Source organism: Temnothorax nylanderi, unplaced genomic scaffold, assembly GCF_030848795.1.
Source record: "Temnothorax nylanderi isolate EJ_2023f unplaced genomic scaffold, tnyl_v1.0 TNYL_tig0345_pilon, whole genome shotgun sequence".
In the NCBI taxonomy this organism is placed as follows: Eukaryota; Metazoa; Arthropoda; class Insecta; order Hymenoptera; family Formicidae; genus Temnothorax; species Temnothorax nylanderi.
Window position 1 is genome coordinate 132,647 of NW_027249407.1, and position 67,591 is coordinate 200,237.

The following is a 67,591-nucleotide window of genomic DNA, read 5'->3' on the forward strand; positions in this document are numbered from 1 at the left end:
AAAATGAATATTGCCGTTAAGATTAACGCTGTTACTCTCTCTGAATCCATTGGTAAGTTGCTTTATGTGAATGCTGGCCTGTGATTGGCTCTCTAATAACTCTTTACTCAAACTGCTTTACTTTACTCTCCAGGGTCACTGGGATTGGTTGAATGTGTTTTTAGGTGTTTACTCGTGTATATGTTTCTGTTTAATGTATTTGTCAATATTATGTAAATATGTCCTATCGCGGGCTCTTACATGCGTGTTACGCTAACTAAAATAATAAAAATGGTATGTTTACCAACCTGGGTATAGTCCCGTATTAAAACTCCTCTAACTAATCTTACTCTCTACTCTGGGTAGGCTCTAAGTGAAAATAAAACAAAATAACATAAAATATATGGAACGTCTCGCACAACCGGTACGGGCTTTTCCTATTGGCTGCTCGATGCACCTGCCGCTGTCTCCGTGGCTGTCTGCACGTCTTCCGGATCGTCTATCGGCTCCTCGTCTCCTGGTTGGCTGATCGTCGTGATCACGTCTCCAGCGGGCTGTATCCCACTCTGCTCTATTATCTCCTGCACCTGGACCTCGGGCACCTCCTCGAACAGCTCGCGCTGCGATAGGCCCTCGTCCTCAAAGATCTCGACCCCCTCAATGGTCTGGCTGGTCGGTTGGTCGGCTCTCCCCGTCAGCTCTGCAGCACCTTTATCCCCAGCTGGCTCTGTGGACATTTCCGTTGGTTGTGGAGTACCGCTGCTGCGAAAAGGGCTCGACTCTGGAACGGAGGCTTTAGCCAACGGTTCCAAGGTTAGGATAGGTAACGAGAACTGGAGTATCGTTGGGGTCTACGCAAAGAAAGAGGAGATGGAAGAAATACTACAGGAGCTGGGACTGATAATGGAGAAGAAGGAAGAAGGAAGGTTTACGATAATTGGAGGAGACTTCAATGCAAGGACCGGCCAAGAAGGCGGAGGGATAGAAGAGGAGGAGGGGGCAGGACAGCGCGGAGGGAAAAGAAGATCAAAGGATAAAAAGATAGACAGAGAGGGGAGGCGGCTGATAAATAGCATAGAAGAGAGAGGATGGGAAATCTTCAATGGAAATGTGAGACGAGATGAGGAGGGGGAGTTTACTTTCACGGGGGGAAGAGGAGACACGGTGATCGACTATGTGATAGGAGAAGGAGAAGTAAGAGAGAAGGTAGAGAGTATGACGGTGGGGGATAGAGTGGACTCGGATCATCACCCCTTGGAAATAGCCTTAAGGAGGGGAAAAGAGGGAGATGGGAGAAGGAAAGGGAAGAAGGGAAACAGGGGGATATGGAACGAGGAAGGAGCAAAGAGGTTCATGGAAAGAATAGGAGCGATGGAGGAAAAGGTGGATGATTTGAACAAGGAATGGAAAGGAATGGAGGCAAGAATAAAGGAGGCAATAAAAGGGGTGGAGGAGGAGATGGGAGGAAAGAGGGGGAAGGTAGGATGGTGGGATGAAGAATGTAGAGAGGCGAAGAAAGAGGCAAGAAGAAAATTAAGGACGTGGAGGAAAGGAAGAGGAGAGGGTAGCGCGTACAAAGAAAAGAGGAAGGAGTTTAGGGAGATGTGTAAGAGGAAAAAGGAAGAAGAGAATCAGAGATGGGAGAGAAAGGCGGAGGGAGCAAGGAGGGAGGCGGAAGTATGGGAGATAGTAAATAAGGAGAGGAAAAAGAGGAGGGGGATTGAGGAAGGAATAGAAGAGGAGGAATGGAAAGAGCATTTTATGAAACTCTTGGGAGGAGTGGAAGGGAGGGTGAGGATGGAGAAAGAAGGAAATAGGGAGGAAAAGGAGGGAGAAGAGGAAGAGGAGATTAGTCTAGAAGAAATTAGGAGAGCGGTAAAGAGGTTAAAGGACGGAAAAGCTATGGGAAGGGATGGGATACCAGGCGAGGTCTGGAAGCGAGGGGGGAAGGAGCTGGAGAGCTGGGCATGGAAATATATTAATAGGGTATGGAAGGGAGGGGGATGGCCAGAAAACTGGAAAGAGGGAATAATTGCGCCAATTGTAAAGAAAGGAGAAAGAAAAAGAGCGGAGGAGTATAGAGGTGTGACAATAATGCCGTCGTTATACAAGGTGTACACGGCTATTCTGGCGGAGAGGTTAAGAGAGGAGACAGAGGGGAAGGGAATAGTACCACAGAACCAGACAGGTTTCAGAAGGGGGATGAGAACAATAGACAACATCTATGTGTTGAACTACTTGGTGAACAGAAGGTTAGAAAAGAAGAGGGGAAAATTGATAGTATGTTTCGTGGACCTTAAGGCGGCGTTTGATTCGGTAGATAGAGGAGTTCTAATAAAAGCAATGAGAGAAAGGGGAGTAAGAGAAGGGCTGGTGAGGAGAACGGAGGAGTTGTTAAGCGAGACAAAAAGTAGGGTAAGGGTAGGAGACGGAATGGGAGAAGAGTTCTGGACGGGAAGAGGAGTAAGGCAAGGGTGCCCATTGAGTCCATTGTTGTTTAACGTGTTACTGGCGGATATGAAACAGGAAATGGGTAAGGTTAAATGGGGAGGAGTGGTGTTAGGAGGTAGGAGGGTATATACTTTGGCGTACGCGGATGATATAGTGCTTTTGGCGGAAGACGAGGACCAAATGAGGAGCATGTTGGAAAGACTGGAAGGTTATCTAAGTAGGAAGAGATTGAAACTGAATGTGGGGAAAACAAAGATAATGAGATTTAGGAAAGGAGGAGGGAGGGACAGTAAGAGAAGATGGAGGTGGTAAGGAAAAGAATTAGGAGAGGTGAAGGAATTTTGATATTTAGGGTACATGTTCCAAAGGAATGGAGGACAAGAAGCGCAGGTAAGGGAAAGGATCAAGAAGGCGGCGGCAGTGATGGGGAAGATATGGGGAATAGGGAAGAGGAGATTTGGGAGAGACTGGGGAAAAAGATTGTGGCTATTTGATAGGCTGGTGTGGACAGTAATGGGATATGGAGCGGAAATATGGGGATGGAAAGAAAGGGAAGGAATGGAAAGATTGGAAGAAAGGTATATCAGATGGGTACTGGGAGTGGATGGGAGAACGCCATGGTATCTCGTTAGGGAGGAGACACAAAGGGATAAGCTGAGAGGGAGGGCAGGGATGAGAGCATGGAGATTCGAGAGAAAACTAGAGGAGGGTAGAGGAAGTGAATTGGCAAGGCTATGTTGGGAGGAGGTGAAGGGAAAGGAGAAAGAAGGGAAAGCAAGATCAAATTGGGAGAGAGAAAGAGGAAAGTTTTTTGAAGACAGAGGTGTTGAATTGAAGGAACTGGAAAGACTGAGACAAGACGAAGAAGAATGGTTCCACAAACTGTTCGGAGGGGACAAGGAAGTACAAAGAAGAGAGAGATGGGAAAGAATCGAGGGAGCGGAGTATAACAGATGGTACAAGATGGTAAAAAGAGAGGGTATTCCAGGGTATTTGAAGAAAGGATGGAGAGAGAGCAGATGGAACAGGGTGGCGAGATATAGATTAGGAAATGAGATGAGGGAGAGCAAATATTGGGAAACGGAAGAGAAGAAGAAATGTAGGTTATGTGAGCACAGGGAGGAATCATGGGAGCATGTGTGGGAGAAATGTAGGAGATGGGAAGCAGGAGATGGAAGCTGGCAGGAAGCGGTGGGATGGGTGTTAGATGAGGACGGAGGAAGTGAGGAATGGATGATAAAACTAGAGGGGGAAAGAAGGAGAGAAAAGGGGGGTTGATGGAGATAGAAGAAGGAACGAAGTGAGGGAGAGGGGGAGTAGGGGAGAGAGTGAGGAGGAAAGAGGAAGAAAGAGGAGGTGATGAAATTAATTTATTACAGATTACCCAGGACTAATCAGGATGGAGGAAGAAGGAAGAATAATAGCGGAGGCGATGGAAAGGATTATGAAGAAGAAACTAAAGAAGGTGGAGAAGGAAAAGAAAGAAGTGGAGAGAAGGAAGGAGGAAAGAATAGAGGAGCTAGAGGAGAAGGTAAGGAAGATGGTGAAGGAGAAGAAAGAGGAGGAGAAAAAGAAGGAGGGGAGGATAGAGGAGCTTGAGGAGAAAGTAAGGAGAATGGAGAGGAAGATAGAAAGAATGGAGCAAAATGGGGGTAAAAGGAAGAGGGAAGACAACAAGGAGGGAGTGGGGATAAGGAAGAAATGGTGGGCGAGGGTGGGGGAGAGTAGTGAAGAGGAGCAAAGGAAAAGAAATGTAATAGTACGGGCGGAGAAAGAGGTATGGGGGGACAAGGGCTCGAACTGGGAGAAGGTGAAGGAGGTGTTTGCGGAAAAACTAAGGATAAGGGTTACGGTGAGAGAGGTATGTATAGTGGGTCAAAGAGGAGCATGGATAACGCTTCTGGTGAAGCTGAAGGACGAAGAGAAGAAATGGCGGGTGATAGAGGCGAGGAGAAAGGCTGGAAACAGATTAGGAGTGAAAATAGACGAAGATAAGTCGGTGGAAAGGAGAGATAGGGAGAGAAAGGAGAGAGAGGAGAAAATGGAAGGCAGGCTAAGGCAGGGATCGGGGAGATCAGAGGAAGAGGAAATTTCCAAGGATTTGGAAAAGAAATTACTGATGGAGTCGGACGAGGAGAAGGAGGCAGGAGGGAAGAGGGATTGGAGTAAATGAGGATGGGACGAACGGGAGGAAGGCCATGGAGGGGTACCGACGCAAGAGAGGAAGAGAAAGAAGACAAAAAAAAGTATGAGAAAGAAGGATTTAGTTTTTGCGATACGAGTATTTTTTTTATTTGATTATATTATTTTTATCTGTTTCATATAGAAAATATCCATCAAAATATTCTGTTGCCACCTTCAGTGGTTAGTACTTCAACACTCAACATAAAGTCGTCACCTTCAGTTATCAACACTTTAACATACAACACAAAGTCGTCACCTTCAGTGATTAGCACAACACCGTTATCTAAAAGAAAAAGATCTGAAACGATAAGATCTTCTCCTGAAACTAAAGAAAACTTTTGGTCAATGGCTACGACTGCAATGGAATCGGTAACTAAAAATGAAGAAAAGGAAGATGGCTTAAAGCATTGGATTCTATACTTAGAGAATGAATTACGTAAGATTAAGAATTCCAAAAAATTAAAAGGTTTACAAAGAAACATCATTGCATTAGTAGATAATGCTGATAGTGATTAAACACATTTTGTTTTTTGTCTTTAAATGTTTTTAAAAGTTTCAAAAAATTAAAAGGGTTACAAAGAAACATTGCATTAGTAGATAATACTGATAGTGATTAAACACATATTGTTTTTTATGTCTTAAAATGTTTTTTAAAAATGTTACAAATTGCATTTTTATGATCTCGTGTTTGCAATTTCCAAATTGCGTAATTGTGCATTACTATTTTGTCATGTTGCAGGTATTAAAGAACAGGAAAAAGCAGAATTTGTTGGAATCACTCAGAAGTTGTAGTAGCTAGCAGTAATAGCTGTCAGTATATCTCTCTGCTATTCTATTATCTATCAGTGATGCTGGGTCTACAATGCGAGTCGCAAAGTCGTGAGTCGCAAGAATTGACCAATCACAGTCGAATTTGAGGAGAATAATTGACTGTGATTGGTCAATTCTTGTGACTCACGACTTTGCGACTCGCATTGTAGACCCAGCATAACAGTTACCAGTTTAACTTCTGATAAGTTTAAAAGCTCTGCTTTTTCTTTTTTAGTGCAAATGTTGTCTTAAATTTGCTTTACTCAATCTTTAATGTCTACTCTATAATGTTTATTTCTTATTCATTAAAGTTAAATAGTTTCTTTCCATTATATAGTTTCCCAAAGATAATATATGAGAACATATCATATAAGCAATATATATTTTTATTTATCTGAGTATAAAATAGATTGTTTATTATATATTTAAGAATATTTTATTTTTTATTTAAAATTTGTAAAATCTATTGTCATAAACTATTCTTATCAGTAATAAAAACTACTTACGATATAACTATTTATTTATTGTGTCTTATCATTAGTACAAAATACAATGTATTTATTATGTATTTAATAATACAATGTTTTAAATATAAGAACTGGACATGAACGAATACAATTATTTTATATATCACTAGTAACATTAATTACTTAAATTCTAATGCACAAAATTATAAAAATATATAAAATTAAATATTTTTTATTTAATTTAATTTTTATATTGAATAGTTAAAACACAGCTTCTGTTAGTTATTCTATTATACGCTACATCAAGACTATCTCCAATAATACATAAATTTAGAATTTTACTTTTATAATTTTAATTTTTATGTTATTCTTACCTGTATAATATTATAGTAATATCTTAAGACATAACTCGGTCATATACAAAAATTATAAAAAAACATATATAAAAAAGCTCGTATATAGAAAGTACAGTGCTATGAAACATTCGAATTGGCATTTTTATTTAAAGTGAAGAATTCCGATCTCAACATAAATAATACATACTTCACAAAGTTAAATCATAGCTTCTTGCCATTCAACTCTTCCAACAGTATTAAAATATTCTTTAAAAATATCACGAATATGAATTGCATTTCTATTAAGTCTCACGTTTACAATTTCCAAATTACGCAACTGTGTATTATTATTCCTCCATGTAGCAGGTATTATAGTTAGATTCTCTAAATCTTCAATGTCTACAGTTCCGTGTAAATAAGCTTCATTTTCTTTACTAATATAATTATGTAAAGCGCAGCAAGCAAGTGTAATATTTTGAACTGATTCAACTGGTAAATATATCTTTGTTAAAAGAACGCGAAATCTGTTAGCCAATATGCCAAAAGCATTTTCAACCACTCTTCTACCTCTACTTAGTCTATAGTTAAATATTCGCTCATTATGAGACAAATTTCGTGACGGATAAGGTTTCAATATGTGATTTTGCAATGGAAAAGCCGCGTCAGCTAAAATAACAAAAGGAACAGATTGATTCATATTAGGTAAAGGTTTATCTTTTGGCACATTTAATGGATTTTGTGGATCATTTATGTATTTTGCTAAATTACTTTCACGATAAACTCCTCCATCACTTACCCTCCCATTAACACCAACATTGACGTATATAAATTGATAATACGCATTAACTAATGCTAATAAAACGATGCTATCTGTACCCTTATAATTGTGATACAATGATCCTTGACTGAGAGGAACTTTAAACTCAATGTGCCTGCCATCCATCGAACCGATGCAGTTTGGTACATTCCATTGTTTCAAATAGTTGTCAGCAATATGATTCCATTCTTCTTCGGTATCTGGAATCTAAAATATTAGGTATGTTTTATTTGAAATATTTATGCATATTCGATACTAGGAAACAAATATTATAATTTTAAAACTCACCTTTAAATATTCATCTTTTAGTACTTCATAGATTACTCTAACTGTTTCAGGAATGATGTACGATAAAGTACAAGCAGGTACTCTTGTTGTGAGTTCCATACTGCGATAACATTCTCCGGTTGCTAAGTATCGTAGAGTTAAGGATAGTCTTTGAATTGGTGGAATACACTTTCGCATAACTGTATCTTGTCTCTGAATGAAGAGATACTTTATCTAACAGATTGTTAAATAATTGATAATCCATTCTAAAAAATCTATGAAAAGACTCTATATCTTCAGAAACAAGTTCATTGAGCGCTAAGTGAATAGATCCTCTGAATTGAAATTCTCTTCGTAGAATCCACTCTCTTGTCCACCATCTCCTTTGTCTTTTTTCTTGTATTTCTCGCTGTTCTTGTTCTTCTTGCTGTTCTATAGCCACAGCAAAAGCTGCAAGAGTCAGCAACTTTATGAGTTTTTTCTTTTTCGCTGAGTTATTCATTTTTCAATATTGTTACATTTGACACTGCAAATAGATTATGTACATTAATTTTTCCAGTTGAAAGCAGTTTGTATTAAAATTTTACGTTTATCGGTTATTTTTAATGGTTAGAAAGATACTTTTTACTTTGTCACTTACCTATTTCATTTCCCAAAATAAATTGAAATTTAATCAACGTTGGCGTCGGAGTAGGCAGTAGTCGTCGTCGTCAGTGTGACCGGCGGGATAACGGCGTCCCAAGCGACTCCGCTGTCGTCGCCGAAGCAGTCGCACAGTCAGGGCAGCGAAACCTTTTCTCTAGGAAAGTCTTTGTAGGCGGACTACCGCCTGACATCGACGAGAAGACGAGATCACGGCCAGTTTCCGCCACTTTGGTCCGTCGTAGACTGGCCGCACAAGGCAGAAAGCAAATCCCGCCGAAAGGCTACGCGTTTCTTTTTTTCTTCCAGGACGAGGGTTCAATGCAGCAGCTGATAGACGTCTGCATACAGGATGAGGACAATTTTATCTTTGCGTAAAAGCTCGCCCATGGGCCACGATCAAGGACAAGCCTGTGCAGATCCGACAATCCGACCATTCCAATCTTGACAGCTCAGCGTCACTCAGCGATGCCGACTTCACATAACGCTCGACTATAACGCTATCTACAGTCATCAAAGTACAACTATTTCTATTCGAGGACTTGAATCGAGGACTTGGACCGATTTCTAGCATCGTGTACACAGGGCTTTAAGACGGTCTTGAAATAATGGCGAATTTGATTGGAAGCACTAGTGCGCACTAGTGCGCACTGAGTGCGCCCTCTGTCAGTATTTAGTGTTCGGTTGGCTTGCCCTCCACTGGTTCAGAATCTACATGTGTTCGGTTGACAGTGCACTGAAAACATGTGCTAGTGAAAACGTGTTCGATTGAACTGCACTACCATAGTCCAGTGCTACTTGTACGTTCGGTTGAGGTCCACTGCACTAGTGTGGAAGGCACTGAACTGCACTGACAAATTTATCAGTGCGGTTCAGTGCGAATGTAGAAATATTTTTTTGTTAAAAGAGAGTGAAATAGAGAATGGGTAAAAAGGATATGTACGAAGGATAAATACAAGATAAATACAATTAAAGGATAAATACAAAGAATAGATACGGATAAATACAATTAAAGGTTAAATACAATTAAAGGTTAAATACAATTAAAGGATATAAATACAAAGGATAAAACAAGGCTACACACAAAGGATAAATATAAAGAAAAAAATGGCAACTGAACTATTGCTCATAGATGAACTGTTAAACAGTTCAAGCAGTTCTAGTGACGAGGAAATGATGGCATTAATAATGCAACATGAAATGCGACAGCAAATTCCAAAAGTTCGGAATATGATAGATATTATCAATGAATATTCTGATAAAGAGGTATGTTTCTTCATACGTAATTTCAATTTACATTTTAAACATTTGTAATGTAAGATGTACATGTAAAGTAACTTTTGCTTAAAGTTTCAGCGACACTTTCGTTTACAACGGAGTACATTTGATAAATTACACAATATGTATGAAACTTCCAAAATTTTCAATACATTGCAAGAACATGGTGGGCGCAGTACTATAAACAGTAATATTCAGTTATTATCATTTTTATGGTGTATATTTCTTATATATATATATACATACACACGCATATATACATATGTATATTAACTACATGAGTATATATATATATATATACTCATGTAGTTAATGCATATATAGGTACGTAATAGTAATGTTTATATTATATTTGTAGGTTTGCAGGAAACAAATCCGTGATACGGGACGTTGCATCCAGATTTAATGTAGCAGAATCTACGTTTCATGCTATCATTTCGAATGTTATGACATTTTTACTTAATATTGCTCCAAATATAATAAAAATGCCTGCTACAGAAGATAGAAAAAGAGAGGTTGCTCGTGAATTTGAAGAAGTAATTAATATTGTTATTATATGCTAAAAGATATGTTTCAAAAGTTATATGTTTAAACATTTATAAAATAACTTTGTTTCAGATAAGTGGATTTCCTGGGGTCCTCGGATGCATCGATGGAACATTTATTAAAATTAGAACGCCTGCTAAAAAAATTAAGAGTACTTACGTTAATAGACATGATTTTCCATCTCTGACATTACAAGCAGTTTGTGATGCCAATAAATTATTTTTAGATGTCTTTACCGGTCCTCCTAGTAAAATACATGACGCAAGAATATTCCAATTATCATTTTTAAGTAATGAAATACAAAATATATCAGAAAATTATCACTTATTAGGCGATGCGGCATATCCTTTAAGAAAATATTTATTAACCCCGTACAGAGATTACGGCAATCTTACAGCCCTTCAACGAAATTATAATTTTAAATTTTCTCAAACAAGAGTTAAGATAGAAAATGCGTTTGCATTATTAAAACAAAGATTCAGGCAGTTAATGCAACTAGATTTTCTCACAGTTAAACGTTCTGCTAATTTTATAATTTCATGTTGTGTGTTACATAATTTGTGTATTTTGAACAATGATCATTTAGATAATATTGAGGAAGACGTAGAATGTAATGAGAGGCAGGTTTATAATGAGCAGAATCCGAACGATAGGATGGAAGGTGAGGTAAAAAGAGACATTATTTGTAATTTATTGGCTTTTAATTAGTGAAAATGTAACACAAATAAACATGTATGCACAAATAAAACTTTTTACAGAACACAAAATAAAATTTATTCTTTTACTTAATAGATACTATATAAACTTAAAATACTTAAATTTATATTTTAAAGAAAATAATACTTTTTTAATACATACATTGTTTCTTTTATATTATTAACGCACTTTAATAAAATAAATATATTTTTTTCTTTCAAAATTAGCATAAAGTACTTTGTACTATCAAATAATGTAAAAAAACTAAAAAATTTCTTTACATAAAACATTTTACATTATATAAAAAAACTTAAGTAATACATAACGTATTTAGTCTTTAGTAATACATCACATATAAAGAAACAGTCTTTAGTATTCCATCATAGTCTTTAGTATTTTAGTCTTTAGTTTTTACGTAACAGTCTTTAGCATTATATTAATAAGGAAACAGTCTTTAGTTATCATATAATGAACAAAATAGTAAGATAATATTGTATAACTACTTATAACTTTTTCAGATTACATAAAGTATAATGTGTAAAAAAGTATGCTGTTTCTAATCACTACTTGAATCTTGATTTAAATCAATTGTATCATTGTCTGTTGTTGAATCTCGATTTGAATCAATTGTATCATTTGAAAATATTTTCATAAAGCTACGTAATATATCCAATTTCTCTGTATGTCTTCTTTCTCTCTTCTTTTCTTTATCTTCCTGAATGCGTAATAAAGTCTCACTTATAGACATTTTTTTCGGTGCCTTTTGTGACTTCGTGACTTTGCGATCCATTGCTATATTTTCTTGTTGCTTTTCAATAATTTTACCAGGACCTTGCATTACCTCAGGCTCCAAGCTGTCATCTATTGCCTTTATCTTGTTTAATTCTTCTTCAAAATCCACTCTTGTTCGTTTCGCACCTGATTGCTGATTGCTTCTTACAGATTGCATTTTACGTTTCAAAATAGTCTTGTAACGATTCTCACATTGCGTACTGCTTCGTGCAATGTTTAGTTCTGTTAAGATATCATTAGATATTTGTATCCACATTGATTTTTTACATTTAAATCGTTTCATAGGCCCAATTAAAGGTAAATATTGCTCATATTTATCTAATAATAAGCGTGTACTTTCGTCACACCAAGCAGTTGTTAATTCGTTCTTATCTTTGAGGGATGGATCCTTATCTTTGCTAGCAGCCATGCTTTTCTTTGAAAATCTGTAACTAATAATAGAAAGTATAAAGTATAACATATTTGAAGTTGTAATTATACAAAAATATATATTACACAATATACAATAAAGGTGCTATAAGATGTCATAAACTAGTAATATTGATCTCAATATAAAAAAATCTTAACTCTCTTGTAGATATTTCTCTTTATTTTACATACCTATAATGTTTCACTTTTGTAAATAAAAGTTTTTATACCGTATTATAAAATAATATACTTCAGCCGACTTATTAGCTCGGTTAAAACGGTCGTTTAAAAGCCGTTAAAGGTTAAGTTGAAAATGGTTTTCAAGGTTACGAACGTCGCACGTTGCACATGTAGGCATTGAAGAAGTTACTAGTTGCACTGCATTGGGTCAGTGCAAGTGAACGCTCCCAGATCAGTGCAAGTGACCGCACTCGGGTCAGTATAGAACTACGCACTCCGAGCACGTGCGCGTAGTAACAAAAAGTTACTAGCCACTGGAACGGAGCGAGTGCACGCCAATCGAATTCGCCATAAGACTCGACTATTAATACCAGCCTTAGGGACTTTAGTCGGATCTTATTTTAAGACCGTCTTAAGTAATGTCTTAAGCCCGTATCAGACTACCGATTGCAAAGGCCGACTGACTGCCGATTCAAAAAATAGGCCGGTATTCATAGTCAGATCTTATTTCAAGACCGTCTTAAGTATATCTTAACATGCTAATATGGCTCTGTGATTGGTTAATGACATCTTAAGATTGTACTTAAGACGGTCTTAAATATAAGATCCAACTACCAGCCAATTTAAACGCGAGTTGGACGATCCAGTCAAGGCCCGGGCACATAGAAAAACTTAAGCAGTTAAACATAAGCAGTAAGGAAATCAACGGTATTGATTCGCACCGCTTACGTTATGTTTTAATTTCTTGACTATTACTACGTTTACACGGCCCGATTTACGCCAAAGTTATGACACCGATGTTACAACTACTGACATTAAATGCCGTGTAAACGCTCTTTTACGACGAACTTACTACATCGATGTAATAACTTTGTCGTAAAAGAGCGTTTATATGGTATTTAACGTCAGTAGTTATAATATCGATGTTATAACTTAAGGCTGCGTTCCCACTATACGCGTCGCGCGTCGCGTCGTCTGTCGTTAACCAATCTAAACATCCCGTCATAAGTAATGTAATAAAATGGGATGTTTTGATTGGTTAACGACAGACGACGCGACGCGCGACGCGTATAGTGGGAACGCAGCCTTAGCGTAAATCGGGCCGTGTAAACGTAGTCTATGACCGGTATTCATAGTCAGATCTTATATTTAAGACCGTCTTAAGTACAATCTTAAGATGTTATGAACCAATCACAGAACCGTATTAGCATCTTAAGACATTACTTATGCTGGGTCTACAATGCGAGTCGCAAAGTTGTGAGTCGCAAGAATTGACCAATCACAGTTGAATTTGAGGAGAATAATCGACTGTGATTGGTCAATTCTTGCGACTCACGACTTTGCGACTCGCATTGTAGACCCAGCATTAAGACGGTCTTAAAATAAGAACCGACTATGAATACCGGCCTTAATATGCTAATACGGCTCTGTGATTGGTTCATGACAACTTAAGATTGTATAGACGGCGTCATTGGGCGCGTTCAGCAGATATAACTGTTGCACAACTGTTAAGTTCGTCTTATCACCACTCTGCGTTGATTGGTTGGTTCTAAAAGTAAGAGCCAATCACGTTCGACTGCTACTGAGCGACTTGGTCTGCTGAACGCGACCATTAGTCCCGGTCTACAATAGGTGTTTTAAGCCCTAAGCCTTAAGAAATTGTTCAATCATAGTTGAATTTGAGAATAATTGACTGTGGTCAATTTTTTAGGGCTTAGGGCTTAAAACACCTATTGCAGACTGGGGCTTAATGCCTGGTCTCTAAAACTGGATGCGTTTCGGAAACTCACTCTTCGTCTCTTCCTAATGCTAGGTCTACAATGCGAGTCGTAAAGTCGTGAGTCGTAAGAAATTGACCAATCACAATCAAATTTGAGGAGAATAATTGACTGTGATTAGTCAATTTCTTACGACTCACGACTTTACAACTCGTATTGTAAACCTAGCATAATGGGGACCGTTAAGCCTTGTGTACACGATACTTTAAATCGGTCCGAGTTTCGGTTTAAGCCAATGAAACTGCTGCTTTTCTGTAAGAGCTGCAAGTTGATTGGCTTAAACCGAAACTCGGACCGATTTCTAGTGTCGTGTACACAAGGCTTAAGTCCCGGTCTACCATAGGTGTTTTAAGCCCTCAGCCCTAAGAAATTGACCAATTACAGTCAATTATTCTCCTCAAATTCAACTGTGATTGAACAATTTCTTAAGGCTTAGGGCTTAAAACACCTATTGTAGATGGGCACTTAGGCCGGTATTCATAGTCGGTTCTTATATGTATTTAAGACCATTTTAAGTACAATCTTAAGATGTCATTAACCAATCACAGAGCCGTATTAGCATCTTAAGACATTACTTAAGACGGTCTTGAAACAAGATCTGATTATGAATACCGGCCTTAATGGTCGCGTTCAGACCAAGCCGCTCAGTAGTAGTCGAACCAACCAATCAACGCAGAGTGTTGATAAGACGAACTCAACAGTTGTGCAACAGTTGTATCTGCTGAACGCGTCCAATGACGCCATCTGTACAATCTTAAGATGTCATGAACCAATCACAGAGCCGTATTAGCATCTTAAGACATTACTTAAAACGGTCTTAAATTAAATAAAAACGACTATTACTACGTTTACGCGAGCGTTACTTCTGTAGTAACTTACGATAATTCACTCATTTACGCGGAGTAAATTATCGTAAGTTACTACAAAATCCCGTTTACGCGAAGGAATTATCGTAAGTTACTACAGAAGTAACGCTCGCGTAAACGTAGTATGAGATAGATTAAATAGATTAACATGACTTGTACATTTCTCATTTATGAGTTTTTTTAAAATACTTATTATATTCAATGTTATATTATTTTGTAGCTCATTGTAAGGATCTCGAAACTATTGCTAAGAATTTAAACAACGGTCAACCTAACATAATTCTACACCATTGTCAGAACATTAAGGACATATCTAATTCTTCGGATAAAAGTGGCAACTTAATAACAGGTATGTTTTTAAAAATTGAGTCTTACTGTCATTCCTAATAGAATACTGAGTTAAATTAATTATTACGTTACTGTTTTATGTTTTTACGTATATAGATCATAAGGAATTTAAATCTTCCACTCCACGTGAGGAACCTTGCAATGCAAAGATGACCATTGCAGTTAATAATATCAGTGGAATAGAGATCTCAAATAGTATGTCAAAGTCAACAGTGATAATAGGTATGTTTCTATTTTTTTACCATTATTTCATTTTATTGTCCATTATAAGATATGTAACGCAATTATATTATAGTAATTACATCATTTTAAATTAAGTTTATTAACGTTGATTTAATTTATATTTTATATCTAATAATACATTTTATGTACAATGTCTTTACTTCTTTCTCAGACAATAGCAATACAAATAGTTGCCTGTATGCTGTTAGAATTCATGTCCTTAAAATTCATGCTGCTTATTAGACACTATAATAGATTTTATATAAAAACGTGTAATCTTATTGCTATCTTGGGTGTGATAGAGAAACACATAATAATTTAATAAGGAAAATGTTTTTGAGATATTTATTAAAAATAGTCTTTCTTATTACTTGGAATGTTTAATTTTTTTTCTATTGTCTATATCATTATTTTTTTATATCATGATTGGCATATTATTTTTTGTACTTCAACAGATGACAGAGAAATGATATTGCGTACAGCAAGCAATAACTTGAAAGATGCCGAAAGAAGTAATGTCAATGTATTACATACAACAAGCGATGAGAACCTTAATGTAGATACAAGTACTCACAGTATTGCTACAGTTGTGATAGACACAGGTAATGATTTAATAAATGGTAATCTGTCCATTTCTTAAAAGTATTTTTCATTATTACATGCTATATTTTTAGAATTCTGGAATCTATTGCCCATATAAATTAATCTTTTTACATAATAATTAATATATATATATATATATATTTTTGTATTTCAGTAAATGATAGAGACATAAATTCTTGCTTGCATACAGCAAGTGATAATTTGAATGATACGGAAAGAAGTAATGTCATTGATACTTCTCCTATGTCCAGCATATGTTGTAATATGATACTAGGTACAAACGTTCGAGATTTATAAGATAAATTTATTACTGTTACTTTAGACAGATTTGTATAGTTTTCTTATACATTATATACATTTTTTTTACAAATAAGGTAAATGTACCAGTGCCTGGACACGTATTTATGTCTGGACATTTTTATCATTTTAGTTCTTAAATAAGTTATAACTCGAAATAAAATCAAAGAATCAAAGATAAAAATATTTTTCTTGTCTTATATTTTTATTTTTGATTTTAATTTACGTTATATTTATTTAAGAACTAATATGATAAAGGAGTTCAGACATAGGTCTTATGTGTATAAACATTGGTACATTTACCTTAGTATTCTTGTACTTGGATATTAGTGTGTTATGCGTACTATTTTATATTGTAGATAAAAATTTAGAATCTATATTACATACAACAAGCGACGAGAACCCCAATGTAGATGCGAATACTCGCAGTGTTGCCACAGCTGTGTCAGACATAGGTAACGATTTAATAAATATAGTGCTCTATCCATTTATAAAAAATATTTTTTATTGTTACTTGTAATATTTAAAAGTTGGAATAGATGTATACGTATATTATATACATTGTAATTTGTTACTTCTGTAACTATTAATTTCTTTACTTGTGCGCCACATACCGGGCCTGACTCGTATCGCTGTTTATTAATTTGTTAATATTTAAAAGATTTTTCTTTAATCGATTCCCCATATAAAACATTCTTTCTTACATCATGAATGATATATTAATTTTTGTACTTTGACAGAAGATGGAGATTTAAATACTTGCTTACAAACAGCCTATGACAAGTTAACTGACATGGAAACAAATAATTTCAAGGCTATATCACCTGTGCTAAATTTAGGTAATGATATAATAGCTACATATATATAACGTCAAACGGATTTTTGCAATTACTTTTAATAGGACTGAATAGTTTTTTTTATGATGTATACAGGGTGTTCCATTTTAATTTAGACACCAAAATATTTCAAAATATAATGCATTTTCAAAAAAATATTTCAAACAAAAGTTATAGGATTTGAAGAGGGCCATCAAATAAGTTCACTAAATTTTGAGTCCGGCGCCCACTTTGGACCCAATAAGACCTAACTTGATTTTTTTAAATAATTATAAAAAATATTTTTTATTATTGTATAATTAAAAGATTTTTCTTTGATCTGTTCCCCATATAAAACATTCTTTTTTACATCATAAATGATATATTAATTTTTGTACTTTGACAAAAGATAGAGATATAAATTCTTGTTTACAAATGGCCCCAATTTTTTATTGTACCATCTTTTTTTACTAATTAATTTGAACAACTTTTGTCTGAAACATTTTTCTATTTGCCTAATACTTTTTGAGGTATTCAAGGAAAACTTGGTAACTTTTTAAATATTTAGCTTACAATATCTTAATAATTGTTTGTTGGAGGAAAAAGTGGTACAGGATTTTTTGACTTGATTTTGTCTCAAGAATATGCTACTGCAATAGTACTCCAATTTTTTTAAAATGTGTGTATACAAGAAAGCTCTAAGAAGATGCATACATAAATATTTGATGTATACTAAATATTGAAAAAGTTGCCAAGTTTTCCTTGAATACCTCAAAAAGTATTAGGCAAATGGAAAAATATTTCAGACAAAAGTTGTTCAAATTAATTAGTAGAAAAAGATGGTACAATAAAAAATTAGGGTTTCTATCAAAGAAAATTAAGTTGTGTCTTATTGGGTTCAAAGTAGGCACCAGATCCAAAATTTAGTAAGCTTATCAAATGGCTTTCTTCAAACCTTGCAACTTTTATTTTAAACTTTTTTTTCAAAAATACATTGTTTTCGAGATATCTTGGTGTTTAGGTTAAAATGGGACACCTAGTATATGCATGTATATTTTTGTATATATTATTTTTTGGCAGACAATATTTTCCGTTCTTTATTTAATCTCTATTATGTACTAATATATAATATTATGTACTAATATTTAACATATGGACTGTTTTACAGATAACGCTATAATAATATTTGGAAACGATGAGGAATGTCATTTACAACAAAATGCTAGCAGTACTGCCTCAGATATGATAGATACACATCATAATAATGATTCCTTTTTGTATATGACTGATGACAATTGCGCCAATATTATAGAAAAAAATACTCTCAATACTACATGGACTGTATTGACTTCAAATAATAATGTACCAAATTGTATGGAGCTTCTACTTTTTCAATTAATTTATGCCAGTCTTGTAAAACTTTAAATTTTATCTATTTCTTGTGATATATATACAAGGTGTTTCTTAAATATCATCCATTAATTACAAAACACTATTTCTTATCAAATATCACCAATTAACTACAAAAGCACTATTTCTTATCAAAAATTAAGTCCAATATTTCTAAGCCATTTTTTCCAATAATGCTTAATAAAGCCATAATTATTGAGTAAAGTCAATCTGTCAGTACTGTCTTTTAGCCAGGCATATGTCAGTTAACCGCGCGTTTGTATTGTGTGCTTACGCATACTACCAAGCGTCAATGAGCCGTCATTGACATACAGTCGGCTAAAGGATGTCACTGTGAGTGGATTGACTTTACTCAATAATTACTGGTTTATTATAAAAGAATGGACTTTTTGACTCAATTTTTTAATAAGAAATAGCTTTACGTAAATGGCCGATCTTTAAGAAATACCCTGTATTTTGAAAGCATGGAAGATAGCTTCTTTTTTGTACTCTACTTGGTCTTATGTTTACTGTTACAGGTGATATTAATTCAAGTACTATGCTCAATGTTATCAATAATTATAACAGTACAAATGTAAACATAGAAAAAGATACTCTCAATACTACGTTGGCTGAATTGAATGCAGATACTAATGTAACAAATGGTATAATTCCTGCTTTTTCAATTTATTTATTATTCTTTCAGTGTTATGTATAGTATTAGAGTATTTTATACAATATGGCAATGTTTTCTTATTTTTCTATCTGGCACTACTCTCGAGTACTAGATACTTTGCATAAAATATTAAAACACCTATATTATAAAACTTACATTTTACATTTATGTAATAAAGCATTTTATAATAAGCTGTTATTTACGTGATAAAATAAGAAAAATGTATTTGATGGCAACTGTATTTTGTGAAATAGAATAATAATATAGAATAACAAAATTATTATACTTTATACATAACATATGTATATTTTTAAAGCAATTATTGCTCAATAATTTTATTCGTACTATTTAACAATCAGAAAACAGTGCTTATATATTTATTTTTTTTACTTTTGCATTAATTTTGTTAAAGAAATTAATATTATGGCTTGTATATTTTTCATTTTTTAGATTTACATAGTACGTTAGATTCAATAACCACTGGTGTAGATTGTAGTGCAAATGATCCTGATTTTACATTACAATCCAGTGAATTGAGTAAATCATCTGCTTCAACAACAAGAAATGTCACAATGACAAAAGAGAATGAATCTAGCCATTCTAATGATCTTCTACAAGATTCTTTTAATGTTGTCAATGCTTGCAATAATGAGGAGATGCATGTCAAACCTTCTCAAGCTAAGGGTGCCAATAAAAAACACTTTTGTTTTTATTGTAAGAAATTACAAACAAAAATTGCAAGACATTTGGAATTTGCCCACCGTACTGAAAAAGAAGTGAAAAAATTTATTTATTTGCCAAAAGGTAATTTGTACTTTAATGTATTATTCAACTAGCTTATTGAAATTATATTCTCTTTCTATAGTCGTTCTCTTGCTGAGGATTGTGATTTTTTTGGATACCGTTTATTGGACGTTATCACTGTACATGTTCCTCTGCTCTTCAAAGAGATGCGTAAAAGGACATTATATTTATTTCTTACTTTTATATCATTAGGAAATTATGAGCGAAAGAAAATTATAGCGACTATTAGAAAAAAGGGAGATTATCTGTTCAATACAGATAGAAATCATAATACAACGGAACTAATTGTATGCCGTAGACCGACCAAATCAAAACAAAGAAAAGCAAGTGATTTTATTTGCTGTGCATCATGTAAAGGACATTATACAAAAAACAATATACGGCATCATGCTGCTACTTGTATCAATCAACAAGGCAAGAGATGCGTACACATACTTGGTAGAAAAGTTAGTGGTAGGATTCATAGTGATGCATCAAGTATATTACGGAATAAAATATTTCCAATATTAAGAGATGACGAAGTAACTCGAGTTATCAGGTACGATAGCCTAATTATATTATATGGTAACAAGATGAGTATAAAATATCGTCATCAATATCAAGAAGACATGATTCGCGCTCGTTTGAGCTTATAGGACGCTTTTTAATAGCGTTAAAAAAAATTCAACCAGCTGTTACCGACTTTTCATCATTATATGATCCTCGTTTTTACGATCACTGTATATCCGCTGTACGTGTGACTGCACGTTACAATGCAGAAAACAATACTTTTGAGGCACCATCCGTAGCAGCTGGATTGGGAACGCTCTTGAAACAAATCGGCAATATATTAATCTCAGATTGTATCAAGAAACATATGCTGGAGAAAAAGAAAAATGCTGAAGATTTCATAACATTATTAAGCGAGGACTATACAACAAGTATAAATAAAGCTGTTGAAGAGACTATGACCAAAAATAGACGACAGAAAGAAGTTATCTTACCAAGTTTGAAAGATATACAAGTGTTACACGAGTACTTATTACAGGAAAAAAAATCTAGTTATGAAAAAGTGCAAAGAAGCTTTTCATATAATGCATGGCTTAATTTAGCTAAGAGTACTCTTCTATCTATCCTTTTATTTAATAGAAAAAGACCAGGTGAGCTGGAGCACGTTCTTATCGAAGATTTTGAAAAATATGAAAGTTTAAACGAAAATAATTATCCCGATTTATTTAATACTCTTACTGAAGAAATGAAGATATTAGCAAAAAAATATGTAAGGTTCGCAATAAGAGGTAAACTTGGAAGATCTGTGCCTGTTCTTTTATCAGCTAATTTAGTACAATGTATACAAATGATACTAAATCATCGAAAAAACGCTAAAGTGCCTGAAAAGAATCCGTATATTTTCGGTCTCCCATCAGTAGTTAGTAATTGTTATAAATATTTAAGAGCCTGTGATTTGATGAGAGAGTATTCATCAGCATGTGAAGCACGAGTACCCCACAGTTTACGAAGTACACAATTGCGTAAACATATTGCGACGCAATGTGGAATTTTAGATATATCTGAATCTCAGACATCACTATTGGCTGACCATATGGGACATGATGTAGCAATCCATAAAAAACATTATAGATTATCATGTCTTAACAAAGAAAGCATCGGGGAACAATGTAGAAGATACTCATGAAGAAAACAAGAAAAAAGATGATCACGTACCTACTGTAATACCTACTAATGAACAAAATGAAATTGAAAGTACAAGTAGCTCTAATTCAGAACAGGAGTCTGAAAATGAAGTGGAGATACAAAAAGAATCACAAACATCTAAGCGAAAGACATGTCGAAGCAGTAAGTACAAACATATATACAGGAATATCCTTCTTTTATATGAAAATCAAATTATTTTGAGTAAGATTAGACTTAAGATACTAAAATATTTAACTTATTAATATACTCTTTTTTATTAATACTATTAATTAATTAATTAATTTATTAATATACTTTTTTTTATAATATAGCATCTCCATGTGGCCTTAGAATAAAACGAATTAAATGGAATGAACAAGAGCAAAATACACTAAAACCATTTATTAATCTAAAAGACATAAAGAATTCGAAATTGCCTTCAACAAAAACTATTTAAATTCTTATAAGTAAAAACAAATGTCTTAAAAATCGTACTCCAGCGCAAATATATACATATTTACACAACATAAAAACAGGAAAAACCAAGTGGTAAAATGTTTCGCACATATATAAAACACGGCAATATATCAAATTCGTTTAATTTTATTAGTAATTTTTGAAGATACTACCAAGATGACATAAGAACGTATAATTCTAATTATTTTATACTTGTCAAGATAAATTAAGTTTACACATTTTTATATTTTTGAAGATAAACAAAACAACTAAGTGGCTTCAATTAAGCGCATTATATATACCTCTATCTATTGTTATGGAATATATCAAATATTACAGCACATTTTGGCAGGATTTTGCAATTATATGCTGTATTTAATTAATGACAAAAATATAATTACACACACATATAATTATGTATGGTTTTATATACTTTTAAAAGTATTTACAGTTATATTCTTGCAGGATAGATAACATCTTGATATATGTAAAATCATATATGACTATATATGTGTGTAATTATAGTTTTATCATATTACTTAAATATAGCATATAATTGCGAAATCCTGTGTGAATCAGCATGTATGAATCATTTTTCTGCATCGTAGACAGGTTAAATCCGGAAATATAGTCAATATAGTAAAAATGTGCTGTAATATTTTTTTATGGAAAAAAAGTATTCCTTATTATTAAAGTTAGTCTTCGAATTATGAATTTTGCTAAATATATATAGCAAATTAGTGTTATAACGCTGTATTCTAATTATATTGTGCGAATATTTACGCACAGCAGAAATACTGAACTATATAAAATTCCTTTTTTAAATGTGAGTACAAAAATGCAAATTTTTATTTTTTATTTTTTTAGCTGGTTAAATAGATTAGAGAAAATGATACATTTATTTTACATTTGTTTTATTGCAATATGTGCAATGTTTACTTTCATACGTTCCTGTAATAAATTAATCTAATAAAGTAATAAGTAATTTAATATTAAATTAATTAAAAAATATGTTACTTTTATTTCCTTACCTATTTCCTTACTTCAATGTATTTTTATACTTGTAATGATAAGTGTACTAAAATACAAGATAAACTACGCATGGAATATTTGACGCTAAATACGAGAGAGAAGATTCAAATCTGCCTTTAGAATATATTACATATATCATATAAAGAGGTAGATTTCAGGACTGGACTATTTTAATTGAATTCTCATGTTCAGATCAGTATTTTTTACATCTATGTAAAATGATAAATATCTAAACAATGTTTAAAATAAAAGCTTAAATCAGTATATGGCTAGTTTTCAGTATTTTGTAAAAATAAAAATACTGTCTGAAATCTACCAATAGATCATATAAATATAGAGACAAAATGGTAGATTGCGGGACATGCTGTAGTTTAATGGCATTATGCAAACAATATTTAAATAGTAAAGTTATTTTTTGTTTCTCTAGATTGCAACCATGTTTTTTTAATTGTATGAACACTTACAATATATTATATTTTTTTGCTAATAGTTAATAACATTCTGTGTCTTGAAATTTGCCATTTAATACATATAAGCTGTATATCGGCAAATAACTAATTTTTTAGAAAATCCAAATAGGAGTGAGTCCTTTTCATCACAAGCAACTAATATATACCATAAAAAATAAAGATTTAAATATGTCCTGAAATCCTCCTCTTCATAAACATATATATAGGTATATATATGATAAAACATCTTAATTCTCACTTTTACCTTTTCTTACTTTTTTTCCTAAAATATATATTTGCATAAACATCTGCTGTACGATTTGAATGACATATTTCTGGAACATTCTATAAACATTATTCAGATAGTTTTAAAAAGCTTCTTTTCATATTCCTTGAATATAATACAGAATATTCTTTCAATCCATTTTTCAATATTAAAACACGCTGTACAATTTAGATTGTATATAAATATGGATTATATGATGGAAAATTATACAAATAACATTATATATAATTGTAAATTCTGTACGTTTATTATAACATATTTTTATTATGTTATAGTAATACATGAACGTAAATATATATAAACTTTATCTAAACAAAAAATTTATAACCTCTATAAATGATTGTGTAGTCGCAGATGCCTAATTGCACACTTTTATCACTCGATCTGAATCTGAATAAAAATATAAAATTATTATAATATAAAAAGTATATTATTTTCTCAGAGATAGCGTTTTCGACCGAGGTGGGTTTCAATCCGGGTTTCAACGAGTTACAAGCGAAATCGAGCATCTACTGGTCAATTCGCCCGCGTTGACGAATAAATGCTCGATTTCGTTGAAACCCGGATTAAAACCCATCTCGGTCGAAAACGCCAAGAGACAAGAAAAATGCACAAGATGCAAATTATACCTACTTTACGTTACAATAACAGGCCTGTTCACGCCACGGCGCCCAACGACCAGCGTTCCACAGCGCGCGCGCGTTCTTTATTATCGTTTCTAGTACGTGGTACGTGCTCGCGGAGTGGCGCGGCCCTGCAGTAGTTCGACTTCGCCGCTTAATTTGATTAGTTTTGCTACATTCTATAATATTTATGGAATATACTAACAGAATATTTCTACTGACAATTTTATAATATTTCCAGTACATTTATAGAACATTCTTTAAAACGAGAATATTCTATTAACATTTATAGATGATTTCGTTGAGAATATTCTCTTAACAGAATATTTGACGTAACATAACATATTTATACAATATTGTATGTTATCTGGGGAATGTTGCTTAATCAAGAACGAAAACAAGCCGTTTGACAGCTGCCGAATTGAAATAAGTATTTGCTTGCACATATTAAATCACAATAAAGTGGATATCTTCGGTGTATTTTAACACTATCACAATAATTTTAAATGTAAAAACACTGCACTAAAATGTAGAATAACGCTGTAAATCGCAAGGATAATTTTGCTTCTTCCCAGATAGCCAAATCTGTTCGAACAAATAATGCCAAATACTTGCTACAAATTTTGGTTTCAGAAATGGTACAAATTTGCATCAAAATTTGTTTTATCAAATGTTGTCGACAAACTGCTAGCAAATACGTATCAAAACATGCGTACACAATTGACGCCAAATTGATACCAAATATCGAGCAAAGCTTAGTAGTACCTGATAACAAATTGGCACCAAATTGCTGTTAAAGTTTGTTGACTAAACCTAACGCCAAATTGATGCCAAATATTGAGCAAATTTTGGTAACAAAACTTAAGAACAAATTGACGCCAAATACCAAGCGATGTTTAGGGCGTTTCATTCAGATGGCGCGACACGTGAGTCGCCACTTTCAACGCGCCCCCACCTCCTTCCTCGCTCTTGTTCAGTGTCATGGCAGCTCTTGCTGCGTTTCTTCGGACGAGACGAGTACGTTTTCCTTCTTTCGTAACTGATTGAGCTAAGCGGCACGTATTCTGGAGACCAACCGAGCGAGATTCGACTTCCCAAGGAGAGCTCACCGCCAGGAAAAGGAGAGCTTGTGTGAGGGAGGATTGAGGCGAGGAGTCCGGTCCAGCGAGCAGGGCCCTTCCGATATTCTCATTTGGGACGCCATATTGGAAGATCGACATTGATCGTGGTAGTACAAGGGGCTCTGCAAGGTTAATTCTCGTCTTAAGGTCTGGAATTGCTCTCATTCTTGTGGCTCTGGTTTATATTCTAGCCCTAGAATTGATCTCGTAGACAAAAGCAGAGGCCCCCCTCTCTTTCTTTTCTTTTTTTCTTTTCTTTTCTTACTTTGATTTCAATCAATAATCCAGACTCCTTAATTCCGCCCTGTAAGATCTGGTTAATTCTCGTCTTGAGATCTTGGAATTGCTCTCATTCTTGTGGGTCTGGTTTATATTCTAGCCCTAATGTAATTTTAATATATGCATTACAATTTTACACTGTCAAATAATAAATAATATCGTTTGATAATAATAACAACAGTATAGATAATAGTAACAATTTTATTACTTGACTTATTTTATTCTATTTTTGACAACTCGTATATACATTAATTGTGGCTAAGGTCTATACTATGTCATAGTGTAGATCTTAGCTACATTTCTGGCAAGTCAGTCCAAAGTATGCGGCTTTGTTCTCTATCCTTTTTATCTGTAGAAATTTTATTTCTTTTTATTTTTTAATTATTTTTTATGTATTATCTCTTATGTATCAGGTTTCTGAAGAAGACTAAGTATATAAAGTCGAAACGTAAAACGTTAATTGTATTTAAAATTTGTTTAATTAAACGAGATTTTGTTTTTAAATTTAAATTGATGACCTTTTTATAACTCGAGAAAATCAGCCAGCCTTCCATCCTATAAGTTTATTTTGTACTGTTAGTTTAATTAATTTAGTTATATTTTTTTCCATTAACATTCCATTTGTTATAGTGATTGTGCAGTAGAAAATCTGAAAAAATAAATGTTTTTAAAAAGTAAAGATAATATATATTTTGAAATCTATGTATTTTATGTAAACATAACATTTAAATTTATTTGCAGTTTATTTTAGAACATGCCAAAAAACACCGTTTCATAAGCTTTCTAAGAAAGTTAAAAGACAGAAAGTGAATGTTGTAGAAGAACTCAATTCAACAGATTCTTTAATTGAATTCGATCAGTCGCATATTCAGCAAGCACATGCTTCCGTTAAAAGCCAAAGTTCCGTAATACCAGATTTTCTTCATAATCAAAAAGAATCTGAACTTTCTCATTATTCTTAACTTTTTCATCATTCTGAACTTCCTCACCATTCTGAATTTTCTAATAATTCTGATCATTTTGAGTACTCTGAACACTTTGATTTCGAAAATAACGATAATTATAGAGATATATTTAACATTAACAGACACACCGGCAACAATAACGAGGCTCATTCAGATGACAACGATGATAATTCTGAAAACTGCGAGAATAGTGATGAGAATAAAAAATATTCGAAATGTTTCGTGAAAACAAGAGTTATAAAGAAGAGTTATAAGAGTATAAAGAGTTATACTCTTATAGTCTTAAAGAAGAGTTATAAGAGTATAAAGAACATGTAATATTATGTAATAAAATGTTTCATTCTACTTGCCGTTTGAATCTGATTAAGGCAAAATTGTAATATTAGTTTGAAATAGAAACAATTTAAAACAATTTAAAATACAAGGGAAATGCTTTAGTTTTATAACTATCATATTCTTGCAATATTAAAAATTTAACATATTCTTTCTTTGATTAAAATATTTCTCAAAATAATCTTGGAACTGTTGATGAAATATCGTGTATTTTTTTATCTGTAAAAGTTTAAAGTTTTGTTTGAATAGTTTAAAAGTTTTGTTTGAACGGTTTAAAAGTTTTGTTTGAACAGTTTTTTTCTGCTGTATATTAATTTCTATTACATCAAACACTACAAAATTCACTTCGGTTGCTTGCACCTAAATGATGTATATTATTCTTTTGTTATTTCTTTCTGACAACAGTACTGCATTATTCCATCGTAATCGACGAACTATGCACATTGTGAACATTTGTTTATTTCAATTTTGCATTCTTGCAAATAATAAATCGTGTTTCAAGTTTGAACTAGTTGTTTAAATATGCACGGTAGTTATTATTGTATGATTAAAGAAAGGAAAGTTAGTAGTATTAGGCTTATAAGAATATTGTTTTAGATGCATTTTCATAGAAATTATACTCGTGTTTTCAGTAAGATTCTATAAATCCTTCTTATACCGGCCAATGCATTATCTGCGCACGGAGTATGTGTTCCAGGCATTATATAAGATTCTCGAGTGTTTACAAATATTGTATGTGCTGTTGACAAAGTTAAATGTTTGCATATGTCAGTAAATTCACATTGTATAACATTTACTGTAATTAATATATAATTAATTACTTTATTGCCACCGTTAGATTTTATAAATGTCTTATAATGTTTTATAAATATAAAGATTTCTTTTAACATATGTAACATATGTATAAAATAATTTATTGTAAATCAATAACAAATTATATGCTTTTTTATAATTTAATGCTTTTAATTTTTCCTTAAAAAAAAAATATTTTAGTATTTATTAATGGCTACGTAACAAGGCTTGCTGCAATTTGGCGTCAAGCTGTGTCATCAAGATTTGCTCGGTATTTGGTGTCAATTTGGCGTCAAGTTCTTTCGTCAAGGTTTGCTCGCAATTTGGCACAAATTTGCTGTCGAGCTTTTGTTGGCAAGCCTTGTTCACAATATGGTGCAAATTTGCCGTTGAACTTTTGCTGCCCTGTTTTGCTCGATATTTGGCGTCAATTTGGTGTCAAGTCATGTACACAAGCTTTGCTAGCAAAACACAAGCGTATTGCAGACACAGATCGCACCGAATTTGTCGACAAGTTTTGCGCGTATTTGGTGTCAATTTGGTTACAATTTGCTGACAAATTGTTTACTGGGTTGACGTGTCATTTTTCACGTCTTATAGTTCACAGTTTTGCCAAGTGTGACGCTGTCATGCGAATGCAGCAAATCTGTGTTATGTCGGTAATACATTATGAAATACAAGAGATTACCATAGTGTATTATGCACTATCGGTAACATGCAAGGGCATGATTTTTATGTGCGATGATTATAAAATATCATTAATATATAATATTATTATCCTAACAGCACATGTAGCTGAGATTATTCAGAGAATATCGCAAAAATAGAGAATATTATAAAGATATATGTTCTCAGTAAGAGAGAGATTCTTACAAGAGGACAATCAACCTCCGACCACTTTCATTTTGCTCAACGTTGTTGCACATTCTTCTCATTAATACAAGGTACACTAATTCGAGTGCCAATGTATAATAGTTAATGTAATAAACTGTATGAAATATAATTGTTTCAAGTTTCCGTGTGTCTAATCTATAGAGCTGATAGAGATAAATAGCAAGAAGCAAGCGTAGCCGAGTAAAGGCCATCGCACACAAAATGCATAGCTTAGCATAAGCGTAGCATAAGACCGCTGGACCAATGAGCATCTTATGTAAATCAATATGGCGACTTTATGCTGGATGCTCATTGGTTTAGCAGTCTTATGCTACGCTTATGCTAAGCTATGCAATTTTTTCCGCTTCTTCTTTTAAAGGTGTATTCAAATAAGTTATTATGTAATACAATAAACTAATAATATATTTATTTAATAATTAAAATTATTCGTACATTTAACAATTTACAATTAAGAAAGGTACCAATTTTCTTATTTAAGGTGGTTCATGCAGTACTTGCAAGTCAAATAGGCAACTATTCTTATTAGTGATAAATAAGTGTGATTTTTGTCCGTAAAAATTAGCATATAATTAGATTTATTATTTATGACATCTTTAATGCTATACGACCTCTACGTAATAAAATATTGAGACGAAAGTCACATCTTTTACTAGAGTTGTAAGCCCTGTGAATATATGTACAACAGCAGCGCGGCAACGTTGCGGTCAGCTGAGTCAGCAGTCTTCGTCGTCGCGATCTACATAACCTGTACGTACAAGCGATACAAGTGTGAAATATGAGCTGGAGCGAGCAGCCTCGACGTAAGGGACGTTTCGAGACGAAACGAAAAATTGAAAGAATCTATTTCTCCGTGCGCTATACTCATCAGCTGACACGTGCGACGTTGCCAAGCTGCCGCTAGTGCCGCTCGAGCCCAGCCATCAGTTCCGTGTTGTCGATTTAGTCAATCGAAAATTACGTTTTATTATTATATGGTTCGGTCAATGAACTCGGGCTTTCGTCAGTATCTTGCAAAATGTTTATTGCATCGTTTCGTCAGTTTTTGGTTCGTTCATCTATTTTTGAAGTATTGCAATTTTTGCAGCATAAGCGCTTTAGCCTCGTTTTTCGGATAAGGGGTCCCCCCACCGCGTTAAATTGGCAAAGTTTACGGACATATATCTCCGGAACCAATCGGTTAAAAAATCTGAAATTTTACAGACACACTCGAGGAACGTTAACCTTTCATTTCATATCACATTTTCCGGGCTAAGTACATATGACTTAAATGCATGAACCACCTTAATAAAAAAATAAGAAATTATTTTGAAATACTGTACGAAATTTAATTATTATATATATTACGTTATAAGATATTAACTTATAAAGTTGCAGGAAAGCATTATCCCATAATATAACGTAATATAATTAAATTCTTTGTAGAATTTTAAAATAATTCTTTATTCTTTTATAAAATAAGAAAATTATTACCTTTCGTAATTGTAAATTATTGAAAAATGTGCGAATAATTTTAATTATTAAACAATATTTTATTAGTTTATTGTATTACATAATAACTCATTCGAATAAAGTAAAAAAAAGCAAAAAAGAAGTGGGAAAGCTCTACTCACTCGGCTACGCTTGCTTCCCGATATTTAGCACTATCGGCACCCTAGATAGGCACATAAAAACTTTAAACAATTATATCTCATAAACTATTGACATTATTGTGCATTGACACGAGTTATTGTATCCTGTATTGTATGGAAGGGGCGTGCACAACATATTAAAAGTTGAACAAAATCCATCATCATAAATCAAAGCCACATGCATAATTATACGAAGGAGGATAATTCTTTTTATTTTATTATTTTTATTTTTATTACTTTTATAATAAATACAATTTCTTTTTTAATAATAATTAAAATTTATATAATGGGTCCTCCTCTCCATCCTCCTCGCTTTCTCCCTCTCCAGCCTCCTCGCTTCCCGCCTCTCCATCCTCCTCGCTTTCCCTTCCATCCGTCATGCCACCCATTTCGCGATCGCCAAATGTCCTCTCGCTCATCTCTATATTGTCGCCACCCCGCGCCTCGCCTTCCACCTCGCCATCCTCTTCGTCCTCGCCATCCGCTCTTTCCACGTTGCGCATAATATCTAAAACAAACAGAACAAAAAATAATATAATAACATAATATATAAAAAATTAAGGATGAGATATCATAAATAGAAATGAGAAATGATCGATGTAGATAGATGGTTCATTGAATTCTGTAACATATATTCGAACGATAGAAGACACAAGACAGAGCATAATCACTTATGAACTATTTTTCTGTCGGCTTGGCTATTTTTACAGTACCTAAAGCGAATTTTTCAATATGTTACAGAACTTTCAGAGGTCTATAGAAGTATTGTCTTTTACGAGCTGTAATACAAATTTTGTTTACGTAATGAAATTATGTACAAATTATAAAACTTTGTAACTTACATTTCGTTCCTTTCCTTTAGGAATCGCCCTCCTCGTTTTTTTCTTTTCTTGATCCTCTCATTGTCTTTATTTTCTTCCTCTTCTTCTGTCTCTTCTTGTGTTCCTTCACTTTCTCTTTCCTCAATTTCCATTCGTACATCATCCACTTCGTTCTTTTCTCTATTAGTTCCCTTATTTTCTTTTTCATTCTTTCTCTTTTCATCTTTTTTTCTCTTTAGTTTTATATCCTGACCTATATCATAAATCTAATTAATATATGTGTGCAATGTTAACGTATAGACTATACCAGATCATTACGTAAAAGAACCTAACCTTTTTCACATATAAATTTATAAAGAAAAAGTAAGCCGGTTTTTTACTTACATCTTTACGGATACTATGCGAATCAACAATCCAGTTATATTTATATACTGATTCGCGCGTCGTCCGAAACACTCACTGAAACCTGCCCGTGCGATATGAGACAGAGCGTGCCAAGGGGCCGCGAGCAGCGCCTACCTTTATTTTTTATTGTAGCCATGCGCGTTCCATGGCTCGATGCTCAATTGACAGAATCGTAACATTGTCTTTTCTAGTCTTGTAATATTGACTTCTTCATCTCAATGTTAGCGAGAAAGAAATAGGAAGCGCGACTTTTTCATTTCACTAACTATGAGAAACAGATAATTCCTTTATCCTCTGAAATTGTGGATTGCGTTTATTGCACACTAGTTTCTCCATATTATTGATACGGAAAACTGATGTAACAATGGACAATCCAATGATGAGATAGTAATAAGTGAACAAAGTGTCAAAATAAAGTATGATGAATACGGAAGGAAATATGGAAGAAGTCGTAACGATCGCAAGCGATATCAGCTGTCGTGTAAACGATTAAGCAGACGAAAGGCATACGTTAATAAAAGGTAAGATAGTAAAATAAGAGATGTTTTATTGTTGTTACGTTATGTTCTTTATAAGAATATAATAAACATGACAACCGGTGACCCAACCCTATTTAATATTGATATCGAGCGTGTTAGCGTACGTCTTTCTTTTGTGCAGGCGGTGTAATTGGTAATTAATAATAATAATTGAGAAGTTGATTGCACAGGCCTACAAATACATTTTTGGTCAAATAACTCTGATCAGAGTAGGTGTTTTATAGATTTTTTAATATACAATTGAAAAAAAGGTTTCTCTTTTAATTTTTGTTTTAATATATCCATAAATCGCAATTGTAATTGATTCAGCACATTTTTAAAATATACCGAACAATTTCCTTTGGCTTTAAAAATCACTAAATAGTCGTAAAATTAATGTGACATGCATCTATCTTTTTAACTTGTCTTCTTTCATTTTTTAGTTTTCTTCTTACATTTTTTAGATGTATGCATGATGGGTAACATCTCAAAGTAGGTATTACCAAAAATCTAAAAATTTCATACAGTGTTCTATTATTACATCTGAGTATCTGTATAAAATTTTAGCACAATTCTCTTATTGGTTTAAAATATGCTTATTTAATCATTTTGTTTGCATTGATTCTTATTGTATCTTGGGATTGGCTGCACCAATCTTATTCGGACTAGTCGCAATTGAAAGCTTGCATCGATATTCAAAAAATGTAGTTACATTTGTTATTACGGCTTTAGTTTTTGAGATATTTTAATCGAAAGTTTGTTAACGTACAAATTTCTTTCTTATTCTCATAATTTGATGAGGAAAAAAATAAAAGAGAATAAGAATAGGAAGACAATTCATGCGTCAACAAACTTTCGATTAAAATATCTCAGAAACTAAAGTCGTAATAAAAAAATGTAACTACATTTTTTAAATATAATGTCGATACAAGCTTTCGATTGCGACCAGTCCGAATAAGATTGGTGCAGCCAATCCCGAGATATGATAAGAATCAATGCAAAAAAAAAATTAAATAACTTTTAAACCAATAAGAGAATTGTGCTAAAATTTCACGCAAATACTCAAACGTAATAATAGAACAATATGAAATTTTTAGATTTTTGATAATAATTTGAGATGTCACCCAAACATCCTTAACTCTCGGAGAACACACAGGGTCAATTTGACCCTTACCTCGAGTTTTAGAGATACCAAGAATATACACGTATATTTTTAGCCAGAAATATTAAAAATAAAAAAAATAAAATTTTTTTCGTAAATTACGTTTTTTTCAAAAAAATAATTCTTTTTGAATTTTTTTAAATATGTAAATAATTCCAACGACACTTTTTATTTATATAAATTGATTTAACAGTGTTCCAAGTACATCTGGAAATTTTTTCAAGCTGATCCCACTCGTCAATTTAAAATGGTGGACGATTTTGATCACACACACTTTGGTGTGTGTAGGGTCAGATTGACCCAGATTGTTCTCCGTGAATGAAAAAATAGGTGTGTTCTCCGAAGGTTAATATACGCGCGTGTATTTATAAAAGTAGGTACATTTGTAAGCGACGCATAAGCGGGGAAACCGATTATGTTGGAAAGTATTACGAGTGTTTTTTTTATTTTTTTATAGGAAACAATTAAAATTAACAGAGCAGTTTAATTATAAAAGTATACTTGAAGAAGAGAGAGAGAGAGGAAAAAATGTGTTTGAATGCGATACGACTGCTTACAATACGCCTGAAGAAGAGGAAAAAGATATGTTTGAATATAATACGACTACTTTTCCGCACATGAAGATATGATTACATTTGATAAAGATGAACGAGTTCTTCAAGATATTTTAATTCAGGATGAATTATTAAAAATGGGTCTTTCTGTTGACGATAATGACGAAGAAAGGATTCAATCTGCATTAAGTACAGAAGAATTAATAAATATTCTCGAAGATGAGGGAGAATACCATTTAGAAAATAAAGAACAACCATATCTAATAGATGATCAATTTGACCGATATCGCATAAAAGGTGTAGATAAGCTCGGAAATTGTATGATGAATTTTGCACATGTGTTTAAAAAATTGCACGAAAAATTTGATGAACATTGTCGCGGAGTTGAATGTTGTTTCCGAGATTTAATATTTATCGGAGTTCGGAAAGTGGGACTAAAGTCAATTTTTTTTAAATGCTGCATGTGTAATTTCGAAAGCAATATCTGGAGTGAACCACCTCCAAAAAAACAGCTAGATACGAATCTAGGAGCAGTGGCGGGCACAATATTAACTGGAACGGGATATACACAATTGAAAAAAAGTTTAGCTGCCGTTGATATTCGATGCATGAACAGCAACACTTATCAGAAACTACATGATAAAGTTGCTGCAGGATTTGCAAAAGCAGCCGAAGAATGTATGAATGCTGCTGCAGAAGAAGAACGTACGTTAGCATTACAACATAATGTTATTATTAATGGAATACCGCATATAGCAGTAATTGCTGATGGAAGTTGGATGAAACGATCATATAGAACAGGACGATATGATTCCTTACCAGGTGTTGGCACAATATGCGGCGCACGAACCGGAAAAGTTTTACATATTAGTGTACGTAATAAATATTGCATTATTTGTGAAAAAGCGGAAAAGCTAAACATGCAAGCTAAACATCACAAATGTTATAAAAATTGGGAAAGAGATCGCAGTTCAACGAGCATGGAAGCAGATGCGATCGCAGAGGGATTTAAAAGAAGCATAGAGAAGCATGGATTAATTTATTCTACATTTATAGGATGGAGATAGCAGTGTATATAAAAAAATAATTGAAGAAAATCCATATCAAAATGTATTTATTGAAAAAATAGAATGTCGAAATCATTTGCTTCGTAATTTAGCCACAAAAATCAAAGAAATTGCAAAAACAAAAGGACGTTTTGGAAAATTGCGAAATATTATCAGAAACCGGATATTAAGAATTAGAACAGCAGTAACCAAAGCTGTAAAACACCGTAATGAAGAACACACTTCAATGCGGGAAAAGATAATAGCATTGAAGAAAGACCTTGAGAATGTAATAAGTCATGTCTTTGGAACATAAAGATTGTGTACAAATAGGATATTTCTGCGATGGATCACAGAAAGAGAATGAAGAAAATTATGTACCAGAATTAAAAAAATTCGGACTTTATGAGAAATTGCAAAATGTGTTGAAACAGATAAGTTGGAACGCAAGAAGTTTGTTGCTAGATAAAGACAGTAACAGAGTTGAGACGTTTAACTCTGTCATTTCTAAGTGTATTGGTGGAAAACGAATTAATTATGGTTTAAAAGGATCATATGAAGCTCGTTGTAACGCTGCAGTTGTATCTTTTAATACTGATGAGCCTCTAAGTGTTTTGTGTGAGTAATGCTGTCGGAACTAAACCGGGACAAACTGCCTTAAATCTCGAAAAAAGAAAAAAGGAAGTACGAAGCAAAAAATTATACGAGCATAACAAAAAGCATAACAAGCGGCCATTTACTCACAGTCTGAAACGTGCAATGACTGCAGATAATGATTATGGGCCACACGCAGATAGACCTGATGCTGATCCTATTGAAATGGAATTACGAATTACACAACATATGAATATGTTAAAACAGTGGCAAATGAAGCGAGCAGATATAGAAGAAGAAACTAGAGAACAAACATCAAGTGGTATATGGAAATATTATCGCACGAAATTACTGACTGCTTCTCATTATGGTCACATTTGTAAAATGAGAAGAAGCACTTCCTGCGCGTCAAGAGTACGGTCAATTGTATATCCACAAGAATTGAACGTGGAAGCCTTACAACACGGTGTTGAACATGAAGATGCAGCACGCAAGAACATTGAAACCGTTTTAAACATTCGAATTAATCGTTGTGGATTATTTATAGACGCGGAAATACCATATTTAGGAGCTTCCCCAGATGGACTAATAGAAAATGATGGAATTGTTGAAATAAAATGTCCATTTGGAGCTCGTTTTCTAACGCCAGAAGATGCAATTACATCAAATGTTTCCAATTTACGAGCATTATATCAAAATGCAGAAGATGAACACATGAAACGTTCGCATATATATTATTATCAAGTACAGGGTCAATTACATGTTACACAGCGAGAATATTGTATCTTTGCAATTTGGACACCATTAGGATTGAAAATGGAAAAGATTTATCGCGAAGATGATTTTTGGAATGAACATATGGTGAATAAGCTTGCACAGTTCTATGAACATTGCATGTTACCCGAAATAGTTGACCCCAGACGTGAAAGAAGAATGGAAATTCGTGATCCAGATTACATTATTGAAGCCAAAAGGAAAAAAAATAGAAGAAAAACAAAGAACATATATATATATATATATATATATATATATATATATATATGATAAAACATTTTAATTCTCACTTTATACCTTTCCTTACTTTCTTTCCTATCAAAATATATATTTCCATAAACATCTGCTGTACGATTTGGATGACGTATTTTTGGAACATTCTATAAACATTATTCAGATAGTTTTAAAAAGCTTCTTTTCATATTCCTTGAATGTAATACAGAATATTCTTTCAATCTATTTTTTAATATTAAAACTAGTCCCATTTTGACATTCTATACATATTCATAAAACATCATTTCCATCTTATTAGCATATTGTGGGAATATTCTAATATTCTCGAAAAATATTTATAGAATATTCGTAGAAAATGCTTGTGTTATCTGGGTCACTTCGACAAATGTGGATTACTCATATAAGAAGGGAATATTCGGTGTATTTTACAAATCTATTTTATCGTTTACAAATGGTATTTTATTAAAAAGCATTTTTATTTTAATGTAAATCGCAAGAATTTTCATGATATATTTTCTCGCTTCTGACGTCATCAATCCAAGATGGCTGCAGTGAGTGAACAGGAGCCTTAAAGAATAAAACTGAAATATCCCATACAGCATGAAATATTCCATGAATGTTCTATAAATATTCTTTAGAATATTCATGAATTTTCTATGAATGATCTATAAATGTGCAAAGAACGTGTAATGTCCCGCTTTGAATGTCCTTAGAAATTTCTGTAAATATTCTCGAATAATCTACAAATGTTTTATAAATATTTCCGCATAATCCATAATTTTTATATATATGCAAAATATATTTATGGAACATTTATAGATTATTTTAGTAACATTAAAAATGAGGTATCGCATATTTTGTATACATTTATAAAACAATTATAGGATATTTGTGAATATTTGTGAATTTATTAAAACAATCTTGGAATACAGACATTTTTCTTAATATATTTGGGAATATTTACAAACATTTGTAGATTATTCGAGAATATTTTTAGAAATATTACTTCAAAAAATAAAATATGTTTAACTCAATCAGCAATAATTGTGTGTTTCATGTTTGAAAGATTTTTTTAATATCTGTAAAATAATATAGGTACATCTTGATATTTGAAAAATATACATATCTTGCGAATGTCATACTCTTGCTTCGCCAGAGACCTGCTTATATTAGCCCTCAACTGAAAACAAGTTAGTCTTACCATTATGCGCCGCCTAGCGGCGTCGTTCTAAACTAGCACGGAAAGATGCGCTACTATGCATCTTTTAATTAAGAATATTTCATAATATTTTAAAAATATTTTAAAAAAAATTATGGAACCAATAATAAATTTAAAATATTTTTAAATATTTTGGAACGAAATTATAAAACAATAAATATGTAGATTTAAATTAATATTTCAAAAATATATTTCAAATATTTAAGAAAATATTGTCTGGGTGATAAAAAAAAACATTTTTATAAATATTTTTAAAAGATTCTTAAAATATTCTTAAAAATGTTATTACAAAAGGTTTTTTAACTTTTTTAAAATATTCCTAAAACCATTTTAAAATATTTCTTGTAATATTTTTATAGAAATATTCAAAAATATTTTTTAAAAACATTTTGTGCTGTATGAGTAGGTCCGAAGTTAGAGGAGAGACTGTGGTAAATCGCTTACAGTAATCACGACGATTAACGTAGATACTAAATTTTTATCAAATTTTACGGGAGATTAGTGGCAACTTTCTACCTGTATAGATACATACCTGCTTGTGCAGATACTCCATTGAAATAATTATATTTATTCCACAAAATTTTTATTAATGTTGATTTCTACGGTTGACAGATACTTATCATATTTGTTTTCTTATTATCTCGATCGTTAAGGAGGTTCTAGGATTGAATATGCGCAAAACGTTTGCAGAATATTTATAAAATATTCTTGAAATATGCATAACATATTGGCTGCGTTCGGGGAGCGCGCTATTAGCGCTATTGCATCATTCTATCTTTATCGCTCATCAGGTGTAAAACAAGGATAGAATAAGCAAATAGCGCTAATAGCGCGCTTCCCGAATCCAGCCATTGTAGATACTTCAAGAAAATCACGAAATATTCTATAAATATTGCAGAAAAATTTCTAAAAAGTTTTTATTAATGTTTTCCAGAATATTTATATAATGTTCCAAAATATTCTTTAAATATTCCTAGATTAGTTAGAATGTTTTCAATATTTTTCCTAAAATGTTTATAGATTATTTTAAAAATATTCTACTAATATGTAAAAAATATTCTATTAATATTCTGATTATTTCATGTTCATCGCAATGTTTACAGATTATTATCGAAATATTCATAGCAATTCTAGAAAAGTTTCTTAGAATATTCATAGCACATGCTATAAATGTTTAAGAATATTAACAAAATGTTCTGTAAATATTTCAAATATTCTATATTTTTCAAAATATTTATAGAACATTCTATGCATTTTTTAAATGTACTACATTTATTAGAATATTTGTAGAATATTCTATGCACATTCCGAATAGACAAAATTTCATGGAATATTTATAGAACTTCTACAGAATATTCTGAATGATCCGTGGAATATTAAAATATTTATAGATTGTTTATAGCACATTTCTTGCATATTCCATGCTGTATGGGATATACATATTCGTAACCACAATCATTAAAGTAGAAATATATAAGAAAACCGATTGTAAACTGAATTTCTTCAGTTAATAATTGAATAATCGTTCTATTCATATTCACACTACTGTTAAATCATTATCATTAAAATAAAACCGATACTATTATTAATATTAATGGAGGAACATATAATACAAAAAAAAAAGAAAGAAGAAAATCTTCTTTCAAAATATATATTTAATTTACTTTTTATTTTCGCGGCTCGATTGTGGAACACGAATGTAGTCATTGTAGTCGTCGTTGATTCACTGTCAAAATGACAGTTTCCGGGAACCGCCGAGAAAATCAGGGTTCAATTCCAGCCCTACAACGGGAATCTCCAGCTTTTATCTAAGAGAGCAAGTCTCGCATTAAAGCATACATAACAATGTTAAAATGAACGTATTTCTCGGGATATGTCGTTTGTCGCATTTCGCAGCTTCTATCTTTCAGCCGAACACGAGCACTGCATTCGCAGTTTCAGTTATTTATACATATACTATATAAAAAAAAGTAATTAATAAAAACGTTACTAATTTAATAAACAATACAAATTAATATTTAATTATTATTAGAGGTAATAGCGAAAAACATATAATGCATTCGTTAAGACGCTTGAAAGAGCATAAAAATTATGAAAAGAATAATTTTAGAATTTAGATTATGAAGAAAGTGGATTTCGAGTTTGCACTCATGCGCAATTCCCCAAAAATTGCTCCTGTTACGCGGAAAGCATGTTGAGCAGAGATTGCAGTAAGTATTCGAGCAGCGGCACGCCTACCCCACTTATTACCCATCGCCGTCGGAACGGCTCGCGGCTTGTGGCGCGGATGCCCAGCCTACGGCCAATCAGAGCGCTGACAGTTACGCCTGGAAGGGCAGCAGGCCTCCACGCGCTGACCAATGACCGCGGCGATACGAGGAGGCAATGTGGGGAGAAAACACCCTCGCTCGGAATACCTACTGCAACCTCCTTTCTCACCATGCTTCCCGCGAACAGGAGCGATTTCTGACGAATTGTAGACCACTGCAAACTCGAGATTCGCTTGTATTATAGCCTAAAATTTTCCTCATAATTTTTATAATCTTTTAAGCGTCTTAACAAATGCATAATACATTCTTCGCTATTACTTATTAATAATTTAATATTAATAAGTGTTTATTAAATTAGTAATGTAATTATATTAATTATTTTTTCTTAAATGTATGTATGAATAAACTGCGAATGCAGTGCTCGTACTTGTCGCCGCGGAAAGGTAGATCCTCTAAAATGCGACAAACGACACAGATATATCTCGAGAAATACGTTTATTTTAACATTGTAACGTATTCTTTAATGCGAGGCATGCTCTCTCGAACAATATTAGACGCTAAAGTGTTTTAAAATGCTGCTGCATAATGTTAGACAACGAGAAAAAGGTATCCGCGAATGCCGACGAGCGGCGTTGGACGACAAATTCGGAGCTCCGAAATACGATACGCGACACCAAATAAATCTCGAGAAATACGTTTATTTTAATATTATTATGTATTCTTTAATACGAGACGTGCTCTGTCGAATCAAGAGACACGGTAGTGTCTCGCGCCAAGTACACGCGGAGCGAGACCGACCGTGACTCTTTTACGCAACGCGACGAGTTGCGAGTACTCGAGATGTTGAGATCTCGATAACGAGTGAACGGATCAAGTTTTAAGTAGGCTTGATCGATAGCTTGGGGTCGAATTAGGGGGGAGTTTCTCTTATAATATTTCCGCTACGTGCCCTACGAGCGGAGATATTGCGACGCAAAGTCGAAATATGAAAATTTATTTTTAAGATACGGAGATACGTCGTCGTCTCTCAATCAATATAACATATATATATCAGAAAATGTCACTTTCACTTTTTCGACACTGGCGGCTAGCGGCGTTAGTATCGCAGTGCAGTGTAGTGCAGACAGTGCGTTTAGCGCGCTGTCATCTCATCAGTCAGTTCATCAGTTAACCTCGAGTTATTCTCGAGAGACACGGTAGTACGCGCGGAGCGAGACCGACCGTGACTCTTTACGCGACGCGACGATTAATTCAAGGTAATTGTTTTATGTAATTATCCTATAATTAATTATCTTATTCTATATATTACTGTTACTTATTTTACTGTTTATACTATACTACGTTTACGTGAGTGTTTACATAGGTTAATAACCTATTATATTTATTTATATATTGACGGCAGGGAGCTGATACTGAGATCAAGGAGTCAAGGAGCCTGTTCACACGAGGCGTTTCTGCCGCGCGATTGCGGCCGCGCGTTAACGTTTGCACGAGCCGCACGCTGTCGCGAGGTAAGGTGCGACAACACGCGTACGCGAAACGGCAGTAACACCGTAATCGTGCCGGCGATATACTGAAAATTGAATTGCTTCGTGCTTATCTGGAGATTTTGTATCCCTACATCGTATTACCACCGCTGCCGGAAAAGAAGGTTCTCTACGCTTGGCAGAAAGTGACGACTGACACGTTCGATCCCGACTTCGTTGATCGCAGAAGAGCTGGACTCGAGGTACGTTTCCGATTTGCAATTATAACAGTATCGTGCGATGAATGTTGTACCCAATTATAACCTCAAATGAAGTTGTGCACGTTGCTAGTAACGCTGTCTGTAAAAATTTGCGTGAAAGATTATTGATGTAATATAATAATGATTATTTTCTATTGACAGGCAAGGATGTGATTGGATTGGCGGAGACTGGATCAGGAAAAACTGCTGCCTTTGCGTTACCTATACTACAAGCGTTATTAGATTAGAGAATTCTCAGAGATACTTTGCGCTAATACTGACACCTACAAGGGAATTGGCATTCCAAATCGCAGAGCAATTTGACGCGTTAGGTAAGAAGAATTTTTATTTTACTTGTCGAATGTTCCGATTTATATCATATTACAATTATTTTAGGTTCCTGTATGGGTGTGAAATCTGTAGTGCTAGTAGGTGGGATGGATATGCATGCATAAGGAATAATACTCGAAAACAAACCTCATATTATCATCGCTACACCTGGTAGATTAGTCGATTACTTGGAGAATACAAAAGGCTTCAATTTACGACATTATACTTTGATGTTACTCTTTTGCAGGTAAATGGTCGACAGAAGCTTACAATGTGGTACAAAATTGTTCCTCAAAGGGAGTTGCTGCTCAAGCTCAGATTGAAGGTCGCATTCAAACTAATATTTATGCAAATATTTATTTTATGTACAAAATTATGGGGTAAGTAGTTATTATTTTATCCAATCTTCGAGAATCTTTTTGCAGATGCGCAAATTAATTAAAATTAATTGATTTTTTAAAGCTAATTTCCCTTACTGAAAAACTGGTAATGAACGGACATACTGAACAAGTAGGATGGGACCAGATGAAGCCAGAATAGTAGATTTTACGAAAGTACAGCTTGGAAAAACATTCATACATCAGCCCCATATATGGAAGACAAGGAATCAGTTTGTTCGAATGAGGAATTTGAAACTGAGATACATACAAATAATACCTCATGATACATGCTTTAAGCATACCTTTTACGTACCTAAGTGAGAATCTTTTTCAATATTATTTTGTCGTAATTATAATATCAGTCGTAATTATAATTTAATAATGTAAAAATTGTGTAACATAATAATGTAGATTGAACAATATGTTGTAATAATTTATAATTTGATTTATTATAATGTTTCAGAATTTTTTACTCACATATAATTGGTACGAAAGGTGTAACACGCAGGAAATTGGAAAATGAGACAAGAACATTGATATACCAAAAAAAGGAAAAGATGGAAACATTGGTAAAAATAATTTGATACCATATTGTTATTAATATGAGACTAATACTAATTTAATTAATTTCTAATTATATGTTTATTTGTAGTTATTACTGGACGAGAACGTTGAAACCGCCTGTCAAAATCCAGACGGCTTTATCGGCATCGTCCGTCCAGAAAATGACATCGCAGAGGCCGAGCCAAGGAGTAACGGATCGAGAGGAAACACCGATGCGGGAGCCTGTCAAGACGAAGGCGGCGATTAAAAATATCGACACCCAAATCCGTACCTCGACTCCTATCCCAGAAACCGAGCCCACAGATAACGATACAAGCCTGGACATAACTATTCCACTGGACAGCAGTGACAGCGAGGCGCCAGATGCCGAACAGCTGATGGAAAGCAGTCAGCTGATCAAGCCGGACAACACCGAGACGTCGGAGACGCAACAGTAGAGGTTGGTCGACGAACCGCGCGAGTGACTCGTGTCACTGTTGACTTACTTTTAATATATTCATATATTTGTTTGAGTTAATAATAATAATAACCAAGAGCTCTTCCAAACGAGCTAAATATTACTATAATGACTGGATATAGATTCGTAACGATTAGAGTAACGTCATACGTAGAAAATAGGACTTATCGCGTAATCGTGATGCACGACGACGAGTACTTTGTAATCTTAACGAAACCGATAGAGCGCGATAGCTCATAGGGATGTACAAAGCATCCGACAATTATATTTTCTTTTATTCGACGTTTAGAGTCGAAATTGATTAATTTTATTATTATTTGGCCAGAAAGGAGATTTCGCGACGAAATAGGCCAATAGCGTAAAGCAACGTCTAGTAAAGACATTTTTCGATAGATTCGCATAGAGTGAATCGAGACGAGTCCAAATGTGCTCAATATACTGTTACGTCCAACCCCGGGATTAGGATAGGAAAATCTGGGAAGCGAAGGAAAGGCTAACCAGAGGGGTCGGGGTAAGGAAGGACGCAACTAGACGCTTAAGAATACTGCTCGCAGGTACGCGCTCTGAGGCGCGTGGCGCGAGCCGAACGCACTTTTATGACTCAGGAAGGGTCAGCGTCCGTAGGGACCCTAGGACGCCTTCCGTGAGCGGTGCGATCGTCGGTCCTCTTTTAAATCAAGGAATTTAATCCCTTTAACTTAGGATCAGACCTCGTGCGATTTCGAGTGGGAGATGGGTGGTGGTTGAGGTCTTAAATTAAAGAATGAATGGAGATGTCTTTAACATAAGTAATTATATTTATTTGACATAAAAAAAATGTTATTTAGTATAAAAAAATAATTATAAACTAGGCGTTAGTGTAAAATGTGTATATGAATATAATGGAGAGTTAATGTGCGCATTGTTCGCGGGTATCACAGAAGTGCGGGGGCGATCGGGCAGGACCTTTTGAGGGGGAATCTATTTGGAAGTGGACATCCTGCCCGCTATTATTACATCGAGATCGGCATTGAATAGCATAATGATTTGATTAAGTGCGCGTGTGGTGTATATGAGTACTTGAAACTAATTTAAGTTGACATTAAGAGCTAAATATAAAGAAAAGTTTGGGGAGTGAAAACAGAGGGACAAGAATTTATGGATAAAAAAGAAAAGTGATTGTTAATCTAGGGTGACTATTTCGGGACCGACCATTTCCTCGTGGGTGTCAAGGGTCGAGGCGGTCGACGGAGTCGGGGATGGTCCTCGGGAAGAGGAGGGGGAATCGGGAGGTTCAAGCAAGGTGGCGGGATCGGGGTTGACGGGGACCACGCGAAACGGGGGCCACCCGACAAACAGGCCGATAAGGTGCGGGAACAAGGCGAGAGGGTAGGACAACGCGACGGGGTGGGGCAACGGGGCGATTCTCCCGTGATGAACAACAGGGCTCTTCCGTAAACGCTGGTGGAGGCGGTGGAATGGCGAGATGCGGAGGACCGGGGTTATCTTGTTCCTGGGGAAATTCCGATTCTTGGGTTTCGACCTCCTTTCGCGCCCGCTTATGTTGACGACGTCTTTCGTGTCTCGCGGCGTTTCGCGACTTCTCATGGGTGGGACCGGCCGAATCCACTACAAGTTAACGGATTGTTAATTATTAATATCCGCCAACTGCGGGGAAGTCACCTCAGGTTTTGGAGATCCAAGGAGTGCTTCGAGTCTACCGACGAGTCAGCTAACTCAAAGCAATATACCTCGGTCCACCGACGGGTCAGCTAACTCAAAGCAATATACCTCGGTCCACCGACGAGTCAGCTAACTCAAAGCAACATACCTTGGTCCACCGACGGGTCAGCTAACTCAAAGCAATATACCTCGGTCCACCGACGAGTCAGCTAACTCAAAGCAACATACCTTGGCCCACCGACGGGTCAGCTAACTCAAAGCAATATACCTCGGTCCGCCGACGGGTCAGCTAACTCAAAGGAATATACCTCGGTCCACCGACGAGTCAGCTAACTCAAAGTAATAGAGAAAGACTATGGCGGATCTACCGATAAATCGGCTAATTCGGAAGTAATAGGGTTAAAAATGGTTGAAGGTTATAACTGAGAGACTTCCCTAACCCGTGAATATATAAACGAAGGGGAGCCGATATATATACGTGTGTGTGTGTACAAGACTTACTTTTTGATGAAACAGGTGTATATGTATCTCTGTCGGGGCTGGTGCTGACCGCAGGTCTCGCCGGGTCGGTAGGATGGATGGTGGCACTTAGCGCGCACAGAATTTACTCGCGATTCTTTAGGGTGGCGAACAACAGGAAATTGTTTTCAATATAATAGAAAACGAAACTAGAATGAGTATACGGACTCAGGACTGAACTGTCTCGTGCCGGATCGGAAATGCCTCAAAGTGCGTAGATGAAGATGAAGAAAAATAAATGACGCTGAGTGCTCCAATGTCGGGGTTTATATAGGAAAGTTAAAGGGATGGAAGGGATGAATTTCGTGTGGAATGTGTCAGGTTTTCATTTGGGGGACTCCGGGTTGGAGAGATGCTTCTAATTTTTGTTTAAAGGATTTCTCGTTGGCGGGATGTTTTTACCCGAGAGGTGGATTCTTAAATTTTCACCTATCCTAGAAAGCTAGAGACGGTTGTCGATTTTTCTGACTGTTCATTGGCGAGTCTTCTCGTAAGGCCCCCACTGTCTTATTGGGGGTGCAACCCATCGCTTCCTCCAGTGACTCACTTGTTTTTCGGTTAGGTTTCTCCTTTATTAGGGTTTTTTTTTTATCTCGCGGCCCTGTTTTTGTGTTGACGGACGATTCACACCTCTCAATCTTAAATGCAAGCAAAAAACTCCGCCACGTGTATTTACGGACACGTCTCAGGCTTTGTTTCCGCTTGTCGGAAACATCGTACGTGCATTTTGAAAGCTCGCTTGATGCAATAAAGATCTTCATCAACCCATTAAGGCCCATTTGGCACGTCGAGTCGCCAGGTTTACATTCTTTCAGTTTTAGGCCTGACAAAGCCGATGAAAATCCTGTCACGTATGCCCCGTCCGTCACTAATTCGTCATCTGGAAGGTTGCGTTTAAGCGCCTAGGTAAACAGATACTTTACCTAAAAAAAAAAGGAAAAGGAATGTGCAAGGATCAAGGCTCACTCGTCGATCGACAACCGTCCGTGCTTAGTTTACCTTATCCTAATCTTAACGGCTATCTGGAGCGCAGAGGAATTTAAGCGAAAAAGGGAAGTCGTGGCGTTCGCAGGACGTAACAATACGATAACTTTACCATCGGAATCAAATTAAGCGCGATCAGCTGATTAATCGATTGAAAGATAAATTCGCGCGGATAACGATAGATTTTGATCATTTATGATTACCAGACATCAGATAAATGTCAATTGTCGATTTAGGATCGATATTTACAAAATTGACACTTTTCTAGAAAAATCTTTAGTTTGGATAATTTTGATCGAACAAGAGCGTGGACACATTCGTATCGTCTCAGGGAACGAGCCTATATAGTTTATTTCAAAGAAATTGCAATATTCCAAGTTTTGACACTTTTGGATCGACTCTGCCAATTGTGATGCGATTTAGCGAAATAAGGATTCAAACGTTTCGTTAGATCCTAGAGAAACCGCCTGTATAGTTTATTTGCGATTTTTAACGTTATTTAAAGATTTCACCCCTCGGGGGCAACTTCGCCATTTATGATGCGATTTTGATTTTTAAGGGCTTAAACGATTTGTCTAGTCCCAGAGAGACTGCCCATATAGTTTAATTTCAATATTTTTCATTATTACGAGTTTTCACCATTTAGGGTGCACTTTGTCAATAAGCGACCGATCGAGTTGCGAATCGTCTTAAACGATTTCTAATGATCCCTGGAAGTGATTCACGTAGTTTAATTCTGATATTTTCAGTTATTTAAAGATTTTCAATAAAATGGTGAAAATTGTTGTTAAGTCGAATTATGATGATTCAACGATATATACGTGTTCCTGAGGACACACATGAAAAGAGAATCTGACGTGACTTATGCAATTTTCATCATAATTAAAAAAATGACCATTCGGGGTCAAAACTCGTATTAATTGATTTTCTAAAGTTTTTATTTGATATTTGTGTTCAGAGGAACCAACCAAAGTCACCTATGGGAAAAAACTTTGAAATTTTCCATAATTACGGATTTTCACAAAATTTTGCAAAATTGTTAGTTATCGAATATTTTCGTGATATTTCGATAGATTCACGTTCAGAGGGATGTAAGAAACCATCCTATGCTATTTAAATTCATTTTGAGACATTAATTAAGAAATGCACTTGTTAGGGTCAAAATCCGTAATTGGCGTAATTATTATATTTTATCAATAGATATAAGTTCTGAGAGGTAAAACGAATCCAACGAGCTATTGATTACTCAATTTGAGTCAGTATTAAAGATTTTTATTATTTTTATGAAATAATTAATTATTGAGATATATGCGTATTTTATTGCATAAAATGCATCGTTGTAACGAAAGAAAGAAGTGTATCAAGTCAGAATTGCATTTAGATGCGTATATAGTTATTGCATTGTCATAGGTCAGTTGCGTGATATTTCGAATTAAGCGTGTTAAATAAGTATTAACGATAAAATCATGTAGCGTGAACAGATATAAATACGTTGGATACCTTTTACAAGAATTACAAGCGTTTTACCTTACTTTGTCCAAAAGGGAGAAAGTGTAATTATTACATACTTACCGATACTTACCTGGTGAATCCTGAAGAATCTTAAAGCCAGCGTGATGAGTCTGAAAAGAAAAAGAGAAGGTATGCATGAACGAATGTACATACGGGATTAGATAATTATGTAATGAGCAGGGACATCCGTACTCATTGTACAGTGTGCAAGAATGTATACTTTAGGGGAAATGGAATAAGAATAATGTCGGGAACGATATTCGCAGGATTCATCAATTTTATTAACATATATTTGTTTGCTAAAAGAATAAATCTTATCGGTCATGTAGTCGCATGTCTTTTCGTAGAATCAATTAAAATTCCATTGTTTTGATGCAAGCCGCGAGCTTCGAGCCGGCGAGGTAATTTGATATCTTTGTTTACGTCGAGCGCGTTCAGACCAGTCGACTGCATGATGGAGAGAGAAAGCGAATACGGGCTTCGCAACCGATTCTCATTGGTTGAGAGCCTGTGGGTGGGAATACCAGCCCAGAGAGGGTATATAAGCCAGCTCGAGCGAACGCTCGAGGTTAGTCAATCCGTGGAAAGTCAGTCGGTAGACGGTTAGTTATTCCATATAGAATCACTCGGAAATATCTTGCGATACGCTCAGTGGAAAGAAAGTTTTTCGCGTAGCGTGTTTTATAAAGCGAGTAGAGTTTAAGATTCGGGATTGAACCCGGTTAACATCCGTTACCAGTTACAGAGATAACTTTTCTCTATTTCGTGTACTTTGTGCCGAAACAAATATATTTTATTTTTGTTATTGTTAAATACAAATCTAAAAGTTCATTCACATTTTCTATCCTACGATTACGTTATCTGAAACGCGAACCGAGTGCGAGTACGTGCCCTTGTCGAACGACATCGTGCCGAAAAACGTGACGAGCCACGCAGCCGGAAGATAATATTTCAAGAAGGAAGGAAGGAAGCATCTCGATCAAGGCGACCGAGAATACAAGCGTTCTGTGTAATCGCTTGAAAACACAGTGGCGACCATAAAATACTTATATCCAAGTAAGTCCTACGGATCCTTGATCAAATGTTCGGTCACAGTGATATAGGCATTGCAATTAATCCAGAAAGCACGTTTAATCGATACTTGAACCTGGAGGTCCGATAATACATGGTAATTGAAGAATTGTAGCGGTACTAGAAGGGAAATTGCCGAGATAAGGATATGATTTTCCGTCGGGATTAATTTACCGAATAGTAGAAAGTAGGTCGAGACACACTTTGACTGAATCGCTTACTTAATAAAAGTAGCCGTTAAACTAGGCGCAGCAATTCGAATGGCGACCGTGACAGGACAGATCGTGTTAAATTTGCAAATTCGCAAAGACGACCGTCCGATAGTTGTCACTTATTGCGTTCATAACAGAAATTCGTACAACGACCGTGATTTTGTAAATCGTACGATACCTAGTATCAGTGTTAAAAACGATAATTGTCGTTTGTGTGCGCGAGTCCCATTAGCTTAACGTGCGCGAATGAGGTTGATTGTCACTGGTCTAAAAACGAATGATATGAAGCATAATTTAATAAAAATTGTTGTAATACTCGATTTATTTTATCGCGATTAAAAATATCGTGATAGATAAGAGTGAATAATAGTGAAAGTGATTGACGAATGTGAAACATTCCTAAATCCATTCCTTGAAATAAATAAATATTCCTGGTTATCCTGTTCTTGAGTGAATGGAATCCGAGAATATTTCGAATAACAAACGCGTGTGTGATTGAATATCGTTCGTGTAACAAAAACTCGAATTACGCGAGTGAATCATCGTTGATCAACGAGATTGATAAAACGCTTACGCAAGTTTACCGCGAACGAGACACCGTGAGATCGATAAAGGAAAATTTCGTTAGAGAGGTTTGAAAGAATTCGCGTGGCACTGCGAAACCGTGAATATGTCGGTGAAACATTCGCCCGTGAAAACGAGAGGTGCGCGACGACGATTAGATCGCGATGCCGAAACAAATACGGCTGAATCTCAACGATTTGAGAACAACAGTGAAGATTCGATTTTCGACCCGGAAGATCGTAATTTAGACAATATGACTAATAACGCGCGTGATACGCATGATGCGTCGAACGGTGCGGAAGCATCCGGTTCACACCGCGATAGTGCAAACGACGACAATGGCGACGTTAACGTTGCACAAGCCATATCCGATTTGGCCAGGCAAATGGCCGAATATGCATTTAAGATGGATAACAAGGTAAAGGCGTTAGAACGAAGATTGACACAGTCGGAAAACGCGAAACGCGATGCTGTTCGAGTAAGTTCGACCGATCGAAACGCGACGGAGAATAATCCGAACGATAACGCGAACGTACGTGAAGTCGAGAATAGCCAAGCGATCGTACCATTTAGATTACCTAGAGGAGGATAGTTGAAAATTTTTTTTTTCGAATTGTCTTACAAAGGCGATACCGATGCGCAAAACTTGATACTTTTCATGCGAAAGTTTAGGAAAGTAGCGTCAGAGGAGGATGTAGCGGAAAAGGATCAACTCATTTTCTTCGTGAGATGCATGAAGGGATTAGCAGCGGATTGGTTAGAGATTCGCGAGCCGAGTAATATCGACGATGCGATGAATATGTTCAAAGAAAGATATTGGGGGGTACAAGCTCAAGCCAAGTTTAGACGAAGTTTAAATTTCGGCAAATATAAGCAAGCGTTAGGATCCATGTCCGAATACGCGTTACAATTGATTACGCGAGCGAAAACTTTAGAGCCACCCATGTCCGAACAAGAATTGATATTTACTCTCAAAGATCATTTTGACGACGATGTCAGAAAGGAATTGAGACCGTCGGTAGTTAAAACCGTAGAGCAAATGATCGAAATGTTGGAAACATTAGATTACGAAAGGTTAAGCCGTAGGAATACGCGCGACGACCCTAAAATATCGAAACCGGACAAGAGTAGGAATGACGTCAGGTCGTTTCCGAAATCGCCGAGGGAGAATTTTTCGAAAACGCCGTACAACGCGAGTAGAACATTCCCAACGCGACAATTAGCTATTACCAGTGGGTACGAAGATCAACGTGACAAATCGCAACAACGTTACGGGAATTACGCGAGAAGATACGAACCGCGTAACGATAATCCCCGGTACAATGCGCACTTGAATCGTATTCGCGAAGCGCGCGACGATAAACCGAAGGAGCCGAAGATTGAATTTCCACCTTCGTCAGACGAAGAGGAAAGTAAGATCAATAAGGATAAATTACAGGTTAAAAATACCGACAAGCGCGATAGTAAACCCGGTAATTTCGATAAATATAAACCAAAAAGAGTTTCCGTGATTGAAAAGAAGCACATGACGATGAGAGATGGTGTTCCGGTGATAACCGTGGATCAAGACGTAATTTACGACGGTAAAACGGATAAAAACGCAAATTACGCGAAACGTGCCGACAATAATAGCGATAGGAGTAGCGACAGCGAAAGCGAGGCGAAACTTAGCAAGAGGGACTCGAAAAGGTTAAACATTCTGAGAACTTCCGAGATTATCAAAAATATCGACGAAGACTTTAAAATTGCTCAAACAGACAAAGTGAGAAATGGCAAGGCGCCATTGATTACTATAACATTCGACAATAATACCACAGCGAGAGCGTTAATCGATACGGGAGCGCAGATTACGGCAATTTCGCAAACCGTATTCGACGAATTGAAAAACGACGGATTAGTCGAAAATATTTTACCGATACGTAGCTTTAAGATAAAAGGCGCGTTTAACGACAAAGGAGCTTCAGTGACGAATAAAGCTAAGCTCACGTTCGATTATAACGGACGGAAATATTCACATGAATTTTACGTAGTGTCAAAATTAGCATATCAAGTAATTCTAGGAATTGATTTTCTTACGAAACACGAAATGATAATGCATTGCGACGGAGAACTCAAGATTGAATTCGCGAGTAGCAAAGACAATACGCGTATATGTTCATTGACGGTTAACGAAGCGAACGAACGTTTAGCCAAGTTGATTGAGGAAAACGCCGAATTATTCGACGGTACTATAGGACGCGTGAATCATTACGAACACAAGATTGACATAAGATCGAGTGAACCGTTTAAGAAAAAGACCTATCCGATTCCTGAGAAACATTTACCTAGAGTTAGGGAATATATGAAGGAGCTAGAAGCCAAGGGAATTATTAAAAAAGCTGCTACGCAGTATATCAATCCGTTAGTAGTGGTGATCAAAAAGAATGGCGACATTCGACTTTGCTTAGACGCACGGGAAATAAATAAACGAATGGCTAACGACCATGCACAGCCACCTACGATTGAAGAGGTATTTAGGAGAATCGGTAGCAAAAAGTATTTCACGACTTTAGACATATCACAATCGTTCTGGCAGATTCCACTTACGAAGGAATCGATGCAGTATGCGGGTTTCATGTTCGATGGACAATCGTACATATGGAAGAGAATGCCTTTCGGATTGAAGACAGCGGGAGCGTCTTTCACTAGATCCATGAGAGAAGCATTGGGAGACGATAGTTTCGATTACGAGATAGTATATCTGGACGATGTACTTATCGCGTCGGATACCTTAGAAGAACACATTAAGCATCTCGAAATAGTATTCAATAGATTGAGAATAGCGGGATTTAAGTTAAACCTCGACAAATGTGAGTTCATTCAGAAAGAAATTAAATTCTTGGGTCATACGTTTAACGAGATAAACGCGGAGATAAACGATGATACGCGATTAGCGATTATGAATTTCAAAAAGCCTACTAATAAAAAAGAATTGCAATCATTTCTTGGTTTGGTGAATTGGGATCGTCGTTTCATCGAAAATCTAGCGAGAATGACGAAAGATTTGGAGATGTTACTTCGAAAGGGTGTAAAATTTAGTTGGACAAACGAGCATCAAAGTTCGTTTAACGACATTAAACGAGCATTTGCGGAAGCACCTTGCTTATACTTGATTAAACCCGATTATAAATTTGGAATATACGTCAATGCCGCGAGAACAGGACTCGGTGCACGATTGTATCAATATAAAGACGGTAGTGAGGAAAAATATACGATAGCTTATCTTAGTCGTAAGTTGAAAGGGGCCGAATCTAGATATACGATAACCGAACTGGAATGTCTTGGTTTAGTATGGTCTCTGAGAAAATGGCATACATTGTTGATGGGTAGACACGTGAAGATACACACGGATCATAAAGCCTTACAATTTTTGAGTACCTGCGTAAAGAACAATAATCGTATAGCGAGATGGTTCGAATTTCTTCAAGAATTCGATTTGGAGATAATTCATGTACCAAGTAAGGAGAATAAGATCGCGGATATTTTATCCAGATCCAACGACGCGGAAATATCTAAAGACGACGAAACGCGTATAGCGATGATTAGAGACGTTTATGAGGGGGCAGATACCGAAAGATGGGTACCGTGGTTAAAACGCGTACAACTGCAGGAAGAATCACTCGTAAAAGCTGCTGAAGAAAATCCTGAAAACGTTTATTGGAGAGATGGTTTGATTAGAATCAGGTTTATGGAATCAGACAGAGTGGCCGTACCTGTAAAGAATACATGGAGTCTCATTAATAAAGTCCATAAATTGTTAATTCATTTTGGGACGGATAAGATAATCGAGTTTGTCAAAAGATATTTCTACGCGCCTAACATAGCCCGAATAACGCGAGACGTAGTTTCTTCGTGTAAAATATGTCAACTCACTAAGTATTACACTAGAGCGACACAGGGCGTACAATATTACGAGTTACCTAGGAAGCCGGGAAGAGTAGTATCGATGGATATATTCGGACCGTTACCTAAAACCAGATACGGATTAAAATACATATTAGTCATTATGGATCAGTTTTCGAAATTAACGAAATTCTATCCCATGAAAGATCAGAAATTAGACACGATATTGCGAGTGTTGGAGGAGAAATATTTTAGATTAGTCGGTAAGCCGAGGGAGATTTTGACGGACAATGGAGGTCAGTTCATTACGGGAAGATGGAGCGAGTTTGCCGAGGAGAATGGCATAGCTACACGTAAAACTTCGCCGTACAATCCTCAGTCGAATCCAGTAGAGAGAGTGATGCGAGAATTAGGCAGAATCATTAGGGCTTACGCGAGCGATAGGCAATATACGTGGTATAGGATAGTCGAACGTGCCGAAAACGTAATAAACGACACAGTACATTCGTCTACGGGCTTTACGCCAAACGAATTAACATACGGTGCGGAATTTCATTGGCACGTATGCGATGACTTAAGACCGGTAGGACCGATAAATCAATTGACTCTAAGGGAGAAAATTGTAAAAGCTAGGGAAAATTTGCGTAAAATGGCAGAATTTAGACTTAGACAGGCCGAAAAACATCAGTTAGCTCAGGCATACAAAGCGGGAGATCTAGTGATGACCAGACTTCACCGAAGATCTGATGCATCGAGAAGATTGACGAAGAAGATACATGTTGTCTACGATGGACTTTACAGAATTCAGAGGGAAATCAGACGCAACGCTTACCTGATCGAAAGCCGTGACGGACAAGCCATTGGAGTGTTCAACAGCCGACAATTGAGGCCGTGCAGAGTGCCGAGATTGATCGACGAAGAGGGAAACAGCCATAACGAATCTGACGACGAACAACGAGAATCCGAGGACGAGATACGGGTGTGTGAGATACACACTGACGACGACAATATCGAGCCGGAGAGAAGATCTGACGATTCGGAGACTACCAGAGCAGTACAGTCGATACAAGTCTTGGAAAACGAAGACCAAGCGGCGAACCTCGATGCGACATCCAACAACGAATACATTGATTTAGAAGAATACGTACCACCGAAAGATTCAACCAGCGAAGATTCATTGACACGCGAAGAAAATCGACGAATTATCAATGAAATGGTTCGAGAAAAGATGTACAATCAAGAATTGGAAGAACAACACGAAAGTTATTTTCGAATGAAATTCAAGTTGGAAGAATCAACGAGAATCAACGATCAAGACGTATTAACGAGAGAAGAAATGAAGGATCGAGTTAAGGCAATCCAGCAAGAACTTGATCTACTTAAAGAAGAAATAGGAGAACCTTCCACTAGTTCGGAAGAAGTTTCTCTTATCCACGTCAAGAAACAAAAGTATCCTGAAGGAGAAAATTCCAACGACGAGCAGTCCGAGGAGCCCAGCGATAACGCCATCAACCTGAAAAAGAAAAGAAAAGGATTAATTAAAACATCAACACCGTTGGAAATGAATAGAATCATGGAGATTAACGAGGAAAATGCAAGTCCAAGCTTGTCAGAAATTTACGTGAATGACAAAACTAAAAGCAAAATGGACGAAACAAGGAAATCTAACCATGTTAGTTATGGCGTCAGCATAGATATGAACTCAACGAGTTACGATCCGGATACTAGCGTAGCTACTATGATAGTCTCAAACAACGATTCGATGACTGAAGGCGAACGACAGAGAAGGGATGATCTATCAAAAGCAACCATAGGATCATCGCGAGACATAAGTGAAGTCGCAACGATAGCGGCAGAATCGACACTGAATGACGATTCAAATTTGAACGATAACGAAATACAGCAACCTGTAAACATTGCAGTGGAACAACCTGTCGAACGAGACAATAATATACCGATATTAGATGAAAATCTAGAAGAATCATCAACCGCGAGAATCACCGTAGAAGATATTCCAGACGAAATGTTCGATGAATTCGTTCTACCAGAAATTTTGATTCCAAGAATTTTTAGACTAAGTAATAACAGCGGTGTGATTCAAAATGACATTAACCGTGAATTTTATTCAAACCCGGGACATAAGATAATTAATAAGACGTTTATTAAAAGCGCGAGTGTATTAAATAAAAGCGATAAAGTGAAAGCGCGAGTGAACGAAATAGACACGAGCGCGAGAGAGACAAACGACGCGGTGACGCAACGCGCCGACGCGCCGGTAGTGGGGGATCAACGTGAGAGCGCGGCGAACGAGCCGACCGCAGAGCGTAATAGTCAGCCAAACGATACGCGTCGCGGACATCGTTCTGACACGTGGCGAAAGAAAATTCTAGTGCAAAGTGGAAAGAAGAGTGAGCATTCAACCATGAATAGCCGTTACCAAGATCTCTTGAGGAGACATCAAGCAGCTTCCCAACAACTCGAGGATGCAGCAAACTACCCATGGTGGAAGTATACAAGGTGAAGCAACGCGCATAATGGCGGTATTATGGGCAGAGAACCAATCAGAACTGCCCCAAACAAAAAGGCGGAAATTCGAAATGAAATAATTTCAATAAAATAAAAACACAGTTTTGCTAGATTAAAACAATTGTATTAATATATAATACAATATAAATATATAATATAATTGTATTAATATATAAATTTTTTTAAATAAAATAAAACTTTTCATAAAATAAATGCAAATAAAGAAAAAAAAATTATAATACATTACAGATTATAATAATACATTACAAATTTTTTTTAGTTTTTTGAGCTTTCTTTTTAATTGAATTATTCATTTTTATATCTTTATTTAATTTTCGTAAACGTATATACGTTCGTGTACGTACCAAACATGCAACAATCTCTTTTGGAATACTATTATTTATTTTCACGCATACAATTTGGGTTAATTTGTCAAAAATTTTGTTTTCTTGATTGAAAAAATCTCCGTCAAATAACATGAATTGATTATTCATAATTTCTGCAACTTTTAAAAAGTCTGCAGACGGACGAATACAGTTTCCTCGCGAAATAAACGACAGCCAATCGTTACAGTGTATCGCCGTATTGGTTGCACTACCTAATTGAGGATACTGATGGCGATATCTATGCGCAACATATTCCGCAATATAAACTAATCCTTGAGATTCTATATCTTCTGCTGCAATATTGGCCTCGAATTCTTTTAATAGGTCCCATTCCAGGTCTGTTGCCGAAAAATTCGTTAACTGTGGAGCTATAATTTATGAAAAAGACACATAATTAAAAATGTAAATAAAATTTATTAATCAACATGATACTTATTACAACATCATTTAACAACATTTTGTGCCCTAACACAAAACCTGTCATTAAAAGAAATTGCAATTTTTAGCACATTTAATTGAGTTGTTCTCAAAATCCAATGTTTGCAGAAATGAGTAAAAATGATGTAGCCCTATTCAACCCCGAAACATCTGATGAAAATGTGATTGGATATTTGAACATCCACGATATTTGAACATCCCACAAACTCCTGTTGAATATGAAGAGGTCAGATGAGAGGTCATTTATTCTGAAAATCGACTGAGATGTAATTATTGCTATTATTTATTACATATAAAAACAAAAACCACGGCTGGGTATATTGTGCCCATCAGTATATTGGCCCGAGCAAGTTAGTACCCTTTAGTGGTTAAATAAAATTTTTTTTTCCAATACAATGTATGTATATGTCGTAGGCAAATGGTTATTTTAGGAAAATAGCTTTTGACTAGGCAAATGCTATCTGCCTGGCCAAATAGCTTTCACCATTTATTCTTGCTATTTTCCTAGTCAAATGCTATTTTCCTAGGCAGATGCTATTTGACTGAACCGCTGTTAAGCAAATGGTATTCCGCGAAGCGTTGCATTGGTGCACTTCAGTGACGCGCTTTAAACAATTAAATACTTTTAAAGCGCGTCACTAATCTATACGCCGAAGGCGTGTCCTAAAATCAGTGAGAAGTTGTCGCGGGGCATGTTCATGGTCGCTACATCTCGTCGGTATGACAGGAATCATAACCTAATTCCTGTCAACTTTAACGATTAATATCTCGCTTCGCGGGGCAGAGCGACACTTTTTTCTGCCAGATTCTTTCGTTTCGTGCAAAAACGCGTCGAATAAGCCTAATTTCATCGATTTCTGTGCTGGGGTAGCTAAACTGAAGAATTACCCACCAATGCATGCTTCACGGAATACCATTTGCCTAACAGCGGTTCAGTCAAATAGCATCTGCCTAGGAAAATACCATTTGACTAGGAAAATAGCAAGAATAAATGATGAAACCTATTTGGCCAGGCAGATAGCATTTGCCTAGTCAGAAGCTATTTTCCTAAAATAACCATTTGCCTACGACATATATACAAATCTTAATAAGTAATTTTATATATATAAATTGGAAGTATACAATTATCTTAAAAATTATATATATGTATATATATATATATATATGTATACAATTACTTATTAATTGCTAAAAATAACAAGTATTAAAAAATAAGTTTTTATTATTACAAGTACCGTCATTAAAGAAGTCCTCATTTTCCTTGTCCTTGTCATCCTTCTCAAGAAATAATGCAGATTCCGACGCTAATTGGTCATCTTCCACGTTATCAAAAATATTACCTTCACTTTCAGCATGAAAGTCTTGCAGATCTATTAATGGTTCAGTTTCGGCGTCTGTTTCCGTGTTCCCTTTTTCAGAAATGGCATGATTGGAATGTTTTCCCAGAACGTACCATTTTAATCGATTTTTAAATTCGACAGGGGATGGATGGTCATTTGCTCCTCCCATTGCTCTCAAATACGAAAAAAAGTTTTTGAGAATATCTTGGCATAATCTTCTTGTGATTATATATTGCGGTTGAAATTTGTCATCGGAGTATTTTTCCTTTAAGTAGGGAAGAAGCTTTTTTAACGATTCGTTTGTTAACAAAATACCTTTCTGAAATGGTAGAAGCCCTGTTTTTTTTATTACTCTCAATTTTGAAATTAAATTACTCATCTCATCGAGAATTTCGTTTTGCTTGTTTAGCTCAACTCCGTAAGCATGTGTACCGCTATGCTTACCAAATTTACATTGGCTATTTAGGATATCAAACCAATTATTAATTGTCTTCAACATATATGACATTTCTTGCCAATTGTTCTTTGACAAGAAACCTTTTGTGCCGCAATATTCCAAACTTTTAGCATTTCTAAGTGAAAATACTTGTGCGGCTAACTTAACGCGTTGTCGCTGAAATCCCTTAGCGTCTAAATGTTCTCTGCTCAAATTGAACGAAATTTTCAAATCCTTCGAATTTAATTGAAGTAACTCTTCTAATAGGGATTTATCAAAAATTTCACCGTCGATTATAAAGCCTGAATCTATGAAATTATTTCTTAGTAATTTTATAAGGTGAGGTACGTCGGCAAATACAAATATCTTTAAATCATAATTTGATGGATGTGGGAAAAAACATTGTATTTTTGTGCATTCATCGATTTGAACTTCATTTACTTTTTTTACTGTTGAAATTCCGATATTCAACTCTCTCCAAAGTCCTACATTAGTAGGACCCATGTCGCTTATCGTAGCTATGACTGTATAACCAATTTTATACAATGATTCAATTATTACGAAAAGAATTTCTTTTGTCATAGGTTTTGAAAAATCATAATAAATTGGCTGTTTCCATTTGGAAAACAAACCACGGGCCATTACAACTTGACAAGTTTTGTGAGGTCCGTAAATCTTTTGTTCTCGCACGTCTATATCTATTTTATTAGAAATATAAACCTCATCGAAGGTCAGTACAGTTAACTTCTCCGCAGTTATTAATCGTTCTCCTTTAATTTGCATTATTTTTAAAACTGCATAAAGAATTCCAGGGTTAACCTGAAATTCTGAAATCCATCTGCGAAGAGTACTCACACAAGGTAGAGGAATTTTCCGGACCTCGCGTAAATAATTATATGCCCTTGCACTGACAGAGCGAAGAGCGATGGCGGAAGTAATATCTTCAATCGACCAGTTTGCCTTATTCTGTGGAGAGACAATTCTCTTTACTTGAGTTGGCGCAAATATAGAGTGGAGAATATTGGTGGCAATTTGTTCTCCACGAATATTCGCATCTTTTTCCATCCTTTTTATCGTTTGTGTGAGTTGCTCATTTTCTTTTTCTAATGTTTCAGAGCGGAGAATATTGGTGGCAATTTGTTCTTCACGAATATTCGCATCTTTTTCCATCCTTCTTATCGTTTGTGTAAGTTGCTCATTTTCTTTTTTTAATGCTTTAAAACGCTTTGAAAGCACTTCCTCTGGCTTTCTTTTCTCTGTAGCATCTTGTACACTTCTAAAAAGTGCAGCACATAACGCAATTAATTAAATAAATCTATTTACAACATTCAAAGTAATATTGATATAATTAGATAAGAATTAGCATTAACACTAAAGAGCTAAAGACGATGCATACTTGTGTGTAAGATCAATATTTTCCATTGATACATCTTCCACAGCTTCTGGTTTATTGAATGTGGTACGTTCTGGAATGGACTCGTTTTCAGTTTCCTTGGTTGGACATTCAACAAGCTCAGCATATGTTGGTATTGCGGTGCTGTAATCATTTAAAAAATGTACAAATGTATTAGAAAAATTGATTAAAAACAATAATGACACCCAGTAAATGAGAAAGAACGTACGTTAATTAATCGATTGAATGCGATGTAATTTAATATTTTTGGTGAATTAATTTTAAAATTAATAAATTCTAAATTTTAAATTTTTCATTCTTACCGAACTGATTTCTCTGGTCCTGCATTATTGTTAGTGTTATTTGTATGCATTATTCTTTTCTGCCTTTCCTTCGGCAGCTGAAGCAGTTCAGTTGGTATAGATCCTGCCTTCAGTTTACGTTTTAATTTTCCTTTTGTCATTTGTTCCTCAAAGCAATTTGATAAAAAATGCACTTCACATACTCTTTCTAAAAGTAATTTATATCAAAAATATAGCATTACAATATTTACGCAACGAGATATAATACAGGTTAAAACTGTAATTTCATTACATACCACATTTCATCATACAGTCTTTATCCCTCTGGCAAGCCTCCAACCACTTTATTCGTAATTGAGGATCTTTAGGAACCGAGTAAAATTTCACATCTTTCATAAAAAGGACATTTGTCCTATTTTTACAATTTTTTACAAAGCAGCTCGGCATTTTTAATAATTTGAGCAATATATTCACCTATCACTGCTTACAGCTGCTTATAATCGCAATCTGTCAAATCTGTGTCTGCCATATTGAATTCTGTGTGATTGGGGCACTTCTGATTGGTTGACTGCTCCCCTCTACTTTTGAACGACTGCGCATCCACCGGATTGCTTCACCTTGTATACTTCCACCATGAAACTACCCACATCTCTTAGATGCGATGGAAGATCGAGTAAAGGAACTCGAGCGACAAGCTCGTGCGATATCGCCACTTCCGATATCGCATACTGAGTTTATTCGACGTGAGATGGATTTAAACGACGAGACTCTCGAGATAATAAAGAGGCAAGAGCAACGAAAAGGTAGAAGCGTGTTCCAACCAACGAGGCAAGTAGTCTTCGATAACGACGGACAAGAAGCCGCAGTAGTGGATATGACGATCGCAGCAGTGGATAAAAGATCGCTGACTGACGAGAGGAATCTGGCGATTCACTACGAGGGTAAGATCGAATGTGGAAGGGTTACATTTCACATATGGCCGGAATATCCTGCAGAACCGACTTGGCCGAAGGAGAAACAAATCACCAGACGACCATCGGAACCACCGACAAAAAGAACGAGACAGATAAAACCTGTGCCAGAGGAGGATATCGACGTTGACGTTGAAAAAATCGACGAACCACCAACAACGACGACACAGGAAACCGACAAACGAGAAGAAGCGAGTAAGGCGAAGAAAAAGAAAACGAGCCTGAAAGCAAAGCCGAAAATCGTGCAAAATGTGCCAGTAAAATTTCCGGCACTCCCTAAACGAAAAGCACGAGAACAAGCGGAAATCCAGATGAAAAAGAAGATGGATACCGACACCGAGGAGGAAAACAGCCTGGAAACATCCGATGCCGATAGATCAAAATCGATGACCAAGAAAATCTCAGCCACCGATTTGCCGAGGGAAATGAAACCGCCTGTCAAAATCCAGACGGCTTCATCGGCATCGTCCGTCCAGAAAATGACATCGCAGAGGCCGAGCCAAGGAGTAGCGGATCGAGAGGAAACACCGATGCGGGAGCCTGTCAAGACGAAGGCGGCGATTAAAAATATCGACACCCAAATCCGTACCTCGACTCCTATCCCAGAAACCGAGCCCACAGATAACGATACAAGCCTGGACATAACTATTCCACTGGACAACAGTGACAGCGAGGCGCCAGATGCCGAACAGCTGATGGAAAGCAGTCAGCTGATCAAGCCGGACAACACCGAGACGTCGGTGACGCAACAGTAGAGGTTGGTCGACGAACCGCGCGAGTGACTCGTGTCACTGTTGACTTACTTTTAATATATTCATATATTTGTTTGAGTTAATAATAATAATAACCAAAAGCTCTTCCAAACGAGCTAAATATTACTATAATGACTGGATATAGATTCGTAACGATTAGAGTAACGTCATACGTAGAAAATAGGACTTATCGCGTAATCGTGATGCACGACGACGAGTACTTTGTAATCTTAACGAAACCGATAGAGCGCGATAGCTCATAGGGATGTACAAAGCATCCGACAATTATATTTTCTTTTATTCGACGTTTAGAGTCGAAATTGATTAATTTTATTATTATTTGGCCAGAAAGGAGATTTCGCGACAAAATAGGCCAATAGCGTAAAGCAACGTCTAGTAAAGACATTTTTCGATAGATTCGCATAGAGTGAATCGAGACGAGTCCAAATGTGCTCAATATACGATAACTTTACCATCGGAATCAAATTAAGCGCGATCAGCTGATTAATCGATTGAAAGATAAATTCGCGCGGATAACGATAGATTTTGATCATTTATGATTACCAGACATCAGATAAATATCAATTGTCGATTTAGGATCGATATTTACAAAATTGACACTTTTCTAGAAAAATCTTTAGTTTGGATAATTTTGATCGAACAAGAGCGTGGACACATTCGTATCGTCTCAGGGAACGAGCCTATATAGTTTATTTCAAAGAAATTGCAATATTCCAAGTTTTGACACTTTTGGATCGACTCTGCCAATTGTGATGCGATTTAGCGAAATAAGGATTCAAACGTTTCGTTAGATCCTAGAGAAACCGCCTGTATAGTTTATTTGCGATTTTTAACGTTATTTAAAGATTTCACCACTCGGGGGCAACTTCGCCATTTATGATGCGATTTTGATTTTTAAGGGCTTAAACGATTTGTCTAGTCCCAGAGAGACTGCCCATATAGTTTAATTTCAATATTTTTCATTATTACGAGTTTTCACCATTTAGGGTGCACTTTGTCAATAAGCGACCGATCGAGTTGCGAATCGTCTTAAACGATTTCTAATGATCCCTGGAAGTGATTCACGTAGTTTAATTCTGATATTTTCAGTTATTTAAAGATTTTCAATAAAATGGTGAAAATTGTTGTTAAGTCGAATTATGATGATTCAACGATATATACGTGTTCCTGAGGACACACATGAAAAGAGAATCTGACGTGACTTATGCAATTTTCATCATAATTAAAAAAATGACCATTCGGGGTCAAAACTCGTATTAATTGATTTTCTAAAGTTTTTATTTGATATTTGTGTTCAGAGGAACCAACCAAAGTCACCTATGGGAAAAAACTTTGAAATTTTCCATAATTACGGATTTTCACAAAATTTTGCAAAATTGTTAGTTATCGAATATTTTCGTGATATTTCGATAGATTCACGTTCAGAGGGATGTAAGAAACCATCCTATGCTATTTAAATTCATTTTGAGACATTAATTAAGAAATGCACTTGTTAGGGTCAAAATCCGTAATTGGCGTAATTATTATATTTTATCAATAGATATAAGTTCTGAGAGGTAAAACGAATCCAACGAGCTATTGATTACTCAATTTGAGTCAGTATTAAAGATTTTTATTATTTTTATGAAATAATTAATTATTGAGATATATGCGTATTTTATTGCATAAAATGCATCGTTGTAACGAAAGAAAGAAGTGTATCAAGTCAGAATTGCATTTAGATGCGTATATAGTTATTGCATTGTCATAGGTCAGTTGCGTGATATTTCGAATTAAGCGTGTTAAATAAGTATTAACGATAAAATCATGTAGCGTGAACAGATATAAATACGTTGGATACCTTTTACAAAAATTACAAGCGTTTTACCTTACTTTGTCCAAAAGGGAGAAAGTGTAATTATTACATACTTACCGATACTTACCTGGTGAATCCTGAAGAATCTTAAAGCCAGCGTGATGAGTCTGAAAAGAAAAAGAGAAGGTATGCATGAACGAATGTACATACGGGATTAGATAATTATGTAATGAGCAGGGACATCCGTACTCATTGTACAGTGTGCAAGAATGTATACTTTAGGGGAAATGGAATAAGAATAATGTCGGGAACGATATTCGCAGGATTCATCAATTTTATTAACATATATTTGTTTGCTAGAAGTATAAATCTTATCGGTCATGTAGTCGCATGTCTTTTCGTAGAATCAATTAAAATTCCATTGTTTTGATGCAAGCCGCGAGCTTCGAGCCGGCGAGGTAATTTGATATCTTTGTTTACGTCGAGCGCGTTCAGACCAGTCGACTGCATGATGGAGAGAGAAAGCGAATACGGGCTTCGCAACCGATTCTCATTGGTTGAGAGCCTGTGGGTGGGAATACCAGCCCAGAGAGGGTATATAAGCCAGCTCGAGCGAACGCTCGAGGTTAGTCAATCCGTGGAAAGTCAGTCGGTAGACGGTTAGTTATTCCATATAGAATCACTCGGAAATATCTTGCGATACGCTCAGTGGAAAGAAAGTTTTTCGCGTAGCGTGTTTTATAAAGCGAGTAGAGTTTAAGATTCGGGATTGAACCCGGTTAACATCCGTTACCAGTTACAGAGATAACTTTTCTCTATTTCGTGTACTTTGTGCCGAAACAAATATATTTTATTTTTGTTATTGTTAATGTTACGTCCTGCAGACTCCACGATTCCCCTTTTTCGCGAGAATTCTTAGGTACCTAAGATAGCCCTAGGTTTAAGATAAGAAAACTAAGCGCAGACGGTTATCGATCGGCAAGCGAGGTTTGATCTCCTCGCATTTTTTTTTTTTTTTACGATCAAACCGCCTATTTGCTTGAGGAACTAAAAGCGACCTCCCAGACGAATTCTATCAGTTGTCTGGCCCACCCGGCGACATGACGCGCGAAAAGGGCCTTAGTCGCAGATAAAATTGGTAAAAATCTTTATTGCATCGAGCGAGGTTTGCTCGTACGATGTTTCCGACAAACAGAAACAAAGCCTAACACGTGTTCTAAAATACACATGGTGGAAGTTTCTGTTTGCACTTAAGATCGAGAGGTATGGATCGTCTGTTAACATAGGAACAGGGTCGCGAGATAAATAAGGACCCCTAATAAAAGGAAAATCGGCAATAGTCGAAAACAAATGCGTCATGCGACACTGGGAGAAGCGATGAGTTGCACCCCCGATAGGACGGTGGGGGTCTTACGAGGGGACTCACCAATGGAAAACCGGAAAAATCGATAACCGTCTCTAGCTTTCTAGGATAGGCGAAAACTTAAGATCTGGGTCTTGGGTGAGAAACGTCTCGCCCAATAGAAAACCCTCTAGATAAAAATTAGAAGAATCCCACCAACCAAAAGTCCCAAAACGAAGACCAGACACCTCCCACAAGGAAATCCACCCTTTCCACCCTTGGAACTTTCCTATAAAAATCGCGACTTTAAGCACTTACTGTCACTTCCGATCCGGCACGAGACAATTCACTTCTGAGTTCATATACTCATCCCAGTTTTCGTTAAATATTAAAGACGATTTTGTTGTTCGGCATCCTAAAAGAATTGCGAGTAAATTCTGTGCGCGCTAAGTGTCACGAACCACCCTCACTAGCGACTAGGCGAGACCTGCGGTCAGCACCAGCCCCGACAGAGATCCATATATACCCATACACCTGTTTCATCAAAAAGTAAGTCCTGTACACACACACACATATATATATCGGCTCCCCTTCGTTTATATATTCACGGGTTAGGGAAGTCTCTCAGTTAAAACCTTCAACTATTTTTAACCCTATTACTTCCGAATTAGCCGATCTATCGGTAGATCCGCCATAGTCTTTCTCTATTGCTTTGAGTTAGCTGACTCGTCGGTGGACCGAGGTATATTGCTTTGAGTTAGCTGACTCGTCGGTGGACCAAGGTATGTTGCTTTGAGTTAGCTGACCCGTCGGTGGACCAAGGTATGTTGCTTTGAGTTAGCTGACTCGTCGGTGGACCGAGGTATATTGCTTTGAGTTAGCTGACTCGTTGGTGGACCGAGGTATATTGGTTTGAGTTAGTTGACTCGTTGGTAGACTCGAGCCACTCCTTGGATCTCCAAAACCTGAGGTGACTTCCCCCCAGTTGGCGGATTTTAATAATTAACAATCCGCTAACTTGTAGTGGATTCGGCCGGTCCCACCCATAAGAAGTCGCGAAACGCCGCGAGACACGAAAGACGTCGTCAACATAAGCGGGCGCGAAAGGAGGTCGAAACCCAAGGATCGGAATTTCCCCAGGAACAAGATAACCCCGGTCTTCCGCATCTCGCCATTCCACCGCTTCCACCAGCGTTTACGGAGGAGCCCTGTTGTTCATCACGGGAGAATCGCCCCGTTGCCGCACCCCGTCGCGTTGTCCTACCCTCTCGCCTCGTTCCCGCACCTTATCGCCCCGTTTGCCGCGTCCGCCCTTTCCGCATACTCCCCGTTAGACCCAATCCCCCTCCTCCGGTCGAACACAGGGTACCATCCCCGACCCCCTCGACCGCCTCCACCATCGACATCGATGAACCTAACCCTCCCGAAATAGTCACCCTAGATTAACAATCATTTCTTTTTTTTTAATCCATAAAATTCTTGTCCCTCTGTTTTCACTCCCCAAACTTTTCTTTATATTTAGTTCTTAATGTCGACTTAAATTTCAAGTACTCATATACACCACACACACACCTAATCAAATCATTATGCTATTCAATCCCGATCTCGATGTAATAATAGCGGGCAGGATGTCCACTTCCAAATAGATTCCCCCTCAAAAGGTTCTGCCCGATCACCCCCGCACTTATGTAACACCCGCGAGAAGTACACACATGTACCTTAAACATACACTTCCATTGTAAAATGCTTTCAATCTACCGTTTAATTTGCCTAGTTCTCACCTATTGTAATATCGACAGATTACTTAACTTAAATTTATAATAAATATTTTATTTATGTTAAATACAAATTTCCATTTATTTATAATCTAAGACCTAACTCACTACTCATCTCCCTCTCGAAATTGCACGAGGTCTGATCCCGAGTTAAAGGGATTAAATTCCTTGACTCGAAAGAGGACCGACGATCGCACCGCTCACGGAAGGCGTCTTAGCGTCCCTACAAACGTTGACCCTTCCTGAGTCATAAAAGTGCGTTCGGGCTCGCGCCACGCGCCGCAGAGCGCGTACCTGCGAGCAGTATTGTTAAGCTTCGAGTTACGTCCTTCCTTACCCCGACCCCACTGGTTAGCCTTTCCTTCGCTTCCCAGATTTTCTTATCCTAATCCCGGGGTTGGACGTAACATTAAATACAAATCTAAAAGTTCATTCACATTTCCTATCCTACGATTACGTTATCTGAAACGCG

At 35.8% G+C, this 67,591-nt stretch overlaps 2 protein-coding genes and 3 long non-coding RNA genes across 6 annotated transcripts; 2 read left to right on the forward strand and 3 right to left on the reverse strand.

Moving 5' to 3' along the window:
- Nucleotides 1-6,225: 6,225 nt before the first annotated feature.
- Nucleotides 6,226-8,404, reverse strand: LOC139781555 (uncharacterized). The gene is made up of 3 exons (XM_071720396.1): nucleotides 7,951-8,404; nucleotides 7,332-7,836; nucleotides 6,226-7,250 (listed from the first exon to the last, which is right to left on the reverse strand). Exons 2-3 carry the CDS (start codon nucleotides 7,506-7,508, stop codon nucleotides 6,444-6,446), a joined length of 984 nt encoding a protein of 327 aa, XP_071576497.1. The 5' UTR covers nucleotides 7,509-7,836; nucleotides 7,951-8,404; the 3' UTR covers nucleotides 6,226-6,443.
- A 235-nt stretch (nucleotides 8,405-8,639) lies between these two features.
- On the forward strand, nucleotides 8,640-10,548 carry LOC139781548 (putative nuclease HARBI1). Of its 2 annotated transcripts, XM_071720393.1 has the most exons (5): nucleotides 8,640-8,967; nucleotides 9,002-9,218; nucleotides 9,303-9,445; nucleotides 9,589-9,766; nucleotides 9,849-10,548. In XM_071720393.1, the coding sequence occupies exons 2-5, from the start codon at nucleotides 9,060-9,062 to the stop codon at nucleotides 10,482-10,484; spliced, it is 1,116 nt and encodes a 371-aa protein (XP_071576494.1). In that variant the 5' UTR covers nucleotides 8,640-8,967; nucleotides 9,002-9,059; the 3' UTR covers nucleotides 10,485-10,548. The 2 variants fall into 2 exon arrangements, with proteins under 2 accessions (XP_071576494.1, XP_071576495.1); XM_071720394.1 differs by having other exon boundaries at nucleotides 8,640-9,218; nucleotides 9,303-9,427.
- Nucleotides 10,549-10,847: 299 nt separating this feature from the next.
- LOC139781549 (uncharacterized) lies at nucleotides 10,848-12,102 on the reverse strand. Its single transcript, XR_011720568.1, has 2 exons — nucleotides 11,865-12,102; nucleotides 10,848-11,695 (listed from the first exon to the last, which is right to left on the reverse strand). It is a non-coding gene; the product is annotated as an uncharacterized lncRNA (long non-coding RNA).
- Nucleotides 12,103-25,263: 13,161 nt separating this feature from the next.
- LOC139781554 (uncharacterized) lies at nucleotides 25,264-27,820 on the forward strand. The gene is made up of 2 exons (XR_011720574.1): nucleotides 25,264-25,420; nucleotides 26,658-27,820. It is a non-coding gene; the product is annotated as an uncharacterized lncRNA (long non-coding RNA).
- LOC139781553 (uncharacterized) lies at nucleotides 25,964-28,227 on the reverse strand. Its single transcript, XR_011720573.1, has 2 exons — nucleotides 27,879-28,227; nucleotides 25,964-26,219 (listed from the first exon to the last, which is right to left on the reverse strand). It is a non-coding gene; the product is annotated as an uncharacterized lncRNA (long non-coding RNA).
- Nucleotides 28,228-67,591: the final 39,364 nt, after the last annotated feature.

What these genes read in the sequence shown, in the direction of transcription:
- LOC139781555 (XM_071720396.1), bottom strand. Translation starts at nt 7,508, where the DNA reads ATGCGAAAGTGTATTCCACCAATTCAAAGACTATCCTTAACTCTACGA. An exon ending in TAAAAGATGAATATTTAAAG is followed by an intron (nt 7,251 to 7,331) that starts GTGAGTTTTAAA and finishes CTAATATTTTAG; the next exon opens with ATTCCAGATACCGAAGAAGA.
- LOC139781548 (XM_071720393.1), top strand. Translation starts at nt 9,060, where the DNA reads ATGGCAACTGAACTATTGCTCATAGATGAACTGTTAAACAGTTCAAGC. An exon ending in ATGAATATTCTGATAAAGAG is followed by an intron (nt 9,219 to 9,302) that starts GTATGTTTCTTC and finishes TTTTGCTTAAAG; the next exon opens with TTTCAGCGACACTTTCGTTT. An exon ending in CAGTTATTATCATTTTTATG is followed by an intron (nt 9,446 to 9,588) that starts GTGTATATTTCT and finishes TTATATTTGTAG; the next exon opens with GTTTGCAGGAAACAAATCCG.